We start from the raw sequence: 55,597 nt of genomic DNA, 5'->3' as shown, positions 1-55,597 counted from the left end.
GCATTTTAGTTAACGTAGTCGGAAAAGTCGGAATTTGAACATGCTGTCGCCCAAGTAGATATTGTTCTTTGTACCGCTTACGAACATCATTTTTGCTTACGATTGTTGATGCGAGGAGCGGCCATGTTGAAACGCAAATTGTAACTGGGGGTTTTCAGAGTTCCTCCCACTTTCCGAGTGGGAGGTCCGACTTAGAGGGGCGTTCCAGTTGATTTTTCGAACACAAAGTCAGAGGTGAATTGCCAACTAGTGGGAGAGCTGGAGAGACCCACAGCTCAAGTTGGAGAACCTGTTGACAGGACTACTATTATAAGTTGGTGCACTCCACAAATACAGAGTGAGTTTTTCCACCACACAAAGTGTTTTGCATGCAGGTCAAAACATTTGGATCTCAACTGGTAAAAGCCAGTTCTCTTTCCACAATGTTATCTCTGACCTGCTGTGTTCATTGATATTCATGATGCTTTTTGTTTGCTAATGTTTTCGAACAGTTGTATTTATACAGGGGTTAAATTACATTATTATGGAATATATTTGCTTAGAAGGTGACTTCTGAATGTGGTTGGTTGTAATGGATTTTAGTTTAGGTCTCAAAATAAAAGATGGTTGTAAAGAAATAATCATTTTTCAGATTTTTTTGAAAACAAAATAATTGTTTCCTTTTACTTCTCTTTTATTTTTGTCTAGACATGTTGCAAAACATGCAAGAAAAAGTTAAATGACTGAGAATAAAGCTGCAAAACAGTATAGAAGCAGCAGAAATCCAGAAATATCCAAATAGTCAACAAGCACACATTTAGCTTAACATGTCAAACAGTTTGTGATATCTACTTATATGTAACCTACTGCAAGCATTAATATTGATTCTTCCCAATTTGTTTCCTCGCTGTGGTCTGTATAATGTTGCACGACGGCACTCTGCCCACAGAATGTCAGCGGCTGTGTGACCTTGACCGAGGCCTGTAGCCTGCAATGCTGAACAGGCCAAAGGTGAGACAAGACATTGTTGTGGATTCAGAGGTGAGACATGAATATAAAATCTATGAGGGAATAAAAACAGAATTCTTAGGGTCCTATAGACTAAATCTTGTTTTCAGTGTTTTCAACTATGCCAAAACTGTATAAGCTACAACCTTTAGGTAGCCTAATGACCTTAATGAAAACATGCCAAAAATAATAAAATATATTCTTGTCAGTTACTCGTCTAGACCAAGTAACTTTGTGTTCTGCACATTTTCAGCTTGTGTGTAAACTACAGTTCATACATCCCAGACAACTCCTTAAATTACATGCAATCATTTTATTTTGTACATTAAAATAAATTGTGTCAAAACAAGTATTTACAAGAAACAAGAAACGGAGAAGTATCTTTGATAAATTGTAATTAAAAATGATAAAATCAGATTTTAATTTCTCTTATTGAACTGCATTCCCATTAATATTGGTTCTGATCCAAATATAGACTGGTTGACTGCAGAAAAATAAGAAATTATGATTTAAGATCAATCCACAATACTTAAAAGTGACATCTTGTAAGCAAACAGTATTTGAAGAGTCTTTTCAGCAGATTGTGAGCAGAAAATGGAAAATTACATTAAACAATCAGTTGGCAATCACTTTTACTGCACCAATTCATACTTGAAATCACTGAGTATAAAACAACCAAAATTACAGTTTTTTGTGCTACATTTGTTTTGTAGCTTTGTTGAATGCTAGATGATGTTTGTTTTTGATTTGTTTGAACCTCTGCATTTTTTTAAGAAGGATCAATAGCGGCTTTAAGAATGATCTCAATAGTCAACCTTTGCTGCTTAAAGGTTACACCCAGCTGTAGGAATGCAGAGATTATGACAATGTAATTTTTCCAGCTTAAGTCCAAAATTATTCTATTTTGTGTTCAGTTATCAGAAGCACAGCTGTAATTTTCACAGGCCTTTCAGATAGAGAAACAAGGCTGTGGGTTTTGGTCATAAGACTTCCGGCTACCAGCAAACAATGTAATATTTTGTTTCTGGTCAAGTCATGGGTGGAACTCACAGGGTCAGAAAAGTCAGAGGTCAGTTAGGATTGACAAGAAGAAAAGCAAGAAAAACATGCTTGGAAAAATTCCCAGTTCATCTTCTAGTACTTTATCTGAGCCCTCTTAAACTACTTCCAAACTTTTACTTTCCTTTTCTGCCAATATATATGTTAAATTTACCCACATTCTGGTGATATTTTTGTCTGTTTGTGTAAAAAGAAATCGAGGAAAACCACTTTCTACCCATGCTGTGTCAAATTCAACAAATTAAGTAGAATACTGTGGCCTATTTTTGATCTAACAGAGCCCTGCTGAACTCCACCTCTGCTCCTCTGGTGCAGGGGAAAAAAAGCACAGCCAGTGGGTTTTCAGCAAGGAAGGAAGAGGGTAGCTCTGGGACAGGAAACACAAGCAGATTTCCCTTGTGGGAAGCCCTATTAGTCTGTCATGGATTTACAGTGGAAAACAGAATGCAGTCCGCAAACACAACACAACACAACTCCCTGCAGATGACGAGTAATAATCTCATTACTTTAACCAGCATCTACGTGCATTTACTTCGAGCGACTTGAAATGTGAATTCTTGTGGGTTATGTCTGGCTTTGTATTGTTTAGTTTGAGGACCAAAAAAACAAATTCATTGCATCACACGACAGACACAAAATACAGAATTTTATCTGTAAAAACATTTCTCCAAAATATTTTGTCAATTTTAGTTATCATAAACTTCAGATTCACAGTTTCATCTTAAAATATACTGCCAATGTCAATTTCTAGGTACTTTTTGAATAATTTGAATATTTTTATAAGTAAAAAAAAATTTCCACTCACTTCTGAGTGAAATTCATAATGTTCCATTACACATCAAATATTTCAGACCTTATTTCTTGTACTAGTGATGATTATGGCTTACAGATAATAAAAAAACACAAAATTTAATGTATCACAAAATTAGAATATCAATCAATCAATTAAATTTTATTTGTATAGCACATTTCAGCAGCAAGGCATTTCAAAGTGCTTTACCTCATATCAGACACAAAAATACAATGCAACATAGAATCCACAATCAAAACACATATATGATACAATATCAATAAAATCTATACTTTAAACAGAAATGTCAGGCTTCTAGAAAGCATGTTAATTTCTATTCACCCAGTAATTGCTTCTTTTTGAATGAATTGCAGTCCTTCTTGTTATCAAGAGGAAATGAAGCTCTGGTATTTCCCGACTTCTCATACTAATGACTGAAAATAACAAGAACAGAAACCCACTAAAACGAAATGGCAAATTTTTATGATTTGCCAAGACATTAAACTTAAAGGAAAATCTTATAATCTTGATTTTTAGATGATCAGTAAGTAGATGTTAAAATATTATAGCACAGACAAGTTTAATAAAGGATATTTAAAGTGTATTTTGTACACAAAAAGTACTGACTGAATGTAAAATGTTTTACATTTTAAACTTATTTTTGGTAATCAGTACAAGAACAAGAAAGTCATAAACCAGTCAACAAGCAACAATGGCAAATGCACCAGGAAAACCCCTTTATGTCCAGCTCTCCTTGTCATTTTTCATCATGTCATCATTGCCAGTTTCCACCCTATTTTACCACATTTCCTGTGTGCACACAGCACACTTTCATGCAAGCTTATCTGCATCTTCCAGTGGGACACATGTGTGTAGTACAAGACTCGATTTTCAACAGACATCATTGCCATGACTATCTAATCTTGTGTCTGCAGTCATTTAGTGCTCCTTTTCAATTATACAGTGCTGATTGGCTTTGCTAACATACTGAGGTCCCAGGGGCTCCATATGAGCAAATAAACCACGGCTACAGAGTAATCTGAATGTAGTTCTCAATGGGCTGAACCTCATAAGAAAGAAACTATGATTCACTCATATAAATTCATATATAATATGATGCCATTAAGTAAAGAACACTTTCCTAACACGTTCAACATATGCAACGTGGTGAAAAAAAATATTTCAATCCCTTTCAGGTTGGATATGTTTTTTTTTCGGTCGTAAATGTTTTTGTCGTTATTTTTAGGCTTCTGACCCACATGCAAAATACTCCCAGGAGTCAATGAAAAGGCTTTAAAGGTTTATTACAACAAGGAAATGTGCAAACGGTCCACAATTTGTTTCTGGGAGGGGTTTACTGGTTTGGCAAGGTGGAAGAATAAGGCTCTGGGATGAAAAAGGTGTGGTTGCTGGTGTTGGAGATGTGGAAGAATGAGTAGAGTTTGGGGTGTTGGTTTGGGTGGTGTTCATGTTTTGGAGCTGGAGCTGGAGCTGTAGTTGTTGCAGTTTGGAGGAGTTGAGGAAATGTGGAGGGCAAACAGGTTGAAGTGAATGGTTTGTGGTAAGAGGAGCCTGAAGTGTAGATGATAAATCAATGACAAAATGTCATGATAGACACATATCAATAGATAATATTTAGTAATTTTACTGAACTCCAATTCAGAAGCACACAGCATTCTTGGGGATGTAAGTAGAGGAAAAACTTTGGCTTCTCAATGCCTGATGGCCAGCTAAACAAAGTGGGTAGTAACTACTCAGTCTCTCAGTCTTTGGTTACCTAGCAACAACCTGATGACGAGTAATATGTGGTTACTTATCAACAGTCTGTTAAGTAAATTGCACAGCATCAGTTTGAGGTTTGGCCGAAAAAAAATAAAAAAAGAAAAAGGAAAAGAAAATTGTGGCTAAAACAAGAAAGATCATGCCACCAGGGTATATAGCATTTCAGATATTTAAAACAAAAAAACAAATCTATTTTTATCAGAAATCACTGATATGAAACATCTTTATTGTTATAGGTTTTTCAGCCATGTTGTCCAGTACTAACCTGAAGATGAGATTAGATTAGATTAGATTAGATTAGATGTATTGTTATTGTACAATAAGCAGTACAATGAAATTAATAGTACCGCTCTTATAACTATTACTGAGATTGCTGGTTGTGGTAATATGAGCCCAATAGAGCTCCATACACTCTGTTTATGGAGCTGGAGATGTAGATGGCAGACAACAGAAAGACGCTTATAGGTAAGAATCTAAGGGCAAATGAAGAGCTACCTTTGGAGAGGAGATCACAAGGAGACACTTAACATGAAGGCACAAGGAGAAACAACAAAGTGCCAGAGATATCGCAGAGGATAACACTCAGGCATTGAAGAACCAACATTCAGCTCTTCTTATCCAGCAGCTTGACGATTAGCAGATGCGAGGAAGAGCCCCCCTCATCCCTCCAGAGAAAACCTGCAGTGCCACTCAAACACAAACAACCCAAACTCTGAGTTTCTGGCAATCAAAAAAAAATTTATATCACAGAGTAAACATTGAATGTTTTCATTTCTTCTTTTTATTTATTAAGGAAGAAAAAACATTGAAAATAATCTATCTAAGCTTCCCTTGTTAAATTACAAATTAACTGTAATTAACTGTATTGTTTAGAAACAATCATACAGTTTCATAGCACACTCATGCCTTGTTAAAAAAAATTACAAGGCTAAAATAGCTCATAAACCAATACATCATAACCTGATATAAAACAGATGAAAAACAAAGTCATCACACAGGACTGGGTTATAAAGGTTTTCAAAGGTTCTCAAATCAACCACAATTAGAGCCATTATCCACAAAGTGAGAAAACTAACCCAGGACAACATCTAAAACATTGTACACTTCATTTACCACAGTTAAAGCCTGTGTTAATCAATAGCGGAACAAGATTCTTATACTAGGGTTGGTCAGAGTGTAGACAAAAGTGTATCAGGGGGTCCACACTAACAAAATAAGATATTCTGTTTCTCTAACCTGGTATTTGAAGAACATGCTTTCTTTACAAATCTCTTTCTATATTTTCCATTGATATATGCATTTAGTCTTTTGTCTGGATTTAGTTATTCAGTACCTGGAAAACTTGTCATACCTGATGATAGAACAATGAATTCTGCCTTTACCAGAAAGTTATGAAAAACTGGATCTGGCTATCAGATTGCAACCTTAAACTCAAGGGCACTTAGTGCAGCAGGAAAACGATCCAAAGTAAATCAGCAAGCCCACCTCGTAATTTGCAAAAAACCCCACAAAAAAACAAAACAAAACAAAACCAAAAACAGCAAAAGGTTGTGTGGTAGCTTAGTCAAAGTCTAGACTTCAAAATGATTGAGATTATGTGGCATATCCTTAAGCAGATCAAAGAGTGGAGTTGCTAAAACTCTTGAAGGCAAATCTGACCACATCTAGTAATTAGAATTAGAGGGTAATTACTTTAACATGTAGGCCCAGATTGGCTCTGTTCTGTTAATAAATAAAATCTTGAGTTGAAAATTTACTTAGATTATTTATGTTTGATGTTAAAATTGTTTCATAATCTATAACATTTAGCTGAGGAGGAAATACACACCAAAAATATCAGTGAAGAAGAAGCACAGTTTAGAAATCTAAAGGAATTTAAAAAAAGAGCCCGTATTTAAATTCCCTGTCTGCATTTGTCAGTAAGATAAAAATGGATACAATATCGCAAACTTGTGACAGCACATTGTTGTGTTACAGTATGCACCCCCACAGATCATTGCTGTGTTGTTTCTAAGAAGTTCTGATCAAAAACTGAAAACTGAGCTTTCTGGTTTATGGGATGACATGGAATACGCCATTATGGTGAAGTGCTTTCCTCGGTTAAAGCCTAATTGTCTTGCCAGAAGATGAAGAGAAAATAATCTATTACTACATGAAGAGGCTTTTGAAGAAACACAGGTAAGGGGAAATAGGCACTTCTGGTTATTTGTTGTTATGTCACTCTCAAGGGCAGAAACATAACACCACACATCCCAACTGTTTTAGCTTAATGGCGGGTTCTGACTGGCAACCGGGTTCTTACATCTTATTTCCCGTAATTAGGAATAATTGCATTGAGCCAGCATGAACTGTCATTCGTGATACTTATTTTTCTAAAGGGGGATGTTTTATGAGAAATAATAATAAAAAAACAGAGATGAGGATCAGGACCATCTGATGTTATACAAGTTGCTTCATCTGTTGAAATTGACTAGTGAATCGTTTCTGAGCAGAGGTAAAACAACAGTGACATCTAGAGGTTAAACCGTACAGAGTCCGTTTCATTCTTCAAAATAATGCACTGTGGAACAAAAAAATTGCTCAACTAACTGTGCATCACAGTAGAAATCCAGAAAGCTTGCTTTTATAAAAAAAAAAAAAACAAAAAAAAAAAAAACTTGCCTGTATACCAAGCTGCAAACTACATACTCTGCAACAGAGACTAATCCCTCAAAATTTATTCAGCTTCAGGCTTTAGCTGCCCAATTAGTCATGCACCACTGTAATTTGGTGATCAGCAGGAGCTCGAAGGCAAGACATAACAGCGTAGATGGCTTCATGAGGCATGGCAGCCCAAATGACAACCATTTACCATCATGGAACATTTGCACTGCAAGGTCACCAGCTCTGTTGTGGGGAGCTTTGGGAAAGCAAATTGCTAAAGCCATTGTGTAATTGCACGAAAGCAGCAGTGAATTGCACTAATATAATGGTAAGTGATCATTATCTATACCACATAATGGTCAGTTGCTGTTGTCAATTGTTAAATGGAGGAAGAAATATTCCCCCCGGGCGGAAAAAAAAGAGGGTGAAATTACTAAATTAGACATATGCCACATGGCATGAAAATATAAACAAACTGTGCTTCATGGTCATTTAGAGTTCGGCAGCTGTCACAAATAATATCTCACTGAATAATACATAGTTAGCTGCAGTAAATTCTCCTCCATATTCACAGCTCACAATAATTACACATACTTACTTTTTGATGAGTGACTTTTCTTTGACAAAATAAAAAAAAAATTAAAAAAAAAAAATATATATATATATATATTTATATAAATATATATATAAATATATATATATATATATATATATATATATATATATATAATCCAGTATCACAATATCTGTTTACACCCTTTAATCATTTTATCGTTTCTATTCCATTTTACAATTTTATAATACTTTGTGTCATTCATTCGTAACATCACAATAAAGAACATCAAGAATGTTTGTGGTTCAAGGAATGCTGGCTATTATCCTTCATAAATAATACTATTTTACACACACCTCCATGAAAATTTTGAATAAGGATTTTAAATCGATAATACGAAGAGGCCTGGAAGTTGAGCAACAACCTAACTGTTCTGTTGTCATTTTTAAACCGTTGTGTGTTTAGTCTACGTTTCTACATGTTTATATGCATTGCATTTGTATTTATTGTCTGTTTGGGCAGCTGCTTCTATGCAGTTTACGCTCTTTTGTCCTTGTTAAATAAATATTCTATTCTATTCTATTCTGTACATTTATTTAGTTCCCTATACAAGGCAAAATAAAACCGAAACCCTTAAAATAGCTTCAGCTGCTTCTTAAAGTATAGAAGCGGGTTTTCTGTACTGTAAGCCTGACCTATAATCTCTTTGCCCAGAGGACAAGTACTCAACATGTTATCCCTTTTGTGGAGATTTAGGCTGAATGAGATTGGTAAATTATGCTGGTCGAGAGTAATTCTAGCAGACAGAGTGGCACAGTTCAAGAAGCACACACTGCCCCAAGCAACCCATTAGGATTAGACTGTGGCCAAAAATACATTCCGAAAGAAAGTGGAGAAGTAGGCCCTGAAGTGTGATACCTTGTTTTCTGAGACACACACTAGGTCCTGCCGTGCCCATCTATGACTCCCCCAACTCACAAGTTCCTCTTTTATCTCCTGCCACTAACAAAACACTGTGTCTACTTCGCTGCCATTCTCACTCCTCATCCTATATAGCATTTTAGTGCTCCACTGGGGGAAGCAAGAGAGAGATCCTCGGTGTGAAATGGAGGTGCAATCACACCCCTTTTCCTTCAAGGTTATTACCGGCACTTCTTGGCTTTTCTTCACGGCCGCCATGAAGCCGAAGGAGGGAAAATGACAATGGTCAGGTTTGTTGAGTCAGAGCATTAAGCTGCAAGCAGGAGAAATAGCTTTGACTCCACAGGCTCTTCAAATCACCACACTGAGCCAACTAAATGCCACAGCAATAAGCAAAGAGACAGGCAGCATTTTTCATCACAGAAGGGGAGCTCATTTCAGAGCGAAGGAGACCGGCGCATCTTGTTTGGTTCTTTTCCTGGAGAGGCGGATGTGAAGTGTTGTCAAGGAACAGCATCACAGCGGTGGGACAGAGCTTTCATTAAGGCCTCAATTGAGAGGCATCAATACAGCCCAGCACATCTGGGGGCTTTTTAGTTCAGGTAAAGTAATGGTGAAGACAAATGGGCCAACTGAACGATCATTACGTTTCCAAAACTCACAGGAGTCTACAACCATGAAAATAAATAAATAAAAAAACAAGATAATTCTGGCTTATTATCCACTTTGCTTGACACAAATCTACTCAAATAATAATAATAAAAAAACACATTTATACTAAAGTCAGCTTTTATAACTTTCCCCAGCTTTATACAGATTTCTTAGTTTTCAACTACTGGAGAAGAAAAAACAACTTTGACCTCCATTTAAAAGATACATTTTGCAGAACACAGCTGTTATTAGTCAAACACTGTCTTTATCTAAATAAAACAACAGTGTTTGTAAAATGAACCAAGCCTCCTGACTACAAAGTTTCCAACGTCTGTCTAGATTACAGGAAAACAAAATCATCGACTGCATTCTTTACCCCCTCCTGCAGTAGGACTTGCTGTCTCATGAATAAAAGTAAACAAATGGATCGTCTTGAAATGATGAACTTCATCTCCTATCTAGACGGATGTACATCACGTATACTCGCAGGGTGGAAGCTGCAGATCATCAACGAATCTCACTTTTCATTTTTAGTTAGAGAAACGTAAAACATAATAAAAGACCGCAGCTGAAATATGAGAGCAACTTTGTTGAAAAATTGATGAGAGGGCTGAGGTTGTAAACAAGGATTTACAGACCCAACAGTGGGTTTTAGTACTCTCCTGGAATGTCTAAAATTATTTCCTATAAGCTGAATGCAGCTTGGTTTTCTCCTCTTGATTTCCCCTTTGCTGAAGTATTGCCGTGGTAGAGTTTCAGGAACAACCGTTGCTTTCTCTGATAACTTTTCATCAATAACCTATACAACCCTACTGGCATTTTGTTGAGCTGTAAGATTTTTACTGTTGCAAACAAATGTCAAGGCTGAGGCTGTTACGGGAAGCAGAGCATTCCCAAGGCATAAGCAAACGAAATGGCTGTTTGGAGTATCCAACCTGGAATATTTCTCAAGCTTCTATTTCACCCCATGCCACTAAAGTTGTGTAGGTTTCCAATAGAGCTGGAATGATTATTCAAATTAGTTGAGATTAATAGATTTTTTAAAATAATTGTCAACTAATTTGGTTGTTGATTAATTGTTAACTGGAGTAAGCAAATGTAAAAAGGGTAATTTTATTGAAAAAGCAACGAAGTCAGAGCAGTAATTAAGTCAAAACTGTAGAAAAAACATATGGACATTTTGTAATCAAGATAAAACCTCATTTATCTGTAAATATGTTCTACCCAGAACTCCTGAAGTGGCATTTTGTGTTTGTCACCTGGTTCAAACTTTGTAACAAAAAAAAATCCTATATTAAACACCTTTTGCTATCTCATCATTAATAAAAATAAAATAAATAAGATAAAATAGATTAGTAGAAAATGTTTTTACTGCAAATGCTTATTTTGCAACAAATTATAATTTTAGGCAATTTTTATTTTTATATATTATTTTTTTGGCTTATATCCGTTCTTAATGCATTTCTAATATTGGGTAAGAAAAAAAGACTTAAGTGGTTAAATAAAAAATCTGCAGAATGTGCCAATTGTTTTTATCTGATTAATTAAATAATTGCCAGAAAAATCAATAGAATGATCAATTCTTAAAATAATCATTAGTTGCAGTGACAATACTCCACTTGTGATTTCTTCTTGTAGATCTGGGGACACATGTCTGCAAAAAAATTTTAAAGTAATAAAATCAGTCCAAAATAAATTTGGTATTCTCAAATTTATTTTCTACAGATAATGGTTCCAAAGATAAGTAAAGTTACTTCAAAAGTGACCAGAATGGATAAGCAGAAAGGTTATTAGTTCCAGTTTCAAAAATAAAAGTTGGGATTTTCAGGAATAAAAGATAATTTTATCACAGTGATTACACTTTTTGACTTTTGGTAAGTTTTTCTGAACTCCAGAGAAAATATTTCAACGTAACAAATTTCAAGAAAATGTTGGTAATGCACATTTTGGAAGAAAATGAAACAAAATCAAACTCAGTTTTTTGAAAGACTGTTACAAATGTTAAGCAGGGGTTTTTACTGATATAGAACAGAACAGACTCAAATTGGGGTGAAAGGTCATATTTTTCACAATAAAATCTCTATAAGCTGCAGTTAAAGAGAGAATCTTGACAGACCAGTCAAGTTGTTGCCAGCTGCACAGTAGAGGGAAGAAAGCCGCATGCGGTTTAAGAACTGCACATTAGCCACTCCCTGCCTTAGCACTTTGATTTGGTCCTGATTACAAGCAGTTTGTAAAAGCACAGATTTGTTGGTTTAGGAGCTAAACTGAAAGTGAGGTGAAAACTTTAAATCCTGCTTAGGGCCTGATTAAACACTTGGACAGCCTAGTGCCGAAAACCTAATCATTCTTTTGGTAGCAACATTCAAAACACACTCAAAGTAATTTAACTGGACAACACAGATCATGTTTCTATAGAACAAAGCATTAAGTGAAATGTAAACTTCAGAAGGAAAACATTATTAAATCATCGTCATTGTCTGCTAAATCCATCTCTACTATGAGCACTTTTTGGCCACTTGGCTCTGAGTTTCCAAGCCCCAGTGGCTCCCTTTGATCTGGAAACTTATTATGAGGCATCATGTTTTCATTATCATGAAGATGACATCTTGATCGCGCTATGATTTATTCTGCCTCATTCAATTCTCTTAAGAACACTGGAGGGAAAGTGGTGGAAACACACACATGTACACGCGCTCGTTGCAGCAGGGGAGTGAGTGAATATGTTGTAGAAGAATAATACATTCATTTTGGGGACAGAATCCATTAAACTCTCCTGTCTGCCCTTCACTTTACTCTTGATTGTTTTACCCACTAATCCATTTATGAAAAAGATTACATTTTCTGTGAGACAAAAACCCAAGCAATTATGTCGTCCTGAAATATATCATTTTGCTGTATTTGAGTTCAGTCTGAGAGCTGATTGGTTTTATTGTTTATGACTGGAAACAAGTGGAAAGGAGGTGATCAAAGTCTTGCATCTAGTACCTGGAAATAAAATGTCTCGGAAAAATCACTGAAATAATTTGTAAGGTATGAATTATGAATTATGCGAGTGTCCATTAAATATTTGAAGCAAACAGTGCTATGGCTTTCATAAATACAGCAATTGTAAAAGAAAGTGTGCCCTTTTAGGTTTCTGTTGAATCTGTTTTTGTCTGTGTTTGTTTTGGAGTTTCCATCATTCAGGTACCCACAGCAAGTTTAGCTGTTTGGAGGGTTTTTTCTTAAATCAGTCTCTGTAATTTTGGCATACTGTTAACACACACCTGGTTGTTATAAAGCAACAAACTGTCTGCACTGTTTTTTTATATAGGGGGTTACATCTGATAAGGATCATGTAATAACATTCATTTGATTATCAGTAGCTAAATGCTACTTTTCCTCTTAATCCCTACTGAAACTTCAAGGGTGTACTTAATTTTTCACAGACAGCTTTTCAACTTTGGATTAATTTACTAACTTAATAATTGAAAAAAAGTGTTATTATCTGTAGTTTTAAACTGACTGCAATAAAGAGTGAAAGAGATGTTTGCCAGTCATCAAGATAAAAAAAATGATTGTTCACATGAGGTATGAAAGTAAGACATGGAACAGTGATGAAAAATAGCCCTGAGATATAAATTAAAAATGATCATACCACAGTGACTTCTAATTTCCTGCTTTTCAGGAATAATCAATCACTTCTCATTACTCCAGTGGCTCTACAAAAGCTCAATGTCTGAAAAGATGTAGCTGTTATTGGATTGATTATATATTTATATGTGTAGGTCTGGTATGTTTGTTGTATAAAATGCCTTAAGATGATGGTAAACTGAACTGAAAAAAAGAAAACACAGACTTGATGATTATCTACAGCTTGGTAAAATTTCAAAACATCAAAATTTAACAAGTAATAATTTGTAATACGTAATGATTTCCTATTTTCCTTAAGTTCTCCATGACCGCAGCGGCGCATTACCAAAACTGAAGCACAGTAACATTGCTGGATGTCAAGTTATTTGGGATAAATAGTGACCGCCGATTGGTCAGTTGCCGACAAACCCTCTAGAATGATTCACAGGTGGTGTCATGACAATTAGAATACTGATACTGTAAACCTTCAATATCAACTGGTTATTCTCTGAGGTTCCGATGTTGTTTATCCTTCTATGTAATTGAACATGTTGACTTCAGGAGTCTAGTAATGGTACCCAAGCATGAACCAGACTGGATTTCCATAGGTTTTCTGGGATTTATTAAATGGAAGTAATGTTGTTGATCCTAAATGACCTTGAACAGGAAAAGTTTAGTTTGATTTAATTTTTGACAGCCAAGAAAATTGGGTCTTTTCACACACTGTATGTGAATATTTGGTTTGTTACCAGACTTAATAAGCGTTTTCTTTGAAGCTTTAAGCTGTTAAATGATTTTTACCCTTGAAATCCCTGAGTTATGTGTTGTGTTGTTAACATTTGATCCTCTGAAATGATTGCAACAAAAGGTTGCATTAGTTAGGGTGACACACACAAGTATAAAAAGAGACATTTTGTCAAGTTTTTGCAAGGATTAAAGAAGGACACCAAATGTTTGGCATTCTCACATTTTTGCTAAACGATTTATCTTTATTTAATTATTTTTCCATTTAATAGCCTAATTTAACTGATTTGACACAAACAGAGTCTTAAAAACGATATTCTTTTGTGGAGTGAGTCTGTGAAGGTCAAGGAATTGGCACTTTAGAGGAAACAGAGGCAGAGCTCATTTCTTGGATCACAATGCCATCCAGTGGCAGATCTGCTTCCTGGTTCACTCACTCTAACAAGGTAATTTTTCACCATTCAACAGTAGGTTTAAATGGGTCAACAGTTCTTTTTGAAATCAATGATGAATGTCTCCATACATTCTGTAAAAAAAAAAATTTGCATAATGGCATTAAAGACACCATAAATGTCTTTAATTATGAAGGTTGTCTCGCTCAACAGTGGAGGAAATAGATGTTTCTTCCCACACAGACCTGTTTCTCTGACACTGCCCTTCTGATATTAATCCACTGGAGATGGAGACAGGAACATCGAACTTAGGAAGAAGAAAAATAACTTAAATGATGGCAGCATGCATGATGCAGCCAATCTTGGGATCCTCCCTGCATGTCTTCCCCACTTCTCTCTTTGCCTATTCATTTTCTGTCAGATGTACTGAATATAAAGTTGACTAGTGCCAGATATAAGCTTAAAAGAAATATATAGCTATATAATGCAAGAAATCGCATTTTATTTAAAAGTATATTCATTTTCCATGTTTGGGTTTATTGACAAAGGATTTTGGTGGATTTTTATGTAACTGTGATTAGAATTTGGAAGAAAAACTCCAACAAGAATTACTTTCAAAGTTTATATTTTACAAATGCGCAAATACCTACTTATTTAATGTTTCTGCGAAGCACACCAAATCTATCTGCCCTTCTCTGTCTTGCAACATTCAATGGTTAATTCTGAAAATATTACAAAATGTTTTCTATGTAGACAACAAATTAAAGTAAAAATTAAATGTTTTCCTAGCTCGCAAAATGTTGATGGTAAAAAAGGTTAAGAAAAAACAAATCCACTTTTCAGTTTCAGATTTTTCTCAACTATAGGAATATGCACCACTTTGAACTTTGTTCAGGATTAGAAAACTGAACAAGTTTAATGTTTATTATGGAATGTTACATTACAATTCACCTGTACTGAACCAAACAAATAAAAGAGGCTTAATTTTGTTGACAGTGTGCTAAATGTTTAAGTGAAAACATAAATTGCTCAGTTACTTTCATGTAATTTTCAGTAAAATTTCTTGGCCTCAATAAAATTGGAAACATATTTGCTAAAGTTAAAATGTCATTATTTGTAGGACTGAGAAGTGTATGCCAAAAATGACATTCTGTTTTCATCATTTGATGCAAAATAAAAAGAAAGAAATTGCAGATGTAGTAGAAAAAAACAGTTGAACAAGACATACCAGTGCAGCATAAGAAAGTCTACAAGAATATCCATTGTGTCTGTAACAGATAGATACATTTAAATATGTGCACAATTGCAAATATTCAACTCTTTATAACTGATATTATGAGATTGTGACAATGGATGTTAGAGTGGCAGACTGTTACTTGTTCTTTGGAGAAATAAAGAGTCAGACTTTTTTATTCAGGAAATAAACTTTTTCTCAGTTTTGGGGTTTTATCCTCAGCTGAGGGCATGAGTGTGAACAGACTATACTAAGGATAGGTGGGTTCATAGATAAGACGAGCTTTGCAGTGTACTCTCTGGGGATATGTGGCCTCAAGGGGGTGCTGTTGCTTGATGTAGAATCGTGGACTTCAAATTGTCTTGAAGCTGGCTCCTTTCAGCCTCTCCAAACTGACTGGCAGCAACAATCGCTTCCTTAAAATTACTGCTGATGTATTTCCTTCTCAAGTTTTTTCCAAATATCTGTTGAAGCTCAGATTTTTAAAGGTGGTCTAACATGCTGCTGAACAGATTTTAAAGCACTTTAATTGGCAACAGCATTGTGCTACAATCTAATCGTAGGTTGAAGGCAGGGTGCAAATAGCACTTATAATTATCCGTCAATATAGATTTTAAATTGCAAGAAAACCAAACCTTCAACATACAAATAGAGCTGACCCATCGTATTTACTTAATCTAAACAGCATAAACAAAAAGACTAAGACATGCTTCTGCTGCAGCTGCAACTACTAAAATATTTAAAAGCATGGTCTAATAATTTATTCTGTAGCATGTTTTTATTTTTATTTTTGAATATTAAAATAGTAAAATAAACATTTGGAGAATTTAACAAAAGTAAGAAAGAAAACAGGTTGTATGTAAACACATTGAGGTCAACTGCAACAGGGAGATTACGAATAGAAACCAGATGCTGGACTGAAACAGGAACAGAAACCACAAATAAAAAAACTGTTATCAAAACAAAACAGGAAGAAGATATTTCTCAAACATCATAGCTACAACAAGAAGAAACCAAGTTAGAGCAAAGAAAAGTCACAGTACCATGATGGCTCCAGAGTTTCCAGAGGATCTTAACATCTATTTTGCACATAAAAGGAGAAAATAATGGAAAATTTAAATTAATAGAAGTAAGAGACATTCTGTAACATTCTGTAAAAAGTTTTAATTTTTGACATTTGAAATAATATATTTTGTTTTTGGGAGGATCTAAGGGACTCTTAAATATTTATATTTTAATTGGAGTAAGTTGATATTTATGAGCTTGTTAAAAACATGCAAATTAATTTTTGACCTGACAGGTTTTCATTCACAGAGCATAACAGCCACATGGCACTGAAGTTAGCATCTGATTCAAAGCTTTCAAATTATGAGACAGCTCTTTAAACAGCTCTTTCAGAGGTTATAAGTCATGTGCCAACTCCAGGTTCAGCAGAACATATTTATATTCATGTGTAAGAATGTTCTAGGCAAAGTCCAAACTTTAATACAATAGAGAAGCTGTGGCTAAACTTGGAAACAGATGTTCATAGATGCTCTCTGTCAATTGTGCAGAGAAGAATTGGCAAAATTATCCGTGTCCAAATATATGAGAGAGGCGTAACACACACCTCCAGACAATTATTGCAACAGTTGGACAAAGTTTGAAAATGCTTTGACAAGAAGCCATATATTTCAGCAATGATGAAATATAAAAACAAACAGAATTTTTAGAAGCTGATGTAACTGTCCTTGATCTAGCAAATCTTTTCATGACCATCCATCCATTTTCTTACACCCGTCTTCCTCATGGATTTGTGAGGGATACTGGTGCCTTTCCAGCGAGACATTTCAGGCGAGAGGCAGAGTACAACCTGGACGGGTTGCCAGTTAATCGCAGGGCAACGCTCTTTTCATGACCAGAATCCATTTATCAAAATAGAATTCTAGCTAGGAGTGTTGATCTCACCAGTCCTATTCTCTTAAAGATTGGAGCTTGTGATTAATGGACTGGAAAATTATTGGAACGTAAACAGATGCAGCCGGTGCACAGTCCTTAGGGGTCTGACAGAGAGACAAATATGACTAATTAACCCATTGAACTGACCCATGCCCCTGGAGCTCCACAGCTCCAAGGGAAGGACACCAATAAGAACACAACAAACCCCTCCGCCTCCTGCTAGGTCATGGTAAAGTCACACACTAATCTCTGACATGAAGCAAACAAAAAAACATCATGAATAATTAGTGGAAAAGAAGTCACTAAAGTTTGAAAAATTAATCTATTCCCGCTGCTGGCTCTATGATGGGTAAAGATTGGCGACTCTTGCCCTGACATTATGTCTCTTTCCCAGAACGTCAAGGCAAAATGTTAATAAGAGAACAGCTGGAAGTTGTTTTGTAAAATTAATAAATTCAGATAATTAATATTCACAACCTTGCATGCATTAAGAATACCTGAAAGTCACCTCTTGCAGTAGATATTTGCCCGAACTTCTCCTACAATTATTTTTCTTTGAAACAGATTAGAAGCAACATGCACGGCATATTGAGGAAGCCAAGAAAAGAAACAGGTGCTGTTTCAGTTTTAACCTTTTCAGTTCTCTGGGCTTATGCATGATAAATAGGTTGCTTTACAAAATGATTGAAATAAATACCTGAAATAAAAAGCTTAAAAAAGAGGAATTTCAGAGTCAAAGTGGTGCCTCCTCTGATGGGAATTGTTTTCCCAACAAATCCCACAGAGGCGTGATCTCCATATTCTTTTTAAAGCATATTTTCCAAATTAAGAAATTCCACGATACATATCTGAAATAGGGCACTGCCATTGGGGAATGTTGTCGCGAAACAGTTTCATTTGACCCGTTTAAAGTCATATTCACTCTCACATAAATGCCATAATTTTCCAGCTGAACATTGACAAGAGCATCACTTCCTCCAGTGATCTGAATACTTTTTAAGAAGCTGTCTTATCTGCTCCCCAGGTGCACTGGGTTGTCTAAACTATGTAAAAGAAATCTCCACTAATTAGACCAGAGGCCTTTCTCAGCTGCTCCTGGGTCCATTTCACATGCTCACTGCTGCAACTTTAGGTGGTAGACATTCATTCTGGGCTTGTCAGGCCTATGAAACATCAAGCTGATGATGTTTGATTTCCACAATTAGGCTGCTGCCAGAATCAGACTCATGTTTCACCATTTTTGCTGTTTCTGTGCTGCCTAGTAGACATATGCATAGTAAAAACAAAAAGTTTTTTTAATTAAAAAAAAATTATTTTGGCCCTAACAAAATTGGTTTATTTCGCAAAACTGCAAAAGAAGCATTTTTTTTTCGCATCGCACGAGTCACATAATTCACGACTGGATGTTGCCATTTGCACAAACCAGGAAGACGATAGGAAGTAGTTGGGGAATCATGGCGCGGCATGATTTGTTTTTTTACTGACTTATCGCGTGAACAAACTTACTCACGTGTGTTTTCGACGTCAGCGGAATATTGACAACGTTTTGCACGTGTTTGTAAAGGAAACGCAGGTACTATGAAAAGTATTACGGTATTACGCAGGTAACCAGAATAATTATCACATGGAATAAAATGTATTCTTTAAACTCATACATTTCTTGAAATAAGAAATATCAACTTAAGACCTTTTCAAAGTTAGGTAAAGAATGTAACTTTCATCATTAAAATTACATTTAATGATGAAAGTTTATTCATCATTCACATTTTTATGTCAGAAAAATGTCTCACTATTTCTATTGATAATTTTTAGTAGATACAGAATCATGTTGCACTTATGGTTGAATGAAGCAAACAAAAAACATCATGACCAAACATTTTTTGGTTGCAGAAAAATATGACAGCGAAATGCCTGCTTCTTTAATTTCTGGGGAAAATGCAATGATTTTGCTCGCCAGTAGATGGCAGACGAAGGCTTCAAATATCTTTCCTCAACTTTGTAAGTGAGGAGAAACTACAAAACTTGAGCTTGGGTTCACAGAGCACACTTTGATAACTTGAGAACTTTCTAGGAAAGCTAATAAGTTTAATTAGAGATCAAACATATCAGGATTATTTCAAGATTTTGTTGGATAAGAAGAAACCATGAAAGAAAACTGTTCTTGTAGGGAGCAATACATCAGTTACAACCAGAAATTAACTGCAGAGGAAAGGATGCTATGTTTCTCTATTGATTTCAAAAAGCCTAGAAACTGTAGAACTCCAAAAAATGTAACACTATGTGTAGGAAATTCATGCAACTGACATTTGACAGTGTTGCAATGGTTTCCTTTATAGTGTAAGCCTTGTAATGTTGAAATTTACTTATCAAAGAGTGAGCCAGAGTCAACTAAGTGAATATGAGCCTGTAATGAATGTCATTTGTTCAAAAGGAAGACAAATAGTCCTGAACAGTTTTATTAAAGGTGTTACTGGAACTAATGGCTTTAATCATTAGTAGCAAAAACAGAATGGACAACAGGTCCCTTGGCTGATGTAGCCTTCTATTAACAAGAAAGACACAAAGCTGGATCACAGGAGGCTATTAGGCTGTTCTAGGGCACCTCTACTTAAAGAGAACACATGCCTTTCATCTGGACACAGAGCCAATCTTTGAAATTCCTCCATCCTTTATCTCCTTCTGCAGAACTGCAGCATCTTCATTATGGGTCACCCTGATAAAAAGAAATTGGTGCCGAACTGTTAAGGGTTTGATAAGAAATCTCAGTTGGGGATCTTCAAGAAAATAAATGTCCTAGGAATCCATTTGTAACAAGTTTAAAGCTGTAGCATGTAACTTTTATTTATTTATTTATTTTTTAAATTGTTTTTATATGTGTCTTTCAACTGTCATTATGTTGTAACAGCGTAATGCAAGACTGATAATCTGTGAAAAAATAAAAGATCTTCCTTCAGCGACTATTGCCGTTTGAAATGCACCAACCAACTACAACCAATCAGAGCCAGGAGGAAGATCTTAGTGCTGTTACTGTGGCGGAGAAACCATGGGGGAGAAACATCTTACCATTACAGAAAAAATGTTCATCACTGTCCGTAGTGCTAACTAGCCTGAGCATTCCCACAGACTCTGCTGTCAGGAAAATAAAAGTTACTGCTACTTTAATCAACTTCAACAGATGTATCAAAATGCCCAAGGACATCTTTACCATTAAACTTTTTCCCATTTTGCCAACCTCTAATGTATTTTAAACACATTTTAAATGACAGATCAAGACAAGGTTGGACATAATTGATAAATGGAAATCAAATTATACATGTGCTTTCCCTGTAAATGATGCCTGAATTTGGATTGTAATTTAATCCCAGAGTAAGTTGTGCTGTTCTGCAAAGTTCTGCATGAAGTCAACAGTTGCACTATTTTCAAAATTTTATTTTGATGATTTTTCTTACTTTGTGATTTTTTTGGGGGGAGAGGAGGAGTTTTGTTTTAGAGAATTAGTTAACATCCTGTAAGTCAGTATTAAATGTATAGGATCAAGCCTATTTGGAGGATGGATGTTTTAAAACCTGAAGACAAGTTAATTCTTTCCTTGTTCCGATACCAGTTTCTGTCTGAAAACTATTTTTCTCTCTATAGTTCTCACACAAAGAGCTTCACATGGTTGGCTCCTCCACAAGGTGAAGAAATGTTCACAAGGCTGCCTCTACTTTTAATTACCATTGTCCCATTTTCACCGTGGTATAATGGAGACTTTGGGGAGGGAACATCAGAGTAAAACAACAACAGCGGAATAAAAAAACATTGCTTCACTGACCTAGAAATTCAGTCCTGGAACAACAAGAAAGTAGATGCAATATTACAACAGGAAGTCAGATGGGAGTCATGCTGCATTAGGTGAAGATAAAATTATAATTCCTGCTCAGAGCGCTTCAGATAAAATAGTGGTCAGATTACTATGCAAATTAATTTCCACATGCGATTATCTAGTTCATATCGGCAACCAACAGCAGACAATCCAACAAAAACATTTGTGTAACTTTTAAATCATATGCTTGTTTAACATCTCCTGCCTAATAGAAGCTGTTTCAAACTTACCAATATGAAGGAACACTCCTTGTTCCAAGAGGGAATTGGAATTTTATAGCAGATGCTCATTTTCTGCAGGTAAAAGACACGAGCATCATATTTACACTCTGCTCCAATGCTATAGCTGTATTGTGAAGAAACAAAAAAAATTCTAACTTGCCATTAATATCCATGTTGACCTTAATAGTATTGACATCAAAGTGTTAAATTCACAGTTTTTACATAATTTCACACTCAGTTCGTGTGAAAATTAATGTTGTTTGCAATTAATACAAACAACATCCGACCATTCACAGTCATTAAAAGGTGATGTTGGTATCAATTTTTCACCTTTAGGAGCTTGGTTTTCTCAAAAGAAAATGATATAAATATAAAGTGGTCTTGGAAATTATCTTAACTACATTTACAAAACTTGTTTGACTCTGACAAGACTATTTAATTTGATTTACTTTCTTTTAATGTGCCAGTGTCCACATTTGTTTCAGTGTATTCATCGATAAAAATAAAAAAAATCTAAAATAAAATCTAAATAAAATCTAAAATCTAAAAATCTGCAAACATAAAGCAAAATTCCCACAATTTTTGAAACATCAGATCAGAATAATCCCAACCCTTTTAACAGCCAGGTGTGTAAATGTGAATTTGTACAGGATTAACAAAGATTTGGCTTCAGTTGTTTTAAACTGATCCTTTTCTAATGTCTTGTTTCAACCAGCTGTGTTTTTGCTGGCCACAGGAAGTGGATTACTGTTTCAATTTGCTCTTTTTTATAACAGTAAAAAAGCCAAATATCTTGTTGTCATCTCCCCTTGTGAAAAAGATAAATAAATAAATCAGGTCTGAAGTTTGTTGCTATTTGCTCAAAACATTGTTCTGTCCTTTAGTCGCCACACAGGGAGAAAACCAGAGACAGAGTCCACTGAGGTTCTTGTAATTTTTCCTTTTAGTTTAATACCAAGACATTTTATGGGGAGGTAAGCTTTTCACTGTGTTACACCCATTTTCTAACTTGAAGGGATGCGGGAAATTCCCTCAAGGAAAGTGCAAATCATGCACTTAGTTGCTTGAATAACTAAATTAAACAGATGTGGGTTTTTTTAAGCCAGGTTGTAGTTAAGCCCTCCCTGCACAAAGAAGGTTCTGGGTTCAAATAGCCACAACTGTTCTTTATATAGTTTGCGCTCCCTGTGCATTTATTAATATTTTGCTCCCAAATTGCAAAAGTGTAGTTGCTAGAGTAAATTGAAATTTTTAATTTTGTCCAAGTATGTGTGTGCATGCATGGCTGAGTGTAATTTGCCATTTTGAGTTGACCTGTGATGGATTTCTGACCTGTCCTGCTTCCAACTTCTGACCTCCTAGAACAGGAACTGGACACTCCATGACCCCAAACAAGATTACCGAAGCAGAGTTACAGTGGATTTTCTGGAACAACAAATATGAAACAAGATCAGTTTGAAAAACTTTACATTCCCACATGGTACCTTTGACTGAAATAACCCTAAAATATGACTGCAAGGTGAAAGTTATATTTATAGAGTCTCATATCACAAAGTGTCAACATTTGCACTTGCCAAGAACAGTCTGAGATTAAATTTTGGCAAAAAAGGAAGCTCAGAGACAACAAGCCCCTGAGAACGCTATGTTTAATCCTGAAAAGTAGCTACATACTGTACTTCTGCATCTTGCTGCTGGAAAATTTCCACTCAGCTCCTGAGTAACAGACAGCAGGACAAATGAAGATGAGGTGCATGCACTCAAATAGGGTTTGTGAAGTGCAGGTGACTTATCTCCATCTCCCTGCCCTCTGATCCAAGGAACTATTGCATAATGAAGACAGATGCCAACTGTACGGCTGTATCTTCGTGAAAATAGGCATGCAGTCTTTTTGACTAAACATGCTGCTTTCTGTGGTCAACACACGGAAAAATTGGGAAAAATGTGTCAAATGATTAAAAAATGGAAAATAAAAAGCGGAATGGAAGAAATAGGTTCTTCCTTTAGTAATCTGAAAAGTTTCTGTATTTATGTCTTAGGGTTAAGATGTGTATTATGCTGTGTGTTATGTGTATTATGTGTGTTATGCTCACACACTAACAGGTGTGAGCATTTTTATTGGACTGAATAGAAGGTATGCTGATCTTGAATTCTGGGGGTTTTTTTGCGTCTTTTGAAAGATTTTCTGCATTTTTCAACATTTATCCATTAGGTAGTACTGAAATACTAAACCTACTCTCTAAATTAGCATTTCGCCCTTGCTGCTTAAGAGTTTAGGACCTCTGTCTGGTGTTTTGTGAATACCTTGAGGCTTCTAAAAATTCGACCTGACCTGTTCTGTGGTTGCCTCCCTGTTTTGGGAAGTATTTAATGAGTATGTGTTTGCCACAAGGGATGGGTAGAGGAAAAAGCTGAGCTGATGCTTTTAAAGTGGTGTAACGTTGACGGGTCTCTAATGCATTCCAAGGGGATTGTTGACTTGGCTTATTTTGAACTCAGGGATATACACCTTTACCTTGAAAGTATTGCTGTTGTCCTCACAAAATATGGCTTGTACAGAACAATCAAAGGGCAACAAATCCCCAATGGGTCAATAAATAAAACTTGATAATTAAAGAGTCACATTTGAAGAAGCTGAGATAAGCTTTTTGCTATCCTGTTGAGTTCTTATCTCATGTTCTGCATATGTATTTTTATCTTTATTGCCCTGTTTGGCTTACTCACCAGCGTCCTGGAGCAGTATTTAAATGCAAGCACAACAAATGACTGTGATCCACAGGAAAATAACAATTCCCATTGCTTAGTAGCATGTCAGTCACAAAATGGAGCATGCAATACGTTCTCTTTTAGTCACTAGTTCAATCCATTTCCAGGCTAAAAGGGACCAAAGAGAATTATAAAAAAAAAGAAAATAAATACATAAAACTAGCAATAAAAACCTAAATTGAGTTCAGAAAAATAGATGAGACAATGAAATGCCCCCTGGTGGACAACAGATGAAACGCCCATAAAACAGGATAACTGCGATACTATTGTATTGTATTAATGGGGCGTTTCCTCCTGACGTCACTCTGTCTACATGGTATGAGTGCCGTTTTCAACTTTCAGTTCACAAAGCAGATGAAAAAAAGAGTTCACCTTACATATTTTCTATTCTGAAAAATGTAGAACAGCTTATTCAGATAAACGGTAAGCTATGCCTTTTTGGTTTCTTATACAGTGTGGAGACTTCCTTGTAAACAAACACTGAAATTTGCTTGGACCAATGAGAAAGCACGTTTGACTAATTAGGGTCAAAATTAGTTTTGACCAGGAATCTGTCCAACTCATTTCAGTTCAATAAGGATCAAAATATCACAATTTCTTACCATTAAATTGATGCTTTTACAGAAGTTTAAAAAAAGCAAAAAGAGATGAAACAAGCAAAAACATTAACAACTTGAAAAGAGTTAAGAAAAATAAGTAAACTGTATAGTTTTCCTCAAATTTCACACACAAGATTCAAGATTAGTTTTGACTGACAATTTTCTGACTTAGTTGTGTTAAGTAAAACGACAAAACAAAAACAGCTATGCAATCAATCAGTACATCAAATTAATAACGATTAGAAGGTTTTACATGAGTTAAAAGAAGGAACAGGCTTCCAAATAGCCAATGTTTTTAAAAAGTACTCATCTTAACATTGCAGAGGAGATAAAATCTGGAAGTAAATACAGCCACTGCAGCTGCAAGTGATTTTTCTCTTTATGCATATTTAACCTCATTGTGGTTCTTTACAAACAGCTGCTTATTTTTATTGTCTTTCTTCATGTGGCAGCTATTGTGCAGAGCCCTGGCTATGACGGAAAAACTGTCTTCATTAAAAATGACGCTCTGGAATAAACTAGACTGTCATCTAAAGAATGGAGTGAAGGTTTATGATGAGAGGAGGAGGGGAAAACAGAACACAGCATTTAAAGTGTGATTATCACGCACAATCTATGTTTATCTGTGCTCTGCATCTTTGAACACAAACAGAAATTGCATAATTTTAAGAGTGCATAGCATTGTATTTGTATGAAAAATACAAACAAGTACAAACAAACATGACCAACATTAATGAGCTAAGAAATATCCATTTTGTTCAATCTCATCTCTGGTCACAGCCACTCTCAGGGCTGTGTAATGTGCAAACTTATTTACAGATGTCGTCAAAAGAAAGACATAAATACGATGAATGAGTTCAGTTATGCAATGGAGAGAACATTGCATGCCGCTGACTGCAACTATTATCATTTACTATTTACATAAACATTTTAAACAGTTATGCATGTAATCAATTTCCAGGCCTGATGTAAAGCCACGGATGTGTATCGACAGCATTCACGGGCTATTTCACCCCAAGTGTATGACTATTGATATTGTAGTCAGAAAGCTGAATGGAAACCACAAAACAAACACAGTCTGTCACAATGAGCAAGAAGACAAATTCACCACTTCATCTACGCCGATGCTGTAGCCAACATTTAAATGGAAGCCTTGAAGAATATGGAGAAGTGTAATTTCAAACCTCACCTAATGTGTTTGGCAATATCTAGACGTTTACAGTCGAACGTCTGCAGTGGATGCACTGATGAAGCCGAAAACAGTAAAACAGTGGAAGAATGGACCAACAGATTTAGATGTGAAGGGAAAATCCCACCCCAGCAGAGTGTAAAACCCCTGAGGAGGCGGAGAAGGACGGAGAGGCACATGAGCGGTTAGAGGGTGATTAAAGCAGTTTGCACGAGTGACCATCATATCATTGCTGATATGAGTATGAGCACACAATGAGTCTGGAAGACACTAGAGGGGATCTCCACTGTATAAAGACACTGTATAAATTTTAAGAATTTATACAGTGGGAGGTCTTCAGTATTTAAAGCTAGCTGGAGCTAACTTTTCATTTAGTGAATTAATGTTAACTTTGAAAATGTTTTGCGCACTTAGCTTGTAAATAATTTTTTCCTACAAATCTACTTGACTATTTTTTAAACTTTACGTGGAATAGTTTTAACAACTATAATTTGATGCTTGAATCAGTTAATGATACGCCTAGCTTTCACTTCTTGATTTTGGGATTATGATGTGATGAGCCTCAGTTTCATAAATTTCTTTCAGAATTTCAGAACTATAATTTTCATACATTCTTTACTTCTAGATTTACAGAATCTGGCTTCTACTGCTACAGAATCATGATGGATGTCTCATATTAATGATGTAAATGTTGGTTGAAATGCAACATGACCATTTGAACTGCAGACACTTTGAAAACTATTGGATAAGCACCAGAACCACACGTGGAAGTGGGAAAAATTGTATTTCTTAGGGAGATGAAAAGATCCAAATTGGGCCGTTCAGACTGCCATGAAAAAGTCATATTTGTTTCTCATATTGGCAGAAAAAAAAAAATAAATAAATAAAAATAAAAAAATAAATCTGATTTAGGTTATTTGGTAACCAAAGTCAATAAAAACCTATTTTAATTTCTAGATTTTTAAACAAAGCTCCTTATAAGTATTTAGTAAGATAATGAGATGTTATTAGAATCCAGTCTTAATCCATGCACACAGGATGTAGCCAGTGTTTAAGTTTGCATTTCTATTTCTATGTGGTTTGCTAATATTTTACATCAGTCTGCTAATCTCCACTTATTTAACTCCACTTCCAGCTGCAGCAGAACGCTAATAACCAGATTTTCACTGCCTAACATGGTCTATCCCTCCTGCTCGAAGGAGTTTAGCTGTTTAATGTGTTGAAAGTAACAGGAAATGGAAGCGGCTTCCAGAAACAACTCTGAGCAACAAAAAGAAGCCAGGAAGTAAAACTTAAAGACCTGATTACTCCCAACAGATGAGTGGTTTCATTATTATAATATCGGTGTCGCCATCAAGTGTTTGGGATACCGGCTTTATTACATCCTGGGGGACAGACTATACTCCAATCACAGTGCTTTTAATTAACGGCTTGGCAATTAATGCCACATGGAGAATTAAGTTGTATAATCGCCTTACCCTTCTGCGATTTATAAAACAAATATCAGGCAAAGCAGTGACGTGAAACAAACAACTGATTGGCCCTCTTGGCTCTGCTGCATTATTGCTCAGCGCAGACTTTGACTGGGGAATGAAACAGCTCCCAGCATCTTCAAGTTAAAACTGGTCCACTTAAAGTTTTGTTTCTAAATAAATAAAAATTATTCAAAGCTACAGGCAGAGCAGATGGTGGAAATTTTAAGAAATAAGGAAAGGTTTATCTCAAATTGCATGCTCACATTGCAGTTTATTTACTCACCCTCTCCTTTAGGGTGTATTTGTTTTGTATTTAAATAAGAAATGGCTAAAGAAAAGTTCTTTTAACATCACCGACTCGCTTTACCTTTTCCTGCTGGCTTCCAATTTGCTTTGTGCGGTGGAGTGGAAATTAAGAACGATAGACCCTGTAAGTGTCGGACTTCAGGACGCTTTTTCTAAACTGCTCTCACCACAAACTGTACCACTTATTTAAAGACGATGGGTACGGCGGATTAACAAGAATCCCCAACACTGCCGTCTGGAGAAATGACTCTGAGGGCTTTTTGGCAGAGTCCAGCCATTCATTTTCCAGCACAAAACCCAGCTGAGCCTTTTGGCTGGAGGAGGAAAAATCACACTCAGTAATTACACAAAACAGCCTGATGCTATTTAAATGCACTTGTAGTTACAGTAACAATGCTTTAGGTTTTATGTATTTGCCTCCAATATTTTTCTACAATGTTGTTTAACATATAAACAGAAAAAAATCTGCTTTTTGACTGTTTTAGGGTGTTTTTAGTTTACTTTTTTGTTTCTTTGATCTTTAAGTTTGAAATTCTGCCTTAAGTGGGATTAAAAAAAAATCACACTAGGTGATCCAATGGCCTAGCTTGTCTGTGCTGGATTATTTCTTGGTGGAAGCTTCGCACCTTCCGAGGAAAACATTTTGTGCATCTTTGTAAATTAGAATGTCTGTCGGCATTGATTTTCAAGTCTTCCAATGGATCCTAGGTTGGATTTAAGTCTGTACTTTGATTGAACCATTTTACAGTCCAACAGGTTTGCATTGAACTAAGTAGTACTGACAAAGTAGAGTATGCACACAGCATGATGCTGCCATCATTATGCTTACTGTGTATTTTATTGATGATTTTGATGCTGGGAATGACAAAACGTAAAGTTTATCATTTGATGACGAAGTTTTTATGATGGAAAGCAATCTGAACTGTAGAAATATGCTATACAAATAAACTTGAATTGACAGGATGCTGTGTTCAAGGTGATTTCTAGTTTCAGATTTTTACCATGTTTAGTCTTTTGCACATAGATCAAAATTTCTGTTTTGGTTTCAGTATGAGCCAGCCAAAGATATAAGCAAATTAAGCAGCTGCTTATGGCCACCAGACCTTCAGCTCCCTCCAGAAATGCTTGTATGTTAACACAGGAAATAGATCTAGAATTTTAACATTTGTTTATTGAAAATGCCATTAAAATAGATTCAACAGTTTTAGCATAGACAAATTAAAATATTTTTAAGTTGTTTGGCATTTAAATTTAGATTTAAAGACACTGGCAAGTTTACTTTGCTAAGGTAGAATAAATAAGGTTCATAGTTTCGGTCAGTCACCTAAAATCTCAGTAAAATACTTTTAAGTTTGTTATAACATGACAATATGAATAATGTTTCAAGTTTTTTAATGCTTTTACAAGGTACTGTACCATAGCCAAGTTTTTGGTCTTCGTGCATGTTGGCTAATGTATGCACAGACTTTGTCTGGCACCATTTGGCACAACTGCACAGCATCAGTCCCCTGAAGCGACTACTTCTCCACTTCTTTTCAGTTTAATTTGACAGTACTAAAGGTTCAAACAACATTACGACTGCCTCCTCTGCTCTTCTTGCCTTTCGTGTTGATAAGCAGAGTTAGAGTTGCCCTCCCCTGATGGTACACATCCTTTCACTTACAGACATTCAAGGTGCAGCCATGCAGAGCAACCAGCCTCTTTCAGGTAGAGGGGCGATATTTTATATTTTATACCACTCCAAAGAAAGTAGAGTCCTTGCTATATGCGCACAAAAAGCAGCCACACAAACCCCTTTGAAAATATCTGGAGATATTTACATAACAGAAAGCTTTGTTCCCTGTATTTTATTATTTTCTTCCAGCTTAAAGACATTTTCAGTGTCGGAAGACATAAAGAATAGAGAGTGAAAGTAAAAAGCATACAGAATTCATTTAGATTAATAGTAGGGACTCAAAAGCCTGCACCTCTTCATTGTTGGCATGATTCTTCATATTTTCAGAATATGTATGAAAGCAGCACTATTAATTCCTCACAATGCATTTTCCCAGCACTACTGGCCTGCTTTCCAGCCTATATGGTCCTACAGCTTCCTACCTGCCAATTTGATAAATAAAGAGGCATTTAGGAGCTAAAACGTTTCTGTCCCTCTTGATTTGCATTGTTCAGCTCCTCATTGGAGGGTTGGTACATTCTGGCAGAATATATTTAAGCACAAAACAGGGAATGTTGTATCAAAGAATAAAATACAATGGCATTCAGAAATTTTTACCTGAGATCCTTCACAGTAATTTTGAATATGTTTTTGTATTAATTTATCTGAGAGGCTTACTGTCAGGTTTGGTCGTTTCATAGGCAATACGATCCACGTGTCAATTTTTAACCACTTGTGGAAAATTTCTCTGCTTTGATAAGTAATTTTTCAGTGATCACCTGTTCAAAAAGCCAGCAGTGAGGCCAGTAAGCATTACCTGCCAGTAGAAGGACAATTATAATTGTTTTAGGTTGATATTTCAGAACCAGGAACCGCCAAGCGAACTCAGGAAATGTTAAGAGAATGAGTATCTTGAACTACGGTGGCCCTGAGGTGCAAACCACTACAACATTAACGAAAGCACTACATTAACAAAACGGAAAGGGTACGTTCCAGTTGGAGACCTGAGCGATCACTGATTGGACGACGGTGCTTTTGAACCAGAAGTTATCACTTGAGCGGGTCGGCCCGTTGTTGCGATACGTTATAGCGTCTGCCATATTGAAAGTGGCTTATCTACCAGCAAGCTAATACAAGTAAATGGACCGAACTTCGTAAAGTGCAGTTCTGCAAAGTATTTCAAGTTAATGAATGCAACTGACATAATCTCTCACATTATTATATATAGGAATGAAAAAAACAGAAAAAAACAAAAACAAAGGACGTTTCAAACTTTGTTGATGTGATTATTTAATTATTTTGGGGCAGAATAATTACGTCAAAAGCAAAAGTGGTTTTGTTAATGTTGTAGTGCTTTCATTCAGTGGCACAAAAAGTCGGTATGCAGTGTATGCAACACAAAGGGGCGCTGCACTAGAGGGGGCGCAAAAATGATATGGGGAATTTTTTTTCTAGTCAGCATTTTATGTACTTAACAGCTGTTTGTGTATGAAATTATCAAAAACAGAGGAACAGCACTGATTTGTTTTTATATTTCTCTTATGTATAAAGTACGTGTATGCCAAGCATAAAATATGTGGTGGCAGGTCGAGTTAGCAAATGTGGCTTCCACAGTCAAGGATTTAGGGCAGCGGCTTTGGACACCCAGGGATAACAACACCAAGGTGTTTCAGATGCAAGTCCTATAGAGGATTCTTATCAGGTCCTCCACATTGCCTGCACTGGATGGTAGATGGTTTTAGACTTGATGTGTTTGTTGTGTGTTTGAGTCAGTTCTGGGACTCTCTGTTTTACCTAACACCTTGTTGAAAGAGCGCAGACCTTGCAGCTGTTCTAATGTGTAATGTGTAACCTGTGGAATTTCAGATCTCTACAAATAGAATAAGAACATGATTTTCTTCAATATTTCACTTACACTACTTGTACATTTAGGAAATAGAAGTGAGATTTGTTCTTCCTCCCTTTGATGTAGAACAGTTACAGTTAAAGATTACCAAACTCTAAGTTAGTGTTCCCATTCTGCACATTTTCTTTTGAATAAAGGAGGCATGTTGCTCTGGAGGAGATTGAGGAAAGCTTAACCAACCTTCTTACAAATTTGTCCACTGCATTAATGAGGAGAGTCTGAAAGATGTAATAAGGCCAGGCTACAGCAATAGTAATTTGTTTGTCATTAATTATTTAGTATCACCACTAGCTGTGAGTTACTGTAAGGCACTTCTGGAGCTCCAAATGATGGACCCTGTTAATGTTTTGGTATATATTTAAAGTGGACAACAAGATACGTGTTAGAACAGCTCATTATTCGCAGACTTCAGCCATAACATGGAAAAAATCCCATGTAATACTGGCAAGAACAGGGTGTACTATTCCCAGCCAATTTACAAGACATCTCTAAAAGTAAAAAAAAAAAAAAAAAAAAAAAAAAATCTTAGTGGGTGCAGATTCTTAAACAGAAAATGATCCTCCACTTCCAGATCCATCCTATTTTGCTGTAAGGCGAGACTCCAGCTGTGTTTATAAGATTTAACAAACTGAGAGTTTTTCCAAAGATTGGGTCATTTCAGCATTTCCTGTTTTTTGAAAATAATAGCTTTAACAACATAATCCCTCTGTCTAAGCTATCAACCTGTTATCTACAACAGGGGCTTGCAAAAGTTTCACACCTGTGAATCTTTACGTTTTGTCACATTACAAATTTAAAGCTTTAATGTATTTTATTAAGATATTATGAGGCAGGTCAAAAAAAGGTGGTGAATAATTGTGATGAAGAATCATTCTTCTGTACAAAGAAGCTCAGGCTCAATCAGATTGGACAGAGAGCATCTACAAGTATTGCCACAATACTGGACTTTGACTTGACCATTTTAACAAGAATATTCCGAGATGTAGGCCATTCCAGTATAACTCTGGTTATAGATTTAGTGGGTTTTTCCTACTTGAATTGTGCTAGCAACATATTGCAGTAGCTCTGTTGTGTTTGTTATATTTCCAGACACAGATTTAAGGAGGAGTGGCAAAAGCAAATGAGGTGGATTAGCAGTGCTTGCCAAAAACCGATGGTGTTACCCAGACAAACTACTGTGAGATATTGTCTCTCTTGTCTGGTGTTATGATAGTAACCAAAGAACAGCAATCTTTAGGTAGAGGATTCTTAAAACTACTTGAAGGTGATATTTAAGTATGTAACTTTTATGAAATAAAAAAGTTGAATATTTGTTAAAACTATCACTATGTTGTGGCAGTATAACATGAGACAGAATCTGTGAGAAAAAAATGGAGTTCCTCTGCCTTCTTCAGATATACACAACTCTGTCAGAAACAAGCAGAGCCAGGAAGAGGGTCTTTATGCTGTCAATCATCCTTGTGTACACTCTGCTTACACCTTCCCCCTTTCTCTCTGCTATGCCACACCTGGTTCACCATGACATAGCATGCTATGAATGCTCAAGCTAGGTAAGTATGGCAACTGATGACTGCGAATAAGCAGACTTCCTGGAACAGTACATTTTTTCCCCTCCATTCTGGCTGCAATCAACATAAAGCTTCTAAGGTTGATTGCAGCATCTACTAGAATCAAGCCTTGGTGGACTCACCCTTACCTGAAAGTTTTAAGGTTTATTAATTTGTCTGGAAGGCACTGTACTTCCTAAACATTATGATAACCTACTGTGCTCTTTTTGAGTTAACTGATGCCTCTAGTCAAACCATTTGAGGAGGACAGAGAGTGAAATTACTGTCATATCTTTCACAATGACATTTGGCTACAGGCAAGGGGAAGTCACATCCCAGAGTTGTAGGGTTTCATGCAACAAGCTTGCTGATTCTATGTGCTGTAAGATCTATTGACAAGGACACCAACACCCATGATTTAAACAAACAGACATCATACCAGAGGGCCTAATTTAGTGGCAGGCCTTTAAATGTTCTCCTCACAGAGCTGTGCAGCTGCAGCCTTGTTGCACCTTGGTAGCAGGCGGGAGGTTTTGGCTTCTATTCAGATGACAGCAGTTCCAGAAAACGGCTTCATACTCACACTGTGAGATAAGGCAAAGCTACCACTTCAGCTGCCACAAATGTGCCAAACACAACACTCCCTGCTGCTCCTCTTCATATGATGCCCTCTGGTTCAGAAACTGTTAAAAATGTTCTTTACATAAGCAAGTCCCCCTTCTTTGCAGCACTAACGTCCTAAGATGGGTTTTGAATTTTTTTGGGAAGCGGAGTGAGAAATTAAGTTACACTAGCATGCAAATGTTGGCACACCACCAGTCAGGGGTGTGCAAAAAGCTCAGTGAGAAAAATAAGAGGAGATTAAAAGTTTAGAAATGGAACTATATTTATACTAACACTATAGCATTTATTTTATATTTCACAGCCTTTGGAGTACAGAAACAGGAACCATAGAAGTGATGCTTTAGATGTTCCTGACCTGCCAAAAGAAAAAACAAAACTGTAAATCAAACTTGCATAAAATATGAATTTGGCAGGCTAATCTGTATTCTGTTAGCTGAGTAAAAGCAACCTCATAAAATCTTCCAGGACCAGAAAATATCACCTCAAGCTAAAAAAGGTAACATTGCTGCAGAATGTGAAGTTTCAACACATGGATTCAAGTATTTACTCATAGAAGTCAAATTTATGGTAGAACACCATGAATTTTTAATGAAATATGAGACTTGGATCAGTTCTTTTTAGCAATCGTTTCTGTATAAGCAATTAGGTTGAAAGTTAGGTAAACAGAAAGTTCAAGAATGATTTGTTGCAATCTCTAATGATCCTTGAAGATACATTATATTAGAAAATGCAAGTCCAAACTTTTTCATACCTCTGACTAAAATTTTAAATGATTAATAAAGCCAATTGCCTATCATATTTCCTATCAGAAATAACCTTCTAGGTTCAATGAAAATACATCTGTGTATTTGTAATATACGACAGGCAGTGGTAGGTACACGTCTGCTAAAAAGTGGAGCCAAGTTTTCATTTAACTTTTTAGCATTTTTGCTAACTCTGGAAATATTTAGCACACATTACTTCCCCTAATTAAAATTTTTCCAGATAAAATTTAATGCTCTAATTTACATTGATGATTTGTAAACCTTCAATTGGATGAAGGTTGACTTTTGTGCTGAAGTTCTGATTATTGACTGTTATTTTGAAGTGGAAGAAGAAGCAGCAGTTCTGTTTCCTCTCAGGTTCTTTCATTCAACATACATACAGGAACAAAGAAAACCCATAATCAGTAGAGAATGAGATTAAAATATAAATACAATATCAAAGGGCATCATAGAATATGTAAATTATGTACAAATTTAATTGGCACTAGAAGGTTGCAGTCTTTTAATGACATTTATAATTTGAATTGAAATTAGCGCTTTAGCATTAGCTTCTGCTAAATACCCTGTCAATGTAGTGCTTTAGCTTTGTGGAACTAAAGTTTATAATTAGTGCTTTAGGATTAACATTTTAACTTCTTAGTTAAAATGTTAGTAAAAACTTCCTTAATTTCATCAGACCATAGGAAAACAAAAATTTTTATACACCAAGCTTCATTCTGGTTGATGTTTGAACAAACCAAGCTATTGCATCTTGATGCATTTAAAAATCATTTTTTTCTTTTTAAAATTCTTTCACAAGATCTAGATTACAGCTAGTAATTTGACAAGCACACAAACATGGCTGAATGCAGAACAATTTGCAATGCATAGTGCAAACAAAGCTATCCCTGCGAATACAATGTTGTTGTGCATGAAGAGGTAAGCTAATAAAATCATGTAATGTGGTGAGCACAGCATCCTGAAAGCATAATGCAAATATTTACCTTTCTTCTACAGCAAATCACCGTTAACCAAATTTGCACCTCATTTGCAGTCGACAAACTTCAGGAGATAATGTTTAAAGTGGGGAAAGAAGAGGAGAAAATAAGGTCACCTAATTCAAACCCGAAAGATTTTTTTCTTTTTTCATAAGGGAGGGAGGCTTGACCATTAAACACATTTTGCTTGCTGTGCTTACACCTGTTTATTCCTTATTTTTACAGGAAAAATAAACTAAAAATCAAGATTTCATTCAACATCTACAGGGATTTTACAACACTACTGATTTCTACTTACTATGGCTTCAGGCAACAACAAATATCTCCTGGTTTTGCCAGAGGGTGCATTTATGAAATTGCCTGCTGGCCACTAGCTCTTCTTGCAAATGTGCTCTGTGGATGTTCAGCAGTTTCATTACCATTTGCATATTTGTCAGCCTTTTAACTTAGTAAAAGTCAAACAAATGCACATTTAATGGCTAAAACCCTTAATGAGGAGGTGAAAAATTCATGACAAAGATGACCATTAAGGTTGAGGCCTTGCTGAGGTTATCCCTCCAGTGTGCTTCTCCAATCGCTTATTAATATACCCTATGCATGTTTTTGACACTGGCTGTCAAAGGTACCATTTGTTCTCCTAATGAAAGGGGGATTTTACATTCTGCCAGTTCTGCAGAAAAGACAGAAGAGCACAGGGACATCGGATCATTTCTTGTTATTAATCCATCTCTGAGTGAAAAGGGACACGGAGACCATGACTAAAAAGCTGCAGGCAAACAAGTTGATTAATTCATCCTAACTGATATAATCACCAAAGAGTCTCACAGCTGTTGGAGATATACAACAACATCTGTGATTTTATTCTTTGATTATTTTGGATTTTTTTTGTCCTAAAATAACATTACATTTGTGAGACTTCTCTTACCTGTTAAAAAAAGCTTCTTTATAGATTTTACTCTTTTAGATATATTTAGATTTATCATGAAATTGTAAGGTTAACGTTTACAAATTGTATTGGTCGGAAAAATGACAAATGGTTGCCATTTTTTAAGAAAAGCAAGGCTTGCCTTTGTTTCCCGGTTACGCAAAAAGAAACCTGCTGACTTTGGATGCCTTTCGGAGTCAACTTATATGCCAAATATGCGTGTCGCAGTAATAGCGTTTTATGAGGAGATCTCAAGTATTTACGGATTCAGCTATTCACAGGGGGATGTGGTGTTTAACCCGGGGATTTACTATACAGAAGAAAAACCTGATCGAGGCGCCAAAAGTACTGAAAAATAACTAAATATACAGAGGATGGTTTAAATCAAACCACATTCACATATTAGCTCAGCCATATGTGGTTAAAATCTGTGGCAGGAGTTGAAAATGTAATCCTCCATTTGCTCGTTGTAAAATCTGACCACTCCCGAGTTATTTTGCACCAAAAACAGCAAAACTTTACCTCAAAGCAGGAAACACTTGCAGCTGTAATTGCACTCCCCCTTCAAATGTTGCCTTGACTTTTGTCTTTACAATTATGCATTACTCTGTGTTGAGCTACCACACGAAACACCAAAAGTTTCTGGCTGTAATCTGACAAAGTATGGAAAGGTACAATGGTTAGGAGCACATTTGAAAAACACTCTATGCTCTGTGTAAAAATAGGATTAGGAACGAGAACCTTGGAGGATGATTTCTTTACCCAGCATGTGACAGGTATTCTGCCAGCATTAGCACCCTTTATCTGCTGCTCTCATTCGTCCTCTCGCTCCTGTTCTCCCCCTTATTTTCACCCAGAGTCGACCTCTATGCAGGAAACACAGAAATTTGATGTGACAATCTTGGCGCCATTGCAAGCTCAGAAGTCATTAGAGCAAAACTTGTATTTAGCACAAAGTCACTGGGAGATGAATCCCGGCCTAGGTTTGTTCTATTCCAAACTAAAGAGACTCTTCAAAGTCTTTTCGTATTTGCTTCAACCTGCTTTCCCAAACATTACCCTGCTTTCCCAACTCAGAGGAATTCAAGAGGTCCAGCCTACAAAAATGCAGCCTTAACAGAGCAACATCTTCTTGCAGAAATTAAACTGGAAAGCAAACAACAGCGCTGATAACTAGAGCTCTCCTTCCCTGTTTAATTCAAAAGCAACACACACCTCATGTTTTTTTTATTTCTGTCCAGCATCTTTCATAGAGAGGTGAATGGGTTGTTCCATATGGTGTCGGCAAAAACATAAACATGCACAAACACGTGCATACTTATAAATACTTAAACATGTTTGTATGCCTCCAGAGATGATTGGCAGGGCGATCCGACCGAGGCGGCACTCAGCTGAGCTTCTTATTTTTGCACGGACACACATCCACGGAGTTCCCGTCTCCCTCCAAGAACATTAAGAGCTTTCGCCACACCGAAGCCTTTTCCCTCCGCCATGCTCATAATCTCCTCCTCATCTCGCATTCGCTGCATTTGTCAGCTTTGTTTTACTGGTGAGCTGCGGCGACGGGTCCAAACCGGGCTCATCTGTTCACCAGATTATCGGAGCGAGGAGAAATCTTGCATCTCACCTTTATTTGTCTCCCACTCGTACTCCGGCTTTCTCATCTCTTATCTCGGGGTCCAATTGACACCTTTAATAACTGTGTGCCTTCACTGGAGGATTTTTTTGAACTCTACTTTTGGTTGATCAAAATCATCAAGGGCAGAATATGCCAGAAGCTTTAAAATACAGTATCACTGCTCCAGTTTTCATTGCATAAAATGTTGAGATGAGCTTTTCAGGCTCATTTTACTTACTTTCTCATGATAGTTTTTAACTTTGCATTTAAACTGAATTGTGTAGTTTTATGTGACGGGTCAGAGAGGACTTTGATTCATGAGCACATCACTCTCTAGAGATTATGGGGATGTAATCCCTCAAACCTTAAGACTTAAAGTGGCATTCACATTCTGTTGAGACAAAAACAAAAATCTTGGTAATATGGAAAAGCTTTGGGTGTTAGCACTTCTAATTTTCATTGCAGAGTGTGTATTCTATTCTGAGCTACAGTCTGTTGTTCTCACACTGAAACCATGACCCATGCCTCTTTCTTCTAAGGCCTCTGAGAGATAATAAGCTTTGAAGTGTAAAAAAGGATTACTCTGCTTGCTGCTGCTGTTAAGATTCGCATATAGACCTGCTTTTCTTGCAAACACGTTCATTATGCTTCAGAAACTAAAACAAGTATCCTAAACACACAATAAGACCATTTTATTTGGAAATTAATACATTTAAACACAAATAAATAATTTAAGAGATGGAGGATTTTAGTCATTCACTGAATATGATGCACAGGCAAAGCTTTCCACCGTATGCATACACTTACTGGCCACTTCATTAAGTACTCTTGACTACTTTAAATCTACCTTGTGTAGATTCAACAAGGTGTGGAAAACATACCTCAGGGATCTTTAATTATATGGTCATGATGGTGTGATGCAATTGCTGTAGATTTGGGAGCTCCTCCATGGTTGGACCGCCGTGCTGAAATTGGCTTGATGTCACATGATGAAAATCACCTAATTTTGTTTGTCCACCTCTTGTCACAAACTTTTTGCCCCCTGTGCATGTAGAACAACACTGGAAAAAAAAGAGAATAGCTTATCCAACTTAAAGATATTGCTTAATTAATCACAAATAATCCAATGAAGTTATTAAGTTGTCAAGTGAAACAAACATAAATAATTACTTGTAGGTGGGGGGAGCAGCAGGGCAGATTGAACATTGGTGACCTCTGGAAATGTTTTCTTTTTTAATTTTGAAAATAATTGCGATATGTAGCAATTTTTACTGCACCAAGATAACAGCACAAACATAGCACAGTAGATTATCACCATATTTCACCTGCCTTTGTAAAAATGGGGGCGGGAGGGCATTGACTTATTTGATGATCTCTGGAAACATTTATTAGCATCTTTAAATTAATAGTCACAAGCAAAAAATGTTGCTGCACAAACTAGCAGAAACATGGCACCCACGTTTGACTCCAACTTTGTTGAATTTGTAGGCGATTGAGGGATGATGGGTTAACGTCACTCAGCTGGACACCACTTCTGTTTTGGCACAAAAAGCCCATACAAGCAACTTATACTCACTGTACTATACCCAATATTCTTCAGAAATGTAGGATCTAAAAGTTGACTAATGTAAAGCTCCTATCAGGCAAACATGCAGATGAAAAAGTAGCCTGTATTAGACAGGACAGCTCATTTCAGACAGAGGAATGATGTAGCTCAGGTTTTAATGGTGTTTCAAGTGGGAATAATGATGTAAGACTGATAGCAGATCCCGGTTAATGCTGTGCTGCCACATCAGCTTCCGCTCACCAGGAGACGGGATATGAGACCGCTGAGAACGAAGGTGACTGAGAAGTACAGCTCACCAGAAAGTCGAGCACTATGTCTTTGTTTCCAATCTAAAAGTGAATTTTTTTTTTTACTTCTTCCATGATTCATCTTCCCTCTTCAGCATCAGCTTCTCTGGCACTGTATACTGAAGGGTTATTTAGTATCTACAGGCGGAAATGATGAACGCACCAGCTAAAACGTTGATATTAGTTCTCTTTCACCTACAACTCTGGTACAACTCTCCTCTAACTTTGCTGTGGCAAACTTTACAGTACCATAAAAACACTATAATTCTTCTTGATGGTAGATAACCAAGCAGCATCTGTTTTCTAAGCCTTTGTCCTATTTCACAATTTATTTAATATCTCTCCGTTGACATTTTCCAGTCCTTTATTAGTCCATTAGGCTGTATGTGTATATTTTGATTTTGCAATATTAAAAAATAATAAAGAAGCTGGTCATAGACCAGATACTATCAGCCCCAAGCCATTGATTACCAATAACCTTTAGTTTCAAAACCAGATTTCTTATCCCAATTTGAATGTCTGCAGAGGGAGCATGCAATAGTTTTTAATCTATTTACAAGAGTTACAGCATATGTATTGGCCTAAACATTTGTTCCTTCCGATCCTAATTGGGGGATCTGTTTACAGTCCAAAAACAAATCGAAAACACTTGTGTGTCTGAAAACTTAACAGCATCACAAGAGATTAGGTTGACTACCTGTGGAACTGAAGATAATTAGCATGTGTAGCATTATTATTTCACTGGGGGTGAAAGCAGGGAGAGCTCTGTGAATCCAGCAACATGCACCAATATTACACTTTTTATTTTTTGTTTAAATTACCTTTGCTTCTCTCCAATAGGTTCTGTTACCACCGTACATTGTTTTTAAACCTGCAAAACTGTCTCCAGCATCTCTTGTTTCTTTAGTTTATTTCTGTCGGTTGTTCTGTCACAGCTGGTCCTGATTAATGATGGTAACACCAGCTCTCTTTTCTGTTCTGGTTGTTTTCAGAAATCGCTCTCTTACCAGTTGTATATAGATGAAGCATTTCCAACTCCAGCTCGAACACACCTGAATTAAATGTAAAGCTCATTACTGACCTTTATGACAAGCTGAGGAAGTAATTCAGCCATTTTGTTCAGGTGTGTTCAGGTATGTTACATTGCAGTCAGTTTTGCAACAAGTGAAAAAGAAAATAAAAAATCTTCAGCACAGTAGAAGGCTAGCAGTTAATCTCTGTGAAAACTCAAAGAGGAAATTAAAGAACACAACAATATATTTGCAGATATTAATCTACTTTTTCAGAAGAGATGGTTACTAAAAGACCAAAACTTCTTCAGTGTCTCACATATTCAACACTTCATCCCTCTTCAGTATGACCAACAGAATTTGAGAAATAAAAACATTTACAAGGTTATTTATCCTGTGTCTCTGTGTGGCCCTGGATAAAAACATTTGCAGTTGAACCATATTTAAAACCAAGCAGCAAATATGTTGGAGAAAATCACTGTAAATTAACACAACACATGCTCTAGTTATTAAGTTCATCACAAATGCTTTGAACTGTCCCCCAGCAAATTTGATTGAAAAAAACTCAGAAATTTTCTGAAAAAAAAAAACGTGGAAATTTACAAGATTTTCAAGATAATTTCTAAGATTAACCTCAGAAATTTTACCAGCAAATTGTCAAATTTTTAAATGTAGAAATGCCTTTGTTTCATCTAGAAAATTTCTGAATTAATTAAAAAAATTTGAGTTTTTTGGCAGTTATTTATTTCTTTAATCTACAGTGGCCCTAACATGCTGTCGTATCATTCTTTTATGATAGAAACGTTTTAACAAAAACATGAAACAGGGAGGGAAAAAAAATTGTATTAGACAATTTTCTATCAAGTATTTTCTTTCAATTATTTTGTTTTCAATCTTGGATTTAGACATGCATTTTTGTTTGTTTATGCACAAGTAATTGATAATACTAGCCTCAAAATGATAAAGTAGTGCTGCCTTTAAGTGGAGTTTGAAATGCAAAAACATGTCGGCCTCCATTTTCTTCTGATTCCTCAGTAGGGAGCTTGATAAAGTGAATAAATGAATATTTTCAAAAAATGTTAAAGATAACATATAAGGACTTGTTTATACGCCAAGCTATTTCGTACTGGCATTTTTAACATCACCTTGTATTTAGGAACGTAAAAGAACAAACTTTTTGTTTTTCAGTTTGTGCGGCGTTATAGATTAGCAATCAAATAGGTTTGATAGATGCAGCAGATATGCTGGTTAGATTTCTGCTCAATATGTCCAATCGACATAAACAAAAGATAAGCTGCAGAGTAGCGTGCAAATTTTATCAGCCCCTTCCCTCTGTTTCCTGCGATCTGAGCAGAACGAGACTAACATAAACTGTCAGAAGATAACTGGACTCATCAGCCCCAAACTGCCAGTTTAGGAAACGAGATGATGGGGACAGGAGACGTTTGGGTGTTGGAATGCTGTCTGACAGCCTCCCAGTGAGACTTGGCTCCACTGTAGCACGGTCACCTCTTTCTCCTCTCTTTTTTTACTGATGGTTATCTGCTTGTCAGGAGGAGGACACAGCAGAGAGCGTAGGGAGGGCAGAGATACCTGTCTCTGATGTTCTGGGACTCCTCACTTGATTAATGAAACAATTTGACTCTGTGATTAACACCTGAGCATCAAGTTACTAAAAAAAGCCCAAAGAGACCAGAAACGGCGAGATATTGATTCTCTCCATTCCCTGAGCTCGACACCTGTCTTCTTCTCTTCTGCCCTGTGGCCATGAGAAACGAAACTCTCTACAGTCTTGCTAATTAACCGACTCATTAACATAGTCACTGGAGCAACTTCTGCATGCAAGTTCAGGCTTACAACTGTGTGAGTATTCATCTCTAATGCAAAAAAGGAAACTGCTCCCTAAACAGTGAACATCTGAGTTGTTAAATGACAGGAGGGAGTGTTAAATGAATTATGAACTCAAGATAATGAGGGGTTTAAATATCCCACCATTAAATATCACATTTAATAATTCCAAACTCAGCAGATAAAGTTTAATACTGTATTATTTTTTATAGCATCACAACATAGCCGTCGTCAGGCCCGTTTTACTGTGACACATGCCTCTGGCCTTTTCAGAAACCTTTAAGCAAAAACCTTTTCGCCTTGATAGAGATTTCTTCAGTTTTTTTTCTTTTTTTTTGTTACACTTGGAAGTGAATCATCATCTTGGGAAAGTTACATCAAAACCAGTAATTACAAACAATATTCTGTCTAGAGGTCTAGACAAACCATTCACTGCCAGATCATTTTTTCCTGGAAAAAAAAGTGAAGGTGATTGAAAACGCATTGAGTGCATCATTAAATGATAATATGTAAGCATAGTGTGAATACTGGCAGCTGATGAGATAGTACATCTGCCCTTTTGAGTAATCCAATCACGCTCTTGTTTCTTTGGTCAAAATGAAGTCATCGCTTTATTGCGGAGAAACTTTTCCAAGAATTAATTTTCTCCAAACACCACAGCCTTTAGAAATATTTTTTAATGCGCAGAGCAATCCATTTTCAACCCTCAAGAGTAAGCAGCAATAGAAACACTTCACAACATTTTGAGACAATTACATTTAATTATCTTTGGTGTGTTTATTGCAGCCGTTCAGAAAGAGAAAAGAGGGAGGTGTTGCTGAGGAAACCACATCCACACGAGACAAATTAACTTTAAATATTGGCAGGAAATGAAATACAAGCAATTTCAGTTCAGTTTGGTTGTACTTTTCTGAGGGTATTAGTTCAAGTATAGAGCAATAAAAATGACCAATTTGATTTTATATTAGCTTTCCATGATGTTTGCATGAGCATGCAAGGCTTGCTGAGAATTTATCACATCCAGAATTAGGAGCACTTTTATTTGGAGCTCATTCTCAGTGGGTCGGCCATGTTTCTGAGCTGATCAAAGACTTAAAAATGTATCTTTGAGTAATACAATCATCTCCTGTTTTGTTAAAAACTCCTCACCTTTGCAGTGGCTTTCTAGACTGTTGATTCATGTCTGACTCTTAAAAAACAACTTTCACTGTTTATTTTATGAATACCTAAAAGCTAAATACTGTGTTTAAGGTCAAGCTGCAAAGCTGTCAGAGAAAATGGAAACTCAATTCAAGGAGACAGAAAGCAGACAGATGATGGGCAAACAGTCAAAACCCAGTCGTCTGAATGCCAAACATGTAAGACAAGAAAAGAAAAGGCAAAAAAATAAGAAAGAAATCAGCACAAGTTAAGGATTTTATAAACTGAAAGGACAGAAAGAGTAATCAGACCTGATGCAAAACTGGTCTGGTTTTGCACAGAAAATTTGATACAAATGTGCAAAGCAGAATGTAAATGTTTTATCAAAATGGATGTGAAGGAGTTGCCAAACATGAAACTGGTGCAGAAGATAAAAGAGAAGGTAAAAGACTGATAGTTTACAAAGAAAATACATCTGAAAATCAAAAGGTGTAGAGATCTATAGAGTCAGGAAAAATGAAAGATGTGTTACTTTTGTTCAAATACCCAAACATAACACAAGCTTTGCTTGCATATTAAATTTTTTATTTGACTCTGTTGATACACATTAGTTATATTTGCAATTAGTTCTCTCGTTTCTGTTTTACCTTGTGAAATGCTTTTCCTTATTTTGCTGGTGCTCAGGGTTCCTGTGGACTTTAAAGGCTGATTGGTGTGAAATGTATTGTTGCTCTTTGGCATTCAGTGTTCCTACATGTAGGAATTATGATTAGAAAATATCAACAGGATGACCAAATGACCACTTACTGAAAATGTTATTCATTTTTTTAGATGTATGATTTACTTGACGTCATGTCTGCTTATGAGTAAGACAGGTTTAAGCTTAATTTGTCTTATTTTGAAATTTCTGATTATTCTGTTTCCCCCAGTATTTAAACTGTTGTTTAAGTTAGTTTGTTCTTTTAATCGGTTAGTTTGTGGTTCTTTGTTTGACTCATTTGACCTCTTTTTAGGGCTCTGTAACATTTGATTCTTGCATGGTTTTAGAAATGTTGAGCTCAATAAAGTAATCTATTTATGAAAGTACAAGTGTCGTCGTGCCTTGCTTGATTGGCCTACTACTACACAGTTAAAACAATTTTGCCTGTTTCATTGACATGTAAATTTCTATTATGACAGCAAAACTTTGAAGTCTACGTGTAATGCTTAAAAAATGGAAACAAATTAAATGTTTTATTTTAACCTTACACACATTACATGGAGAAGTTCACTTCAATCTAATCCCTTATAGCTTTTGCTAAAAAAGTTGTAGGTCCTTTAAAAACAAATTTACGTTGACTCGAACTACCTTGACACATATTAAGGACTGTTCTGAATAGAAATAAATTATATTTTGCAGTGCATTTAAAGTTTAACTAGATAGAAATCTCAGAAATAAAAAGAGTGAACTTAGAGAAGCTTTAGATTAAAATAGGTATCTAGGTGAGTCTCCATATCGAAATAATTGAACTGAGAGACCAAATTTGAATATTTGGAACATAGAAGAGATTGATATTTGATGATGAGCAACAAGGCTTTGCAGCAGCCATCATGACAGCTGGGCTTTCAGCTGACCATGGTCCTCGTACCAGCAGACAGAGGACAGCCAGCTGCCCAGATGTGCCCTCGCTGTTAGCCTCAGATGGAGCAATTCCTGCTGCTCACCCCCCACAATCCACCTCCACTGAGCAATGAGCCGCACACTGTGGGACGGCAGTACATTCTCAGACAGATTTCACTGTTCAATTCATCAAACTGTGTGGATTCGCATCGACTGACCCGCGGCTCATTGACCAGCTGACTAGAGTATGTGGATCTGTGTACTCTGCATCTTCTCCCCGACCCCAGGAGAGCTCACACCGAAAACATTTCACATTATTGCTTGACTACATGCACTTAACCTGATGTTGTCGATGGTCAGTGAAGGGAGGAAAGTACTTGCTCAACATACAGTCTATTTTCTGCTTGATCTCAGGTGATGTATTCTTAATGTAGGGTTTGGACTGCACTGCATGAAAACACCCGGACCCAGAAGACTTCTGGCACTGAGGACAAAATACGATCAATGATGCTGATGTGAAAAAAGATTTTGTGAACACTGTTCCCAATGTGCTCATCATTGTGTGAGAATTGCTGCTTATATAGGATGCACATGTTTGATAAAATACATATTTAGTGGGTGGGATAAGAAACATATTGTAAAACAAGATAAGGTTCAAAGAATGGGCAATTTATCCTCTAAAATTATTTGTGTTGTGCTCTATCTTTTGCAAGCTATTCATAACGCTTTCCCTTTTTCATATTACCTCATACAGTAACCACTGACTTCAAGACATTTATTGCAATATTGTTAACAAATTCACAACAAAATGGAACAAAATAGAAAGGTGAAAGAAAATGGCACAAATCTAATCCATAAGTCCATGTAAAGTAATACTCCAAGCTCTGGGTTTAGGTTTCTGAAGGACAAACTGACCACCGTTTCCTCACTTTCTTCTTTTACTTGCCAGTTTGTAATATTTGCTGTTACTTCAACAGTAAACTTGAAATTTTCTCCCAGTGTTTTTCCCTCCGTAGAACCTACATCCTGTTTGGCGATCTGTTTGGCTGTGACACTTTCCTGGAGAAAATGCTGACAGCAGTTAAACGTTCTCCCTTTTCTCCAATTAACTTTTTACTCTTCATTAACATAGAAAGTAATCCTTCAACAGTTTGTTTCTTTTTTTGTGCGTGTATCTGCTCTGTCTTCTCAAATACCCAGTCGGTCATCCCCTGAGCCAGGTTCTGGTTCTAGTGGAGGTTTCACCCTGTTGAAAGAAAGTTTTTTCCTCTCCACTGTTGCTACATACATATTGGGTATGAGGGGTTGCAATAAAGTCAACAACACAACACAAGTGATTGTCTACTGTTGCTACATGCTTATTCAGGAGAAGCAAATGCCGAAAGTCAATAACTCGATGCAATCTGCTGGTTTTCTTGAAATGTTTGACAACGTGAATCAGTTGTAATGTATGTATAAATGAATTGAAATTACTTTTTGTAAAGTGCTTCGAGAAGACAATTGCTGTGAATTAGCAATATACAAATAAACTGCATTGGACTGAAAGAAAACTTGTTGGAGGCTGACTGACTTTATTTTGGCCTAATACAAAAAAACAGATTATACTAAGTTTCAGTGGTAGCTTATCTTATTCTTTTCATTGAAAAGTTGTTAAAACAAGAGAAAAGTTGGCAAAGTCTTCAATAACTAAATTATCTTTACACAATATCCCTAAACATTTGAGTCACTAGCTTAACAGTTTGTCATTTTACTATAAGTATAATTACTTGTTCCATCCATAAAGGATGTAAAACACAATGCAGTTATGATGCACGTTCTCAAAGGTGCCAGTCGTCAACATGACGGGTGTTTCTGTAACACTCTGTGCCATTTTTCACAGTCGGAGCCCACCACGAAAACTGTGCTGAAGACAAACACAACAGATGGTAATAAAACAGTACCGAAATGACAAATAATTTTATTAGCTTTGCAGGAAGCCTTGAGGCATCAGAGTGATATATATGTGCTGTCATGATTTTTTTGTACACTGAGTTCTGGATTGATTTTTTCCTCTTTGGCATGGAAACATAACTGTCAGCTGTGTGTTTATCTGCTGTGCAAAAGCAGAACAAGCTATTTGCTTTTACAAAGCTTGTTTTGCTTTTAAGCAAAACGTGTTTTTAAAAAGTTTAACATTTAAAAATCTTACCACTTTTGGCATTAAAAAGAGATGGAAAAAGGAACAAAGTTGTTGTCTTCTTCTCAAGTTGGAAAAATAATCAAGTGAGACGAGAATGTTCATTTATGTGCAAGTTTTGCCAAGCAACATTGGAACAAACAACCCATGGCTTCCAGCGTCATCAGTATTTGCACTAAAAAGCAGAATTTTTTTTATTCACTGTGTCCTTAAGTCTTGTCTCGAGTTGGGAGTCAAAACATTTGAGATTTGGTAGCAGCCCCGGGAACATTATTGCAACACAAGAATTAAAAGATATAAAAAATGTTTCTTAAATCTATATTTGCTCTGAAATGCAAAAGCTTAAATTTTTTCTTTGCTTTCTTCTAAAATCTTGGTTTAGTGCAAGTATGTGTTCTCAGATCACATTCATTATTACACTATAAGTCGCATGTTAAGGGGCTGCACAGTGGCGTAGTTGGCAGTTGTTAACCTGCAGCAGAGTTGTCATCTTTCTGCACGGAGCCTGCAAGGTTAAGCAAGTTAATAGGATGGATGGATTGATGGTTGTTGCATATTAAGTTAGTTTGACTATACACATTACATTGCCATTACTGATCATTGAATCAGGAACACAGATTGGTAAAAAAAAAAAAAAGTCATGAAAATACAGTAATCAAAAAAATCACATAAGCTCATTTCTTTCAATTCAAATAATAACTCCCCCACTTATTTCTTTCAGTGACTGAGCAATTCTCCGATAGACTTCATTCTGCTCCTTCTCATAAGACAGAGGATCATAAAGGCGTGTGTTTACTGCAGACATGATGCTGTGATTGCAGAACTCATTAAACGTTGCTACGCTGACAGCTGTTCAGGGTCATTCATCAAATGATCGAGTGAGAGCGAAAGTTGGAAAGATGAGGTGAACAGGAGGGGATGTAAATCTGCTGATGAAGGGAGCAAACGACTTGATGAACATTCCTTGGACGATTACCTCCAGGTTCAGACGGTCCGTTTATTTTTTTCAGCAGAACTCAGATGTTTCTTACTTTTTCCCTACTCAGAATTTACAGGTTGTGCTTCAGTTTGGATGAAAACTCCACCATTTGTGACTTTAACATTAGACTAATTGTGTGACAACTAATGTAACTTTTTCCCCTTTAAAGAAACATGTCTACAGGTCCGGAATCACCTTTCAAGTCTTTCATGTATATACTACAAAATACAGATGTAGTGTTATGTCACCGAGTCTTAAAGGATAAAACACAAAAACATCTTCATGCAACATTATCAGATGTATTTCAGATCTGCTGCTGTGATGATCAGAACTGGTTAACCAGTGGAGATCTGTGGTGCACATCCCACTATACAAACACACCCTGACTCCCACTGGCATGCACAACAGCTCCTGTGTATCCATGACAAAGACTGTGGGGGGGATCATCTCAAGCTGTTTGTTCTTTATTCCCCACTCAAGGACATCAAGCTTTATCGGGGCTGACCAGTGCCATCTATCCCACCTTCCTTCCCTCCAATAGGCCTTTGAGTTATGGAGTCCCTGCTGATTTCTGTTAAAGGCCAGCCGGATAAAGGCAGTGGGAGAGATGCGCCGTATGCTTAACACTAAGCCCACGGCTCCAGACACTCCCCCATCCATCACTGTCAGGCCCCGAGCAACCTCTTTTTTCCTGCCATTCTGCCACTGAATTGCAGGCCACCCCTGCAGTACTTACATTTAGTTGAATTATGTTGACCAGACGTCAAAAGTGCAGCCGGTTAGAGGATTTCTGGTTAAAAGAAGGGAAATATTTCATACGTTGAAACAGTTTCAGCTATGAACGAAAAAGAGTTATGAGAGAAAACATCTCTGTTGCTTTAGGCATGAGCATCGAATGCCTGGGAGGGCAGTAAAGAAAAAGAAGATGTATCCTTTTTGAATAATTTTAAATCCTTTTCATGGTATAAGCCCTTTGTTTTCTCATGTGTGGGCCTTCCACAACAAAAAGCCTTTCATCTAAAAATATAAGGAAGCTTTCTTATTGTGTTCTTTGCTTGCTTTTAAGAAACTGGTCCACTGGTCTAGATTTAGAGTGTAATTACATAACCAAGCTAAAAATGCAGTATTTTTTAAATCCTACTTCCTTTTTCCTTTAAAGACAGTTTTACAATTAAAAAGCAGCAGACTTTTAGGAGATAGGCACAGAGGCAAAAAAGTTTGAGGTCACATTTGGTGATAATGCAAATTTCTCTTCACTTAATGACTGTTAGGGAGAACTGGGGCGTTCCAATCTCCATGGTTTATGTTTCCTGGTGACTGGATACAGGCTAAGAAGATTGTGAGCCAGTTTAACTGCAGGCTTGTTGTCAATCTTCCTGTTTTCTGCGACTTTGACTTTTCTGATGTTCCCAGTGACGCTGCTGAACTTTGTTGGGAGCTCCTCGGAATCATTGATTCAGAATAAGATGGAATTAGCAAAGTTACTCAATTAGTGGATATTTATTCACAGCTGCACAATGCCCAGTGAGGCGGTTAAACCATTTAAAGTCATAGCATGAGTCATGGAGGCCTAAAAGATCCAAATAATTGCCATTAATGAATGACAAATCGTGCATGTGTCTTACAAAGAGGAGATCTTTTGACTCCCTGCGATGAATAAGTCGTGGCTGGTAATTAAAGTTCAAGGATTTTGTGTTTTAGCTGTTCATTTTTATTGATTAGTTCATGTTTGAGTCACATCTCATCAGTGGCTTGTCAACATCCTTTTCTCTTTGCTTTTTTTGTTTAATAGCATTTTGTGAGGCTTTATATCTGCTCCTCATTTTGCAGTCTGGAGTATCTATGTGTTTTTTCAGGTGATAATTAAAGTGACATTAAGTGGATTGCTCACTGCCTGCTCATCCGTGAGCGTAAAGTGTTGAGTTAATGGGCGGCAGGAAATGGGGAAACTTTGCTTTGCCAAAGTGATGTTAGTTGTTTGTTTTAGGTTTATGTTAATTGGGATGCAGCACACATGTAACTGCTTTCACATTTATTCTCTTTAGTCACCAGTGTCGCTTTTAGTAGTATGTAGTATACAAGCTTTGTCTTCCAGAGCACAGGTCTCCAGCTGCACTTTTCAATGTCCTGCATCGTTTATTTGCATTCCTGCTCCAACACACTTGAATCAAATGGTTGAATTAACTCCTCAGCATGGCTTATAGTTCTTCAGAGACCAGGTAATGGACCATTCATTTGATTGGTTAATGTGTGTGTTGGAGCAATGATTTATCAGAAAGTTGCACAGGAGAAGGATCTCTGAAGTTATTCCAGTGGTGGAAGTAATCACCTGTGAGGTGCTTTCTGTCCTTATTTTTTACTCTCCTTTCCCATCCCACATTAGAGTCTATTCATACACAGTCTTATTTGGTCTGCTTCAATTAAAGTCTGGTTTGTTACAAGAAAACTCTGGTTTGTTTGGGGGGATGTGAATGTGCAAACAAACTCTAATGTGGACCAAAGAAAGCTAAATCTGGTCTGCCTAAAAACCTAGATCTTGGTTCGGTTGAAGTTGAAGTGTGGTTCAAATTAATATGTAAATGCCAAGTGAACCAGAGACCACTTCAAAAGCAGTAAATGGACAACAGCACAAGGCATTCTGGGTAAATACAACAAAAACAAACATACAAGTCTAGCAATAGAAGGAGAATGGGTCAAGGTCTTTTCCCAAAGAGAAATAAAATCCTACAACCACTAGAATCTGATGCCACTCCATTCTTGCTTACATTTTGTGAAGAAGGAAGTTGTAACCATTGTCTTTTTCAGAGGAGTTTGTATTGCTTCCTTCAGTGGCTCTTGGTGCAGCACCACCACAGGCGAGGAGGTGCACATTTTTTTCAAAAGGTTTTGTTTGTTTGACAGTGTTAAACTGAACCACATCAATTGCTAAAGTAACAAATGTTGCAATTTTTGGCCACAATCAAACAGAATCTGCCAGACTGTTAGGTGTAAAAACATTCTTAGGCTCCTTATCCATTCATGGGAATGGTAACCCATCCAGAGCTCTTTCTTAAAATGCAACTTCAAGAGGAAGTTATTTTCTTGCAGCCAAATGGTTATTGTCTCAGCCTGAAGCTTGGCACACACTGGTTTCATCAAGAAACCACTCTGTGCATTCTCAACATAACAGTAACTCCTGTCACACTGGATTAGGGAGGATACCTAACTGAACATCTTGTTACTAAAAGAAAGTTGTATCAAAAACACAATTGAACAGGCTGATCTTTGTTACTTTACAGTTTTTCTCTTTTTCTTTAAATACCTTTAAAATGACAGTAGAAGATTTATAAGCTAGATGTGCTTAACAGAGTATAAGAAAAATGTGCAACACCATAGCAAGTATTATAAAACATAAAAACACAGGAAAAATGTTTTCTACTTTATCATCTACACTTTTCTATTTATCCCCATACCTCCTCCCTTTAGAGCAGTGTGGTTACTAAACTACACATGCATTCACGTATATCATATTTAGAGCCCAACCAGCCCAGATGAAAGAGATGAAGATGTGGACATTTGCATTCGGAAACCAGTTTCATCACACATCCTCTCTGAAATGTATTAGTAGCTCATATAGTGACAAACTGCAGGTCTCCGTGGGAGTTCACACATTTTCATTTCCAGCAAGGCAGAAGGTTTGGTGAACATCCTTGTAGTTAGTTTCCATTATTCTCATTTTCCACACACCTCTCTCTGTAATTCTTCAGAATATTTGATATGGACTTCACATTTTTCTGCATTTAAATTCAGAATTGATTTACACAAGAAATCCTAGTCAACAATTTAATTTTATATTTGCTAATAGAGCTAATACATTTTTTTAAAGGATAGAATTACTTTAAAGTTTTTATTTGGATAAAATATTAGACAAGATACATTTGACTTTAGTGGAAGATGCTAGTCTGCGTATCAAGAAATGACAATTATGGTGGTATAAAAAAAATCCTAAATATATATGAAAAGAGAGGAAACAATGTTCTTATGCTCTTTCTTACAATGCATGACTCTTGACTCTGTAGTCAATGCATTTGTGTTTCCACTTAGTGTTTTTGTCTGTGCTACATTTGTTGTGAAACCCATGGTTGCCATAGAGACCAGGAGGAGTAAAATGAGCGCTGGGGGAAACATCATTTGTGTTTGTGCGGTTATTGCTCCCTCCGTTGTTGTTTGCTTGTTCAAACATCCTTGGAGTCACGTCCCAGTGAGAGCCAACACCTTTCACCAATTCCTCTGTTTTATGGATGGACACACAGCTCTGTGTTGTGTGTGCACACAGTTCCAACCTGTGCACCCATTAACCATATTTTATTGGTGCAATTCCTCACTAGTGTCACAGGAGGAGCGATATTGCAATCCCCTGGTGTCATTTGCCATCATTCCATTAGTGTCTCAAGCTTTCATTGTATTGCAACAAGCAAACATGAAACTCATTATGTAACTTTTCCTCTCGACACCCTGAAGGTCTGGAGGGTTCAGCGATTAGGTAAAAAGATTCAAAACTTCAGAGCATTTATGGGAAACTTATAAAGCATAATAATTAAAAAGAGAAATAAAAATGTTTTCCCTGCAGGCCACAAATAACATAATGCAAATGCAACAGACCATATCGATAAATACAAATTGACTGCTCTGATAATCAGATAGATTTTTTAATTTTGAAACAATAAACGAGCAAACATGTTTGTCAAAGTCAATTAAAAACCTTTCACACACATATTGAACATCCAGGACTTATAAAGGGATTTAATACAGCTGAGGAAAGCCTCATTTGTTTCCTTTCATTGACTTTTGTGTTTGTTTTATTTAATTTTACTTAAGAGTTTTTATTCATTACAGGTCAGAGAGTCAGTGCAAAGCAAAGCAAACCCATTCAAAGTAAAAGTACCTCAGTTGGACCATTGATCGGATGTATTATGTGCATTACAGTCTAATGATATTGACCGTTCCTCTTTCAGACAGGACAGTAAGACATTGTTCATACAGCTTGCAGAAATATTTGTATTATTCTTGATTATTGATTTCCTTGCATCTGAAGGTTGCCAGATGCTTTTTAGTCATTATGATACAGGTTATTCTGGAAATTTGTGTCAATTCTGTTTGTGTAGCAAAATAAAATATGGTTATGAAAATATTAAATCCAACATGCCATTTGCAAAACGTCCAACAGCAACATGGGTTTTTGTTCATGCAATAGAAAACTTAATTTGTCATTTATGAATTATGTTTTTAGATTTCAGTTGCATTAGACAGTGCTTTAAATCCTAAGAATGACTTCTATATTCACATATCTGTTTATGTGAATTAAAGTTGGGAAAGCATTCATTACTGCAGAACAATTATGTGGAACTAAGAGCTAAATGAACAAAGATAAACTAAAGAAAATTTGTAGTTTGGCTGTTTTATGAGAATCTTTGCTGTCATTTTGTCAAGATATTCTTTGGTAAACTCACAACTTACTTCTGACGATGTGTTGCATGAAGTCGGCATTTGCTAATGCTAACTTTTGCCTATCTCAACAATGTTTAGATGTGAGTTTGTATGATTTTATTATGTGGGGGATAACACATGATAATAAAAGAAAGTCTTTAAATAATTCACTATGTATAAAAAATCTTTACCATTTTGGATTTCAAAGTTTTTGACAACATCCAGATATTTTTTTTTAAGATATATTACGATAGATTGGTAAATCCATTATATTATGTGAGGATATGATCCTTACATCTTATTACTGGTAAGGAAGAGGAGGCTGTCAGTCAGCTCCATAGGCATGTCAGTGTATCGCAGCAGGGAGGCCAGAACCAATCCATGGAGGCTGTCTTACAAGGATCCATACTGCACTGGGCTTTTGTTTCTCCCAGCCTCCCTGGAGAGGTAGCCATGAGCCTGCGAGACATGACTGAATGTCAGTTTCTCTGAAAAAGACGATCCAGTGGCTGTCTCTGCAGGATTCTGGTAAAAGAAGGCCTCTAAGACATTGACGCACAAAGCAGCAGAAAACCATATCTGGACAGAACACCATGCATGTTTGTGGCCTAGTAAGATGATGTTGGGTTTTTGTGAGTATGAAGTTAAAATTAGAGTTGTTGTTTTTTTTTTTAAGTAAATCACTCTAAGCTCAATGAATTTCTGTCTCCAGCTAAGACAAAGACTTCTTGGATCTTCAAAAGTAGGAAGTGTTTTGCAAATTTGATGAAGAGTATGAGACAAATCCCAGAGGGTGGCTGTCATATATAAAAACACAAAGCAGGTTTGGATGCGAGAAGCTTCTTAAGAAGATACTTCTAAAGTAGGACAGAGTTCACTGTAAATAAGATAGAAATATAACTTGTAGGAGGGTTTGATTGTCATTAATGTAAAAAAAAAAAATGCTAGAAAGCAAAAGTACAAGTGAGAATCCTTTTGACTTCAAATAAACTGTAAAAAAAAAAAGAAGAGTGAAGCAAAATGTTCCCATTTTTTGTTGTCCCTCTCGAGTGGGTGGTGCGTCTTTCAATAGAGATGGTGGCTGCAGGGTATTGAAGCCGTCCTAACTAAAGAGGGGCTGACCTAAATGTTCACGTACAGACTCAGTGATTAAAAGGACTCATACTGAGCATCTTTTCTGCAAGTAAATACCAAAAGAAAAAGAAGATCCTCCATGTTTTAAATGTATCTTACACAACAGGGTAGAGCTGCTGTAGAAGTCCAAAAAGAAAATAATGTGTTAATTTGGAAATTCACGAGAAAAACAAAAAAACATGTCATTTCCAGACATTGCTCTATATTTAGATTCTCTTCCTATTAATTTCCACAACACCATGTTGTGCCGTCTGTGTGTCATAAACCTAATTACCCGTGATGGATGTTGGACAAGTTTCTGACAACTACTATTAGTTGATCTTTCCCCAAGAGTTTATTGCTTTCTCTTTTTTTCCTTCACCCTCAAACCCTTCCCTTCATTCTGTCTTCGGATGCTTTGACAAAATAAACCCACAACATACTGATGAATTATTTAAATTTGACTCTGTGATGTATGCATGCTGAGTTGCAAGGGAGCGATGCAGTTATTACTACCGGCAAACCCTCTTCCTCCAGATGACTAAACCTCCAATCCAACCAATTACCATCCACAGCCCTGCAGCTCCTCGGCACAAGTGGGAGAAGAAATAGGAGCTTCTGCCTACATTATTCCAAGATGCTGCAGTCAAAAATGCTGCAGTGTGAAGA

The 55,597-nt window shown here is 36.5% G+C and overlaps 1 long non-coding RNA gene across 1 annotated transcript; it reads right to left on the bottom strand.

Moving 5' to 3' along the window:
• Nucleotides 1-21,404: 21,404 nt before the first annotated feature.
• Nucleotides 21,405-40,565, bottom strand: LOC122837091. The gene is made up of 4 exons (XR_006371686.1): nt 40,418-40,565; nt 38,624-38,803; nt 22,728-22,820; nt 21,405-21,467 (listed from the first exon to the last, which is right to left on the bottom strand). It is a non-coding gene; the product is annotated as an uncharacterized LOC122837091 (long non-coding RNA).
• Nucleotides 40,566-55,597: the final 15,032 nt, after the last annotated feature.

Source organism: Gambusia affinis, linkage group LG09 (genome assembly GCF_019740435.1).
Source record: "Gambusia affinis linkage group LG09, SWU_Gaff_1.0, whole genome shotgun sequence".
NCBI lineage: Eukaryota > Metazoa > Chordata > Actinopteri > Cyprinodontiformes > Poeciliidae > Gambusia > Gambusia affinis.
Note: the sequence above shows the minus strand (reverse complement) of the source record. Positions and strands in the feature narration are given on the sequence as shown.